The following is a 72,089-nucleotide window of genomic DNA, read 5'->3' on the forward strand; positions in this document are numbered from 1 at the left end:
CACCAACATTCTAATGCTAACATGCTAATACTAACATGCTAACATTTTAATGCTAACATGATAATGCTAACATGTTAATGCTAACATGATATCAAGCTAAAATGCTAACATGCTGCTAACATGCTAATGCTATCATGCTAACATGCTAATGCTATCATGCTAACATTCTAATGCTAACATGCTAATGCTATCATGCTAATGCTATCATGCTAACATGCTAATGCTAACATGCTAATGCTATCATGCTAACATGCTAATGCTAACATGCTAATGCTAACATGCTAACATGCTAATGCTAACATGCTAACATGCTAACATGCTAATGCTATCATGCTAACATGCTAATGTTAACATGCTAATGCTATCATGCTAACATGCTAATGCTAACATGCTAATGCTAACATGCTAATATGCTAACATGCTAATGCTAACATCATAATGCTATCATGCTAACATGCTAATGCTAACATGCTAATATGCTAACATGCTAATGCTAACATGCTAACATGCTAATGCTAACATGCTAATGCTATCATGCTAACATGCTAATGCTAACATGCTAATGCTATCATGATAACATGCTAATGCTAAGATGTCTGAGCTGTAAGGGTCCATTTGGTTTCGTTCAGGGGGGCGGCCCGGTTCCGGCGAGCCGCCCTGCTTCTGAAACGGTCGAGAAATGACAGAGTTACGTGTTTCCCCGATTTTCTCCATTGACTTTCAATGTGTGTGTGTGCGTGCACATGTGTGCATGTGCGTGCATGTGCGTTCGTGTGTTCGCGTGTTTGAGAGGTGGTCAACTTGACCTTGAATCATTAACAAAGTATCAATTTCACCTGGGCTAGGGCTAGTCTATGCGAATGCAAACACTATTGAAAGTTAAAACCACACTGATTCAGTGAGAGAACGTATGTCCGAACAAATTGCTCTATCGCAAAAAGTAAACGTCAAATGCGATTTTTGTCTTCGCCGTGAGTGACCCGAGACATTGAGGTACGCCGTGTGCGATCGTGGTATTGGTACGATAAAAAACGTGGTTATGAGAGCGAGTTAAGAAATTGTGTTTGTGATGAAAAAATTGCTGACTCATTCTGGCATTTAACATGGAGTTGTATGACACATTATGATGGTACACCTGTCGCTTTCAGGGCTGTAGTTCACGTACCGTATGAATCTGGGCTGTGGTTGTGACATTGGGTGAAAGAGGACGAGTGTGGCTACAAAATTACCGAAACCCATGCGTGTAAAGTGAATATTTTGGCCGTGAGGACGATTTGTTCGGAGAATTTCGCTACAGTCTTCACAATGTCTTGTCCCTCTGACCCGCTCTCTCTCTCTGGGCGTGCGACACTGCGAGTCGAGATTTTTGCTCAGACCACACACACTTTGAACTGCGGTAGCGGGCAAACCGTGCAACGTATTCGAATTCCGTCTGAACCACAACAAAGTCGATGGCCTCGTGTGCTGTTTGAGGTTTAAATCGTGTTTCTACGTAACAGTATGCCAGAGCAATGTGGCTCCAAAGTAACGTGTCGTTTTCTGTTTTTACCCGCGTTTCCCCATTGACTTTGCATGGGGCATTTTTCGCGTCGTTTATTGCGAATTACGTCGGCACGGTAACCCGAAACGGAAAGAAAAGCACAAGCACACCATTCCCGGCCGAGCCGCACGTTTCGATGTATATATTGTGGGGCTTTGGTAAACCGTGCGGCCGGCCATAGACGTCAAAGTTTCGTGTCTTGTTATTATTGCGATTAAGTATGTGTTGCGGATTTCAACCTGTGTTTCTGCCATTGCATGGCAGGCACCCAGAATAATTATCGTAATATATGTTCCGAAACTTTGACCTCTATTGTCGGCCGCACGGTTTACCAAAGCCCCACAATATATACATCGAAACGTGCGGCTCGGCCGGGAATGGTGTGCTTGTGCTTTTCTTTCCGTTTCGGGTTACCGTGCCGACGTAATTCGCAATAAACGACGCGAAAAATGCCCCATGCAAAGTCAATGGGGAAACGCGGGTAAAAACAGAAAACGACACGTTACTTTGGAGCCACATTGCTCTGGCATAATGTTACGTAGAAACACGAGTTAAACCTCAAACAGCACACGAGGCCATCGACTTTGTTGTGGTTCAGACGGAATTCGAATACGTTGCACGGTTTGCCCGCTATCGCAGTCCAAAGTGTGTGTGGTCTGAGCAAAAATCTCGACTCTCAGTGTCGCACGGCCAGAGAGAGAGTGGGTCAGAGGGAGAAGCCAATCTGAAGACTGTAGCGAAATTCTCCGAACAAATCGTCCTCACGGCCAAAATATTAACTTTACACGCATGGGTTTCGGTCATTTTGTAGCCACACTCGTCCTCTTTCACCCAATGTCACAACCACAGCCCAAATTCATACGGTACATGAACTACAGCCCTGAAAGCGACAGGTGTACCATCATAATGTGTCATACAACTCCATGTGAAATGCATGAATGAGTCAGCAGTTTTTTCATCACAAACACAATTTCTTAACTCGCTCTCATAACCACGTTTTTTATCGTACCAATACCACGATCGCACACGGCGTACCTCAATGTCTCGGGTCACTCACGGCGAAAACAAAAATCGCATTTGACGTTTACTTTTTGCGATAGAGCAATTTGTTCGGACATACGTTCTCTCACTGAATCAGTGTGGTTTTAACTTTCAATAGTGTTTGCATTCGCATAGACTAGCCCTAGCCCAGGTGAAATTGATACTTTGTTAATGATTCAAGGTCAAGTTGACCACCTCTCAAACACGCGCACACACGAACGCACATGCACACACATGCACACATGTGCACGCACACACACACATTGAAAGTCAATGGAGAAAATCGGGGAAACACGTAACTCTGTCATTTCTCGACCGTTTCAGACGCGGGGTGGCTCGCCAGAACCGGGTTGCCCCCCTGAGCGCACACACACACGCACGCGCACGCACACACACAAACCCTGTCTTCCTATTGGCTGGCCTTTACACAGCTCCAACTATTGCTTACAACATGCTACAGCCTCAAACTTTGGTACATGGACGTAGACCATCAAGAGGAACAAGCTGTAATGGCTTAATTGCTTAAGCTCCGCCCCTCTGTATTCCTATTGGCTGGCCTTTACACAGCTATAACTTTTGTTTGCAACATGCTACAGTCTTGAAACTTGCTCCATGCACTTAGACCAAGTTGACCACCACTCGCGCACACACGAACGCACATGCACACATGTGCACGCACACACACACATTGAAAGTCAATGGAGAAAATCGGGGAAACACGTAACTCTGTCATTTCTCGACCGTTTCAGAAGCAGGGTGGCTCGCCGGAACCGGGCCGCCCCCCTGAACGAAACCAAATGGACCCTTACAGCTCAGACATCTTAGCATTAGCATTTTAGCATATTAGCATTAGCATGTTAGCATTAGCATGTTAGCATTAGCATGTTAGCATTAGCATGTTAGCATGTTAGCATGTTAGCTTGTTAGCATTAGCATGTTAGCATGATAGCATTAGCATGTTAGCATGTTAGCATTAGCATGTTAGCATGATATCATTAGCATGTTAGCATTAGCATGTTAGCATGATAGCATTAGCATGGTAGCGTTAGCATGGTATCATGTTAGCATTAGCATGTTAGCATTAGCATGTTAGCATGATAACATTAGCATGTTAGCATTAGCATGTTAGCATTAGCATGTTAGCATGATAGCATTAGCATGTTAGCATGTTAGCATTAGCATGTTAGCATTAGCATGTTAGCATTAGCATGATAGCATTAGCATGTTAGCATTAGCATGTTAGCATTAGAATGTTGGTGGCAACGTAATGCGCAATAAACTAATACCCCCCATTGAAAGTCAATGGGGAGACCTGGCTCACATGTAACCAAATGGACCTTTCTGAGAGGCTAAATGTCATCAAATGGTGGTCCGTGGCTCAAATGCTGCACAGATTTGGCGAGCTTCAGGCACCCAGTAAAATTTCTTGAAATTTAGTTTCTAGTTATATATTACTTGGTTCCAGCCACACTTTTGTCCTTTCATCCTCTTCCAGTGGATCATGGGGACACGATGGCATCAGTGGAATTGGGAGGTCTGTGTGTTGGTTTTGAAGGTGAAAGAGAACAATCTGCCACTTGGCCAAAATCATGTCTCTTTCTTCTTCTGTGCTTGATGCAGCAGACCAGTACAGGTGGTTGATGATGGACTTCCGCCAAAGCCCCGCATCAACGCTTTCCTTCCTGGAGGCCAGCAAGTCGATCTGCTTGGCGATGCCTACACATAGTATATACATAAGTATATGTAATTAGTCTACAATACAAACACGATTGTTTAATTCTGGGTGCCTGCCATGCAATGGCAGAAACACAGGTTGAAATCCGCAACCAATACTTAATCGCATAAATAATCAAGACGCGAAACTTTGACGTCTACGGCCGGCCGCACGGTTTACCAAAGCCCCACAATATATACATCGAAACGTGCGGCTCGGCCGGGAATGGTGTGCTTGTGCTTTTCTTTCCGTTTCGGGTTACCGTGCCGACGTAATTCGCAATAAACGACGCGAAAAATGCCCCATGCAAAGTCAATGGGGAAACGCGGGTAAAAACAGAAAACGACACGTTACTTTGGAGCCACATTGCTCTGGCATAATGTTACGTAGAAACACGATTTAAACCTCAAACGGCACACGAGGCCATCGACTTTGTTGTGGTTCAGACGGAATTCTAATACGTTGCACGGTTTGCCCGCTACCGCAGTTCAAAGTGTGTGTGGTCTGAGCAAAAATCTCGATTTAGAGTGTTGCACGGCCAGAGAGAGAGCGGGTCAGAGGGACAAGACATTGTGAAGACTGTAGCGAAATTCTCCGAACAAATCGTCATCACGGCCAAAATATTAACTTTACACGCATGGGTTTCGGTAATTTTGTAGCCACACTCGTCCTCTTTCACCCAATGTCACAACCACTGCCCAGATTCATACGGAACGTGAACTACAGCCCTGAAAGCGACAGGTGTACCATCATAATGTGTCATACAACTCCATATTAAATGTATGAATGAGTCAGCAATTTTTTCATCACAAACAGAATTTCTTAACTCGCTCTCATAACCACGTTCTTTATCGTACCAACACCACGATCGCACACGGCGTACCTCAATGTCTCGGGTCACTCACGGCGAAAACAAAAATCGCATTTGACGTTTACTTTTTGCGATAGAGCAATTTGTTCGGACATACGTTCTCTCACTGAGTCAGTGTGGTTTTAACTTTCAATAGTGTTTGCATTCGCATAGACTAGCCCTAGCCCAGGTGAAATTGATACTTTGTTAATGATTCAAGGTCAAGTTGACCACCTCTCAAACACGCGCACACACGAACGCACATGCACGCACATGCACACATGTGCACGCACACACACACATTGAAAGTCAATGGAGAAAATCGGGGAAACACGTAACTCTGTCATTTCTCGACCGTTTCAGAAGCAAGGCGGCTCGCCGGAACCGGGCCGCCCCCCTGAACGAAACCAAATGGACCCTTACAGCTCAGACATCTTAGCATTAGCATGTTAGCATATTAGCATTAGCATGTTAGCATGTTAACATGTTAGCATGTTAGCATTAGCATGTTAGCATGATAGCATTAGCATGTTAGCATTAGCATGTTAGCATGATATCATTAGCATGTTAGCATTAGCATGTTAGCATGATAGCATTAGCATGTTAGCGTTAGCATGATATCATGTTAGCATTAGCATGTTAGCATGTTAGCATTAGCATGTTAGCATGATAGCATTAGCATGTTAGCATTAGCATGTTAGCATGATAGCATTAGCATGTTAGCATGATAGCATTAGCATGTTAGCATTAGCATGTTAACATTAGCATGTTAGCATTAGCATGTTAGCATTAGCATGTTAGCATTAGCATGATAGCATTAGCATGTTAGCATTAGCATGTTAGCATTAGCATGTTAGCATTAGCATGTTAGCATGATAGCATTAGCATGTTAGCATTAGCATGTTAGCATGTTAGCATTAGAATGTTGGTGGCAACGTAATGCGCAATAAATAAATTGAAAGTCAATGGGGAGACCTGGCTCACATGTAACCATATGGACCCTTCTGAGAGGCTAAATGTCATCAAATGGTGGTCCGTGGCTCAAATGCTGCACAGTCTTGGCGAGCTTCAGGCACCCAGTAAAATTTCTTGAAATTTTGTTTCTAGTTTATGTTATTATTTGTACCAGTCCATGAGACTGTGATATGGCTTATTCATTTCAGTATAGTAGCCTATATTGGCATCTTGGTCTATACCTCTGATATTTGATTTAACTGCAACAGTAATCTGTTCATGTTCTCTTCACATTGTGTGAATAAAAGCCTAATTTTGTAACTTAATTGCATTATTAATCATTCCATGTCATGACAATCATTTTGTCCAATGAGGTTTGGCCTTTCCTAGATGGAAATCTAGGTTGTGAGACTCGTGACTGACCAAAACAATCCAATATGACCAACATTATTTGGGCGTGCGGCCCTCAGACATTGGTATTTAGCTGAGTGGCCCCTGAGCCAAGTTGAGTAGCCCTTACAGTCAGGGGTGGAAAGTAACTAGGTACTTTTACTTAAGCCGATACTTAGCCGATCTACAAGCTCACAATGCCTCACATTGCGACGCATTGTGAGCTTGTATAGATCGGCTATTTTCAATAGATTTTCTACACATTTGAACTTGTGAAATAGGACATTCTGCAATATGACAACTTTTACTTTTAGTACTTTAAGTACATTTTGATGCCGATACGTTTGTACTTTTACTCAAGTACATTTTCAATTCCGTCATTTTACTTGTAACGAAGTAGTTGTAAATTGCAGTATTGGTACTTTTACTTAAAGGACCACTTCACCACTTTTCAACCTATCTTCATAATTATAAAAGGTCCTCACTATAATAATCATGATAGAAAATGGCACAATTTTGTTCTACTCAGTCTGTGTCTCATAGGAGGGCTGTGGGCAGTTCAGAAACCATCCTCCAGTGACATCATCGATGGGGAATACAGGCTAATAGAAACTGCAGGCTTTCTAGTCCTGAAAAGGTGCAATGCGAAAATGGAAGCCATCGTTTAAATCTTGTTTAAAAAAAATCTGCCTAATGATGATGTCACTGGAGGACGGTTTCTAAACTGCCCACAGCCCTCCTATGAGACACAGACTGAGTAGAAAGAAATCGTGCCATTTTATCGTGATTATTAGTGAGGACCTATTATATGAAGATGGGTTGAAAAGTGGTGAAGTGGTCCTTTAAGTAAAACAATTGAGTAGCCTACTTTTTTCACCAATGCATACGTTTCAATATGTCTCCACAGCGAGGCTGCAGCCTACTATCCTACTGGTAGGCAGAAACATGTCAACCAGAATAACCCATACATACGTTTCAATATGTCTCAGCCTACTATCCTACTGGTAGGCAGACACATGTCAACCAGAATAACCTACATACGTTTCACTATGTCTCAGCCTACTATCCTACTGGTAGGCAGACACATGTCAACCAGAATAACCCATACATACGTTTCAATATGTCTCAGCCTACTATCCTACTGTTAGGCAGAAACATGTCAACCAGAATAACCCGTTCTGAGTGAAACGCCTCCCTATATGCAATTAACACCATAAAGCATTACACGGTGTGTGTGTGTGTGTGTGTGTGTGTGTGTGTGTGTGTGTGTGTGTGTGTGTGTGTGTGTGTGTGTGTGTGTGTGTGTGTGTGTGTGTGTGTGTGTGTGTTCACCCACAACACCAGAGGGAGTGCAACAAACCATGTACAACCCAGATTCGGCACAAACAAGGGACTAAATTATTTTCGCTCCTATGCCACCAAAATGTGGAACGCCCTACCAACAGTCATTAAGACATGTGAATCCCTTGACTCCTTAAAAAAAAGGGCACCTACGGACGGCTGCAATTCGAAACTGGCTGAATCCCCCCCCCCTTTTCCCCTCACTGTATATGTTTATTTTCCCTTTTTGCTTCCTTTATGATGAATTCCTGTTCTGTTCTTTAAAGGGACCCTTCACCCTTTTTGCAAAAAAATATATGTTAATGATGTTTAGAAGCTTTAAAACACTTTCCTGGGGGTCTTTATGTGTGTAATATGTGGTTTTAGCTATTTTAGATTGTAGCAGTGAGCACAGTGTCTCTGATGTCATGGACACTGGTCTCACTACCTTCCTGGACTACAAATCCCATAATTATTTGGTGCACTGCTCCTCCTTGTGGATAGGGGGAGAGCTGTCTTACTGAGACAACATGTAGTCCAGGAAGGTAGTGAGCCCAGTGTCCATGACATCACCGGGCTCACTGGAATCTAAAATATCTAAAACCACATATTACACACATAAAGACCCCCAGGAAAGAATTCTAAAGCTTCTAAACGTCATTAACATATCTTTTTTTGCAAAAAGGGTGAAGTGTCCCTTTAGAAGTGTCTATTTGTACGTCTCTAAATGTTTTGATGAATTGAACATGGTGGACCCTGTTGTAAACAAGTGTAATGCTTAATTGGGTCGTCCACTCACAGTTAACAGTCTTTGTATTGAGTTTGTGCTTGAAATGTACTGTAATGCAAACTGTTAATACATATTTCAATCAATCAATCTGTGTGTGTGTGTGTGTGTGTGTGTGTGTGTGTGTGTGTGTGTGTGTGTGTGTGTGTGTGTGTGTGTGTGTGTGTGTGTGTGTGTGTGTGTGTGTGTGTGTGTGTGTGTGTGTGTGTGTGTGTGTGTGTGTGTGTGTGTGTGTGTGTGTGTGTGTGTGTGTGTGTGTGTGTGTGTGTGTGTGTGTGTGTGTGTGTGTGTGTGTGTGTGTGTGTGTGTGCGAGCGAGCGCGGCGCGCGGTGGGTGGGGTTTCGCATAGTAGGCCTATCGAGTATCGGGTCTGTCTGTGGCTGAGCACTTTAAATTTGGTTTAAAACACAGAACACTGCAGTTGACCATTTAGATTGTGGACAGCTAGTTGGACACAGACAACTGACTGACCACTATCTGGACTCCATTTATATCCTCGTCTGGATGAAAGCCTACAGATCGGGTAAGTGTGTTTTTTATCACTTTGGAACTGCAGTGCCGTTTTTACAGTGTTTATACAATGGCAGAAACAATCCATCGATTAGTTTAGTTTTTCCACATGCCGTAGAATAATATGGTTGCACATTTCAGACGAAATCACGATAAAGACAGTAAACTGCTACTTTGTGGACAAAACCATAAAGCACTCTATATTAAACACTATATAATATAAACACTTGTTTTGCAACAGGGGCCACCGTGTTCAATTCATCATAATGGGCTCTATGCAGCCTGATACCTTTGACTATATAGAAGTAGTCTATTTGTACGTCTCTAAATGTTTTGATGAATTGAACATGGTGGACCCTCTTAATTGTAAACAAGTGTAATGCTTAATTGGGTCGTCCACTCACAGTTAACAGTCTTTGTATTGAGTTTGTGCTTGAAATGTACTGTAATTCTGCAAACTGTTAATAATAAAAATTAAAAAAAGAAAAACTTCCGCGTTCGTCGGAAGCCACTATAATTCAACTGTCAACGTACGGTCGTGATTTTGTAAATTGTAGGAATACATTTCAGTTCTTTAAACCACACTATTTAATTTGATAATGTGATGGCGTAGTTTGTCATAGTTTGTATTATTTGTGTTGCGACGTTGACATGACGAAATTAGTTAGAAACGTCTTAAATCTCTTAAAAACGAGACTTCTTCATGGATCGAGTTGTTATCGGTGTTGCCATGTCCGCTTGTTATAAGCGACTTTGGTCTTGTTTTTCAGTAAAGTTGCTTGAAAATATTGACAGTAGGCTATTGCAGGTTGTGTTTTTTTTGGGCTTGTTTCTAAAGTGTAGTTGCTTATTTAGGCTTGTTCCCTGATGTTGTTTAAACCTGTGATTCTGCTCAAACATTGTTATGAAGCCAAGGACCCCCATGTATTTGTGCACACGGACCCCCATCTGAATCTGATTTGTATAAAACAAAAACTATTTAGGAAAACATCTGATCTACAAGCTCACCGCGACACATTGTGAGCTTGTAGATCTGCTATTCTCAAGTAGCTGCCGATGTATAGTATATAAATATTAAGTATTATAGACAGTACAGCTCATTTGTGGAGTGGCTTCTTTTCATAGACCTGATTGCTTATAGCTCTCACACAATCTGGCAACACCGGTTGTTACGCTGCTGTGTGTAACAGCTGGAGACGAGAGGAAGGCGTTGCCAGATTGTTTGAGAGAAATAATAGTTTTTGTTTCATACAAATAAAAAATAAAAACCTGGCACAGAACATTCTTCAGATCCGTGTGCACAAATACATGGTTGGTCCTTCATGACAATGTTTGATCAGAATCACAGGTTTAAACAACATTAGGGAACAATTAAGCCTATATATAATGCAACCTACAACTAGTAAACTACCAATATTTTAAAGCAACTTTACCCGAAACTTTCCTCTCATTCCGACATTCTCTACCTATGGCGAAACCGCACCCCCCCCCCCTCTCTCTCTCTCTCTCTCTCTCTCTCTCTCTCTCTCTCTCTCTCTCTCTCTCTCTCTCTCTCTCTCTCTCCATTTCTCTCTCTCTCTCTCTCTCTCTCTCTCTCTCTCTCTCTCTCTCTCTCTCTCTCTCTCTCTCTCTCTCTCTCTCTCTCTCTCTCTCTCTCTCTCGCCGGGAATAGGCTGAGAATAGAGCAAAAACACACCCGTGTGAACAGAGTGGGGCAACTCCCTCTCCCAGCTTTTTGTAAACAGAGCATAATGTCACATTGCATGATCCTTATATGCAGTTCCGTCTCTACAGGGGGGCATTGGGTGGCATTGCCCCCTCAGATTGTAAATATATACATGTTCAAATTCATTGAATGGTTAATAGAAATACAAGGTAATATATGCATGCAGAAGATACATTATAATGCTCAACATATTTGTATTTCGTTGTTTGTTGTTGGTGCTGCTGCATAATTGTATCCTTTTTCAACCATCACTTTGTTAATAGGCGACTATTTGTTATACATATGGGGGGGGGTCTTTGGAAAAAAGTATGCCCCCCCCCCCCCCCCCTGCTGATTTGTGCCTGGAGACGGCACTGCTTATGTTATGGTAGGCCTATAATATGAAGCTATATGTTATAGGCCTATAACATGAAGCTTTTTTAAACAAATAGCATTTTCTTGTACTTAATACGACCTGTTAACTGTGACCTCCGGTCGCAATAAGGCCTGAGGGTCCAGTTACAGTTCAATAAGGGCCCAGTTACAGTTCAATAAGGGTCCAGTTACAGTTCAATAAGGTTCCAGTTACAGTTCAATAAGGGCCCAGTTACAGTTCAATAAGGGTCCAGTTACAGTTCAATAAGGGTCCAGTTACAGTTCAATAAGGGTCCAGTTACAGTTCAATAAGGGTCCAGTTACAGTTCAATAAGGGTCCAGTTACAGTTCAATAAGGGTCCAGTTACAGTTCAATAAGGGTCCAGTTACAGTTCAATAAGGGTCCAGTTACATTTCAATAAGGGTCCAGTTACAGTTCAATAAGGGCCCAGTTACAGTTCAATAAGGGTCCAGTTACAGTTCAATAAGGCCTGAGGGTCCAGTTGAACATCTTCTTGTGACAACAATATAAGTTGGAAACCGGCTGTGTGTGTGCGCGCCGTGCGGGCGTGTCCGCACATTGTGTATATACAGCAAACATTGACTGTTGTCTGGTGTTTTGTGACTATGTGATCCTGACAGGTTTAATACAGAGCAGAGATGAGTCACCGTGAGGAGAGAGAGGAGGGAGCTGACAAACATCTCGTCCACAGAGCAGAGATGAGACGCCGTGAGGAGGAGGGAGCTGACAAACATCTCGTCCACAGAGCAGAGATGAGACGCCATGAGGAGGAGGGAGCTGACAAACATCTCGTCCACAGAGCAGAGATGAGACGCCATGAGGAGGAGGGAGCTGACAAACATCTCGTCCACAGAGCAGAGATGAGACGCCATGAGGAGGAGGGAGCTGACAAACATCTCGTCCACAGAGCAGAGATGAGACGCCATGAGGAGGAGGGAGCTGACAAACATCTCGTCCACAGACCAGTGTCTCCAACAACCAGCTACATGTCTATGAAGAGTGACTCGTCTCTACCTCCTGACTTCAGTAATGAACCTGGACCTCCTGATGCCAAGTATGTGAATGCACCTATAAATACACTATAATACGTGTACAGTATTTGTGTAAATTATTTGTGTACAGTATGCAACATATATATTATATATATATGTTTAAAATATCACCTGTTATTGTACTGTATATTTAGTAAGATTGTATGGTTTCTATTATTTTATTGATATTTTATTTAATTTACTTGTCATGCAATGGCAAGAGACGGAACAATAAACTCTTTAGAAACCCTTTAACTAACTTTTTCATTCACACAAACATTTTCTATGATTCCAGACGTCTGTACCACAGAGCAGAGTCTCCAACACCCAGCCTTCTGTCTGTGAAGAGTGACTTTTCTAAAGACATTCCTCTTAACTTCAGGGATGAATCTGGACCTCCAGATACACAGTATGTCAATCCTCCTGTACAATATATACACTATAACACTATACAATATATACACTATAATACTACTGTACAATATACACTATAACACTATACAATATACATTATAACACTGTAGTCTTTGCATACGCATGTAAGGTCGTCAGGGCTAGGGCAAGTGCTACGGGCCATGATGGAGTTGTTATCATACAGAATATGTTAACAATAGTAGCCTATGACTGGTAGAACATGGGTGCAATTTGGGAGGAATAAAAACACTTTTCTTTCTTTATTTCTTTCTTTCTGTGTGATAAAAATACAAATGAAAAAACATATTTTTGGTCGGACTCTTGCTGGAACCTCATTCATTCAATGTCAGTTTGACCACGCTTCCACCTCTTGGTTCTCCAACATCTCAATGTCACTAAAAACTAAACTTCAGACCTCCCAAAACAACTGAACACATATTGAATAAATTGACTTTTGTTTCTATGATTCCAGACGTCTGTACCACAGAGCAGAGTCTCCAACTCCCAGCCTTCTGTCTATGAAGAGTGACTTTTCTAAAGACATTCCTCTTAACTTCAGTGATGAATCTGGACCTCCAGATACACAGTATGTCATCCTCCTGTACAATATATACACTAACACTATACAATATATACACTATAATACTACTGTACAATATACACTATAACACTATACAATATACACTATAACACTGTAGTCTTTGCATACGCATGTAAGGTCGTCAGGGCTAGGGCAAGTGCTACGGGCCATGATGGAGTTGTTATCATACAGAATATGTTAACAATAGTAGCCTATGACTGGTAGAACATGGGTGCAATTTGGGAGGAATAAAAACACTTTTCTTTCTTTCTTTCTGTGTGATAAAAATACAAACGATAAAGACATATTTTTGGGCAGACTCTTGCTGGAGCTTCATTCATTCAATGTCACTTTGACTACGCTTCCACCTCTTGGTTCTCCAACATCTCAATGTCACTAAAAACTAAACTTCAGACCTCCCAAAACAACTGAACACATATTGAATAAATTGACTTCTTTGTTTCTATGATTCCTGGACCTCCAGATACACAGTATGTCAATCCTCCAATAGCCTACAATTCAAGGTTCAATGTTGTACTTTATTGTTCCATCCTGTGTACACTACAGGTACATAAGAATACAACTTTATTGTTCCATCCTGTGTACACTACAGGTACATAAGAATACAACTTTATTGTTCCATCTTGTGTACACTACAAGTACATGAGAGTAAAACTTATTTTGGTTTCAGACAATGCAGCAGCATTATATACACAACATTTTATAACACAACCATGTGATCTCATGCTAAGTTATATAAATTCCATAACAAGACATAACATCTAATAATGTCGTATCAACCCTGTTCAAAGTCCATCTACAGATTGTAAGTTACTGTGTGAGCAGTTTGTGAATGAAGTGGTACAAATCACAGTGTGGTGTTCAGTACACAGGCTGGCTGCTTGTGTGCATGTACAGTATGTGTACAGTATGTGTACAGTATGCCACCTATACATTTAAACTATCACCTGTTAGTGTAGGCCTATTGTATATGTAGTAACTTAAAGACGGTTACAGTACAATATTAAGCTTGATGTTTATTTCCCAAGTGAGAAACAGACTGGAAGCTCTATCGCCACATAATAAAGTCACTTCCTCCAAGCTGGTGGTTTCCTGTTAGACCAGAGCCATAGAGTAAGACAGAGTTACGACATTGAGGGGCAGAAATCTCTGAGTTCTGTTGGAAAAAAGTAAAAGTATTGTACAGTGACAACTATAAACTCTCTGTAATGTTTATGTTGTACTATTACTAATAATCAATCTAAAATAAAGGTATTTAAGATCATTAAAGCTGAGTCCAGTGCATTCTGCCAACTCCCGGTCCAGGACTTTGTCACTGTTCACTATGCTCTTCACCAATAGAAGTCTAGACGTAGAAGATTGGACTGAAGCCCCATGAAGTGAATGGAGTTGTCGTAACTCTGTCTTACTCTATGGCTACTACTGACTGCCTAGTAATAGGCCCTGTAATAAAACAATAAGCCACAAGAGGTCTCAGGTTACCATGGATTTTACAATGGGTGAGAGGCGTAGTGAGCCATGAGCACATCGAGTGTCTCCAATCAGAATCAAGTACTATAACCGTTTTAGAACTAAGTTTTTGACATGCCTAGTAAAACCACAACATAACAATTTCTATTATGTTTTTGGCCATTTTATTCAGTTTAGTTGTTGCTGCAATGCTGTGAGAGGAAAGTAAAATATGTTACCCTTTTGGAAGTAAAATGGAATGTAACAATACAAAATAAAAAACGAATTGACAATGTCATTCACACAAACAATGTCTATGATTCCAGACGTCTGTACCACAGAGCAGAGTCTCCAACACCCAGCCTTCTGTCTATGAAGAGTGACTTTTCTAAAGACATTCCTCTTAACTTCAGTGATGAATCTGGACCTCCAGATACACAGTATGTCAATCCTGTACAATATACTATAACACTGTACAATATACACTATAACACTATACAATATACACTATAACACACTACAACTAGCCTAGGGATAGAAAAGCCGTTTAGCTGGTTAATTATTAGCCACATATCCAACCCAAAATATAAATGTAATAATTAATCAATCAATCAATGATGGATTTTGGGATCTACATAGGAACCAGGTGGCTCCAATGAGGATGTAAATATGTAATCATGTCCACAGAGAGAGGCGTGGTGAGACTGAGCAGAACCCTGGACTGAAGACACCCCGTCAAACCACACCTGGACTGAAGACACCCAGTCAAACCACACCTGGACTGAAGACACCCAGTCAAACCACACCTGGACTGAAGACACCCAGTCAAACCACACCTGGACTGAAGACACCCAGTCAAACCACACCTGGACTGAAGACACCCAGTCAAACCACACCTGGACTGAAGACACCCAGTCAAACCACACCTGGACTGAAGACACCCAGTCAAACCACACCTGGACTGAAGACACCCAGTCAAACCACACCTGGACAAAGTAAGAATCTGCACTCATTGAAAATGCATAGTCAGACTAAATGTGACCAAATTTGACTGGGGCCCATTGGAGTTTTTGTAATTTTTTATATGAAAGCAGGGAATCATAGCTTCAAATTGACATATTGGTTGTTCAGTTTGACCCACCAGTTTTGGAGATATGGTTTATAGAGTAATGTTTTGCAGAGAAACAGCGAGTTGAGAAAACAGGCTTGAAAAGGTTCACTCCTGGTGTCTCTACCATTACACCTAGCTACACGTTTAAGCATTTATTTCATATTTACATGTCTTCTGTGGTCTCTAACATTACACCTATGCTACATGTTTAAGCATTTATTTCATATTTAAATGTCTTCTGTGGACTAACATTAAACCTAGCTACATGTTTAAGCATTTATTTCATATTTACATGTCTTCTGTGGTCTCTAACATTACACCTAGCTACATGTTTAAGCATTCATTTCATATTTACATGTCTTCTGTGGTCTCTAACATTACACCTAGCTACATGTTTAAGCATTTATTTCATATTTACATGTATTCTGTGGACACTAACATTACACCTAGCTACATGTTTAACCATTTATTTCATATTTACATGTCTTCTGTGGACTAACATTACACCTATAGCTACATGTTTAAGCATTTATTTAATATTCACATGTCTTCTGTGGTCTCTAACATTACACCTAGCTACATGTTTAAGCATTTATTTCATATTTACATGTATTCTGTGGACTCTAACATTACACCTAGCTACATGTTTAAGCATTTATTTAATATTTACATGTATTCTGTGGACTCTAACATTACACCTAGCTACATGTTTAAGCATTTATTTCATATTTACATGTATTCTGTGGACACTAACATTACACCTAGCTACATGTTTAAGCATTTATTTCATATTTACATGTCTTCTGTGGTCTCTAACATTACACCTAGCTACATGTTTAAGCATTTATTTCATATTTACATGTATTCTGTGGACTCTAACATTACACCTACCTACATGTTTAAGCATTTATTTCATATTTACATGTATTCTGTGGACTCTAACATTACACCTAGCTACATGTTTAAGCATTTATTTCATAAGTACATGTCTTCTGTGGACTAACATTACACCTAGCTACATGTTTAACCATTTATTTCATATTTACATGTCTTCTGTGGACTAACATTACACCTATAGCTACATGTTTAACCATTTATTTAATATTTACATGTCTTCTGTGGTCTCTAACATTACACCTAGCTACATGTTTAAGCATTTATTTCATATTTACATGTATTCTGTGGACTCTAACATTACACCTACCTACATGTTTAAGCATTTATTTCATATTTACATGTATTCTGTGGACACTAACATTACACCTAGCTACATGTTTAAGCATTTATTTCATATTTACATGTCTTCTGTGGACTCTAACATTACACCTAGCTACATGTTTAAGCATTTATTTCATATTTACATGTATTCTGTGGACACTAACATTACACCTAGCTACATGTTTAAGCATTTATTTCATATTTACATGTCGATTTCAGCTCTGACACTTATTTCAAGCATGCTCTAGTGAAGAGTCTTCCTGTGCTATTAACTAATTGTGGATTAAACAAAAATATTAGTTTTTCTCCTCTGGTGAAAAGCTGGAGGCTGCTCGATGGCAGGCTCTCAGTCAAATCTGGTCACAAATGGTCAAATGATCTGTCTGTATCAATTATATCTAAGTGCAAATAATGAAGCTAAACATCTATCAACTCAACAACTGGACAAAAACAGCTGATCTTGTGTTGTTACCTTTGGCAAAATGTTTCTTATCAAATAGCATATTATCTGGGGGTAATTAATTAGCAATGTGTGCTGTAAAAGATGTAAAGTTATAAATTAACCTGAATGTTTTAAACATAAATGTTCTTCTCATTTCAGATGTCCGTCTGCAGGTTGATTTGAACGATTATAAGGTCAGTTTGGAGGTCAGTTCGGACAGTCTTGATGGAGTGAAAAACCACATGACGGAAGAGTCTGGAGACTCCGTCACCAGCACCTACTCAGAGCTCTACATCTCAGCGGGACAGAGTGAAGGGGTTAATAGCCAACATGAGGTGATACAGCTCGAGAGAACTTCCAACATGAAGACCTTCCATGACGATGCAATCAACTGCTGTAAAGTCTTTAAGATCATCCTCCCTGGCAGAAAGGAACCCAGCAAAACAGTTCTGACAAATGGCATCGCTGGCATCGGAAAAACATTCTCTGCGCGCAAGTTTGCTCTGGACTGGGCAAGAGGTTTGGAGAATCAAGATATAGATCTCCTGGTTCCCTTTTCATTCCGGGAGCTGAACTTGGTCAGAGATAAGCAGTACAGTCTTCTCAACCTGATCCATGATTTCCACCCAACGTTAAAGAAGGTCACAGCAGAGCAGCTCGCTGCCTGGAAAGTTTGCTTCATCCTCGATGGCCTCGATGAAAGCAGGTCTCCGTTGCACTTTGACGAAAATGAAATCATCTCTGATGTCACAGTGACATCATCGGTGGATGCTCTGTTGACAAACCTCATAAAGAGGAATCTGCTCCCCTCGACCCTCCTCTGGATAACCACCAGACCCGCAGCAGCCAATCGGATCCCTCCTGAATGTGTTGACATGGTGACAGAAGTGCGAGGGTTCACAGACCCCCAGAAGGAGAAGTACTTCAGGAAGAGATTCAGTGAAGAGAAGCTTGCCGACAGAGTCATCTCACACTTGAAGACATGGAGGAGCCTCCACATCATGTGTTACATCCCACTCTTCTGTTGGATCATTGCTACCGTTCTGCTGGACATGTTGAGGACACACACCACGATAGGACAGCTGCCCAAGACCCTGACTGAGATGTGCTGCCACTTCCTGTTGGTTCAGACAAACACGAAGAAGCAGAAGTATGACGAGACTCGTGATGTGAACAAGAAAGAAACAGAAAAGGGGACTCAACAGCAGCTCACTAAGACTGGCAGGCATGTTCTTCTGAATCTGGGCATGCTGGCTTTTAAACACCTGAAGAAAAGTAGCATCATGTTCTACCAAGAAGACCTGGAAGAGTGTGGTCTTGATGTGAAAGACGCCGCGCTGTACTCAGGAGTGTGCACACAGATCTTCAAAACAGAGAGTGTGCTGTTCCAGAAAACGGTCTACAGCTTTGTTCATCTGATCTTCCAGGAGTTTCTGGCTGCAGTCTACCTGTTCCACTGTTTCACACAGAAGAACATGGAGGTCCTGAACACATTCCTGGGAGATAAATACAACAGTCACAGCTCCCACTCAGACTTCCTGAAAGCTGCCGTGGAAAAATCCCTGGAGAGTAAAAATGGCCACCTGGACCTCTTAGTCCGTTTCCTTCATGGCCTCTCACTGCAGTCCAACCAGAGTCTGTTAGGAGACCTGCTGGGTCACACAGAGAACAGTCCAGAAGAGATCCAGAAAGCCATCCACAACCTGAAGAAGATGTTACGTGATGAAGATGTCTCTCCTGACAGATGTATCAACATCTTCCACTGTCTGATGGAGATGAACGACCACTCATTACATCAGGAGATCCAACAGTTCCTGAAGTCAGAGAACAGAACAGAGAAACTGTCTGAGACCCAGTGTTCAGCTCTCGCCGTCATGCTGCAGATGTCAGAGGTTCTGGAAGAGTTGGACCTGGACAAATACAACACATCAGAGGAGGGGCGAAGGAGACTGGTCCCAGCTGTGAGGAACTGCAGAAAGGCTCGGTTAGTAGTTAACACATTGACTTGACTGCCAATCACGTCATGTTACGTCGCATCGAATCCATCGCTTGACTGCCAAGCACGCAGTATTGTGTCCTATGGTCTTTTCAGTGGATTAGTATAGATGGTGCTCTTCATCAACGTACTGTATGAATGATGCTAGGTTGCTAGGCAACAGATAAAACCAGAAATTAACTAGAAGTGAAAGTCTGCCTCCTGTCCGCCTCAATTTAAACAGAAATGTCAATGTGAACCCTGTCTGCATGCACAGTCCGTACTGTACTGCTTCAATGTCAACCCTGTCTGCATGCACAGGACTGCTTCAATGTCAACCCTGTCTGCATGCGCAGTACTGCTTCAATGTCAACCCTGTCTGCATGCACAGTACTGCTTCAATGTCAACCCTGTCTGCATGCACAGTACTGCTTCAATGTCAACCCTGTCTGCATGCACAGTCAGTACTGCTTCAATGTAAACCCTGTCTGCATGCACAGTACTGCTTCAATGTAAACCCTGTCTGCATGCACAGTACTGCTTCAATGTCAACCCTGTCTGCATGCACAGGACTGCTTCAATGTCAACCCTGTCTGCATGCACAGTACTGCTTCAATGTCAACCCTGTCTGCATGCACAGTACTGCTTCAATGTCAACCCTGTCTGCATGCACAGTACTGCTTCAATGTCAACCCTGTCTGCATGCACAGGACTGCTTCAATGTCAACCCTGTCTGCATGCACAGTCAGTACTGCTTCAATGTCAACCCTGTCTGCATGCGCAGTCAGTACTGCTTCAATGTCAACCATGTCTGCATGCACAGGACTGCTTCCGTAAGATTGCATTGGGGAAACATGCTGACTTCAGTGTTGTCCCTGAACGCGTTCAATGAACAATCGTTCACAAACACGTTCATATTTTAGGTGAACGTACTGTATTTCTGTTTGATGAACGTCATTGTGAACGCGTTCATCTCTGGCGTGTGTGAACGTCACTTTCTCACGTTCAACTTCGTTCAAGAGTGAGTGTTTCCTTAGAGCCTTCCAGGCGAAAACCCCGCTAAGACACACCCTAAACAGGCCTTAATATCTAACGTTAAACCCACCAATAAGTCCTTATGCGACACAATTTAACTAATCTTTCATGCCGTACAATTTCACTGGAGCGTGCAGCTCGCATCTCTGCATGAGGATCCTGTCATGCACGCAGACACAGAACATCCCGACTCCCGACCCAAACACTGGAAACTTATTGTTGTTTGATTAAACATAATGTGCCACGAAAAATAGCTTCCAATAGGTTGCTATTTTTGCGTCGAGGAGGTATTTGTCCATATACATGATCGCCTCGGTCGGCCAACTAAAGACATCTCCCTCCACAGAAGCGCAGTGATGCCTGATTTATTCTTCATCGTACAACGTGTTCCATGCTGAAAATGGCTGATCTACAAGCTCACAACGTGTTGCGTCCGCGACGCGTTGTGAGCTTGTGAGCGTTGTGAGCTTGTAGATTAGCATGTGAATATATGCAGGCTGTGAGAACTGAACTGATAGCCTTCACAATAAAAGCATGCAGCTTTCACAAGTTGGCCCATAATTAGGACAAGGAAAATTATTAAGAATTCTGTGGCATTCCACATGGCAAAAGAGCTATTTTTTCCAAAATGTAAAAAAAATATATATAATAAGGAATTAATTTGGTTAATGGTAATGGAGAAATTGTAAAAGTTGTATCTTTATTAATCCCAAAGTTATTCCCAATAGGAATAAAGTCTGTGGTTCTATGGCTATGGGCTGCGGCAATCATTTAGAAAAACAAAAAGCAAAGAAAAAAAAAGGAAATAATTAAATTTGTTTTGGAACCATGAACTTTAGTTCAAAATGTTGAATGATGAACTATGAACTGAACTAGTTGATTTTTAATGAACTGTGAACTGAACTAGTTCATAACAAATATGAACTTTCCCAACATATGGCTGACTTCATAAGCAATTTAAACGCTCGTTTCAACCCGTCACTTAGATGTTCTTGGCCACAAAGAAATAAAACATCTGAGAGCATACTTGACATTTCTTTTATAATATTGGGGAAAATCAAACTAGTCTTAATTTCACACCTTATACTGCTGGTTGAAATCTATGATATCTAAATGTCGATCTCCCTCTGTTATTCTAGTTGTGTTGACTATTCCAGGGGTTCTCAACCCATGGGTCGCGACCCCTCGCGGGTCCACAAATTATTTTCCAAAACATAATTTGCACTTCAGTTTGTATTGGGGGTGGGGAAGTGGGGCGGGGCGGGGGTCGCGAGACATGGCCAAAGCATCCCTGGGGGTCCCCAGCCAAAAAGGTTGAGAACCCCTGGTCTATTCCACAATACTGTTTATGTCTGGATAACTAGATAGGAGATGTTTTAGTTAACTTCCATGACGGTGAACTAGGTATCAATTGTTTTGATAATCTCTTATTTAATCTGCATTTACAGACTTGTTGGCTGTGAGCTCAGTAAGACAGGTGTTGAAGCTGTGTCTTCAGCTCTCAGCTCTAATCCTTCCCATTTGAGAGAACTGGACCTCAGTAAAAACAACCTGCAGGACTCAGGACTAGTGGAGCTGCTCTGTGCTTCACTGAAGAGCCCACACTGTAGACTGGAAGTTCTAAAGTAAGATACATTTACCACTTTTATTATGATCACTTCTGTTTTATTATGTACTGTATTATGTGAATATAATATGAATGCTGTGGTGAGAATGTATTAATAAGCTTGATGGTGAGACATGGTAGGCGAATATGGAAGAAAAGTTAACTAATAGCTATCACTATGAAACTTCTCCAGTTGATTCATTATATTAAGACTAAGATTTTTTGTATTACAAGTTTTCTGAAATGATAGGTTTAAATATGCAAATTATGCATTATATGCGCTAATTTGCATATACATTCCAGGACGATAAATCTGAAGATTGGATAAAGCCAGGTTCAAAAGTATGGTTTCATTTTGTTGACATATTAGAGACAAAGACAATTTTAGGGGATTTTCGATATCTCTAATTATCACTCCACAAATCAGAAAATAGTTTCAACAGGCATAAAAAACCCACATTTTTGCCATGTTTTAGGAATAAAATGTGATGTAAATCAGGCTGTGAATGAGAAATCAACGAACCCTTCTCTAAGTTCCTGCAGAATATAGTTATGAATAAGACTGGAAAGTTGTGTGCATGTGACTGTGTAGGTGTATGTGCAACTGAAGTGGAGATTCTTAGTCCCAGGTATGAGGAAAACTCATTTTGAGAAAACGGCCTTTAAAGATTTGTATTGTAAAATTCCAAAACGTTTTATTTGAAGCCACTATTTTGAGACAACATATCTCATCCAAACCTTGGCAACAACATTATAATGCCATATATCAGTAGAAAGGTCTGGACCTCGAGAGGACTGTGGTTGGATCCAAATATGGTCACTTCCTTTGTACCAACAACCAATCATGAAAATAGAGAGGGTGGATTTTCACCCAGCAAAACGAGCTGTCATTGGCTAAAATAAACTACTAAAATAAACATCTAAATCTGTATTTTGAACGTTTATTTTGCTTTAGTTTGAAAGAAAACATGTTTAGGAAGCAAAATAGCACAACATTGAAAAATCATGTTTTCACTTGCCATGTCTCGCCTTAAATGCTTGTTCCAACCCGTCACTTATGTTCTTAGTTGGCCGCTAAAAAAAATAACATCTGAGAGGTTATGATCTTCTTTTTCATAATATTGGGGGAAATCAAACTAACATTCAGTCTTCATAGTCTTTGATATCTAAATTGTTATCTTCCTGTTATTCTGTGCTGTCATGGTGTTGTCTATTCCACACTCTGCTGCTCTAAATACTAGATAACTAGATTTGTTCCAGTTAACTTCCATGACAGTGAACTATAGGTATCATTCATTTTGTATTGATAATCTCTAATTTAATCTGCATTTACAGACTTGCTGGCTGTGAGCTCAGTAAGACAGGTGTTGAAGCTGTGTCTTCAGCTCTCAGCTCTAATCCTTCCCATTTGAGAGAACTGGACCTCAGTGAAAACGACCTGCAGGACTCAGGACTAGTGGAGCTGCTCTTTGCTTCACTGAAGAGCCCACACTGTAGACTGGAAGTTCTAAAGTAAGATACATTTACCACTTTTATTATGATCACTTCTGTTTTATTTTGTACTGACATTATTATGTATATAATAATATAATATGAATGCTGTCGTGAGAATGTATTAATAAGCTTGATGGTGAGACATAGGGGAAAAAAAGTTAACTAATAGCTATCACAATGAAACTTCTCCAGTTGATTAATTATATTAAGACTAAGATTTTTTGTACTACTGAAATTATATGTTTAAATATGCAAATTAGGCAGTATATGCGCTAATTTGCATACATTCCGGGACGATAAATCTGAAGATTGGATAAAGCCAGGTTAAAAAGTATGGTTTCATTGTGTTGACATATTAGAGACAAAGGAAATTAGGGAATTAACACTCCACAAATCAGAAAATAGTGACAACAGGCATAAAAAATAACTAATTTTTGCCATGTTTTATGAATAAAATGTGATGTAAATCAGGCTGTGAATGAGAAATCAACGAACCCTTCTGTAAGTTCCTGCAGAATATAGTTATGAATAAGACTGGAAAGTTGTGTGCATGTGACTGTGTAGGTGTATGTGAGTGCAACTGAAGTGGAGATTCTTTGTCCCAGGTATGAGGAAAACTCATTTTGAGAAAACGGCCTTTAAAGATTTGTATTGTAAAATTCCAAAACGTTTTATTTGAAGCCACTATTTTGAGACAAAATATCTCATCCAAACCTTGGCAACAACATATAATGCCATATATCATTAGAAAGGTCTGGACCTCGAGCTGACTGTGGTTGGATCCAAATATGGTCACTTCCTTTGTACCAACAACCAATCATGAAAATAGAGAGGGTGGATTTTCACCCAGCAAAACGAGCTGTCATTGGCTAAAATAAACTACTAAAATAAACATCTAAATCTGTATTTTGAACGTTTATTTTGCTTTCGTTTGAAAGAAAACATGTTTAGGAAGCAAAATAGCACAACATTGAAAAATCATGTTTTCACTTGCCATGTCTCGCCTTAAATGCTTGTTCCAACCCGTCACTTATGTTCTTAGTTGGCCGCTAAAAAAAATTACATCTGAGAGGTTATGATCTTCTTTTTCATAATATTGGGGGAAATCAAACTAACATTCAGTCTTCATAGTCTTTGATATCTAAATTGTTATCTTCCTGTTATTCTGTGCTGTCATGGTGTTGTCTATTCCACACTCTGCTGCTCTAAATACTAGATAACTAGATTTGTTCCAGTTAACTTCCATGACAGTGAACTATAGGTATCATTCATTTTGTATTGATAATCTCTTATTTAATCTGCATTTACAGACTTGTTGGCTGTAATCTCAGTAAGACAGGTGTTGAAGCTGTGTCTTCAGCTCTCAGCTCTAATCCTTCCCATTTGAGAGAATTGGACCTCAGTGAAAACGACCTGGAGGACTCAGGACTAGTGGAGCTGCTCTTTGCTTCACTGAAGAGCCCATACTGTAGACTGGAAGTTCTAAAGTAAGATACATTTACCACTTTTATTATGATCACTTCTGTTTTATTATGTACTGACAGTATTATGTGAATACTAGAAAAAGTGCCCTTCCGGGCACAGGTCTCCACCAGGTTATCCACAGATCCGTGCAGTTAGAGGTAAAAACACTTTTCGGCCAGTTATAGCGCCACCTTGAGGCTGAGTTGAAATTGTTCATGTGGCATTTCGTCCTCGGCCTAGTGGGAATGTGGGTGCACAATTTCACGGAAATCACGCGATGTGTTCATGATTTGCAGCATTTTGTTTGAAACTGAGCACTCCTGTGAACTTTGGAAGCCAATCTTAACCAATCAGGATGGAGTCTGATAAATCTGAAAGACCCGTTTCGTTGAATGGCTCTAGAGAGACTGTGTACCAATTCGCGTGATGTTTGGACAAAATCTGTAGGTGTACTGTGCAAAAACTTGTTTTGCACAAAGCGGCCTCCTGGTGGCGCTATAACAGGCCGTTCTGGAAAGTTTGGGGCAGAGGTTCATCGTTGGCATCCAGGGAGTGTGTGTGCAAAATATGGCATCGACCGGGTTAACGGTGGCCGAGATTAGCTGTTCACGGACACACGGACGGACGGACACACACACACGGACGGACGGACACACGGACGGACGGAGTGCAAAACATACTCTCCCCACATGCCTTCGGCCTGGTGGAGACAATAATATGAATGCTGTCGTGAGAATGTATTAATAAGCTTGATGGTGAGACATAGGGGAAAAAAAGTTAACTAATAGCTATCACAATGAAACTTCTCCAGTTGATTAATTATATTAAGACTAAGATTTTTTGTACTACTGAAATTATATGTTTAAATATGCAAATTAGGCAGTATATGCGCTAATTTGCATACATTCCGGGACGATAAATCTGAAGATTGGATAAAGCCAGGTTAAAAAGTATGGTTTCATTGTGTTGACATATTAGAGACAAAGGAAATTAGGGAATTAACACTCCACAAATCAGAAAATAGTGACAACAGGCATAAAAAAAAACTAATTTTTGCCATGTTTTATGAATAAAATGTGATGTAAATCAGGCTGTGAATGAGAAATCAACGAACCCTTCTGTAAGTTCCTGCAGAATATAGTTATGAATAAGATTGGAAAGTTGTGTGCATGTGACTGTGTAGGTGTATGTGAGTGCAACTGAAGTGGAGATTCTTTGTCCCAGGTATGAGGAAAACTCATTTTGAGAAAACGGCCTTTAAAGATTTGTATAAATGTATGTATGTATAAATTCCAAAACGTTTTATTTGAAGCCACTATTTTGAGACAAAATATCTCATCCAAACCTTGGCAACAACATATAATGCCATATATCATTAGAAAGGTCTGGACCTCGAGCTGACTGTGGTTGGATCCAAATATGGTCACTTCCTTTGTACCAACAACCAATCATGAAAATAGAGAGGGTGGATTTTCACCCAGCAAAATGAGCTGTCATTGGCTAAAATAAACTACTAAAATAAACATCTAAATCTGTATTTTGAACGTTTATTTTGCTTTAGTTTGAAAGAAAACATGTTTAGGAAGCAAAATAGCAGAAAATTTAAAAATCATGATTTCACTTGCCATGTCTCGCCTTAAATGCTTGTTCCAACCCGTCACTTATGTTCTTAGTTCGCCGCTAAAAACAAAATACATCTGAGAGGTTATGATCTTCTTTTTCATAATATTGGGGGAAATCAAACTAACATTCAGTCTTCATAGTCTTTGATATCTAAATTGTTATCTTCCTGTTATTCTGTGCTGTCATGGTGCTGTCTATTCCACACTCTGCTGCTCTAAATACTAGATAACTAGATTTGTTCCAGTTAACTTCCATGACAGTGAACTATAGGTATCATTCATTTTGTATTGATCATCTCTTATTTAATCTGCATTTACAGACTTGCTGGCTGTAAACTCAGTAAGACAGATGGTGAAGCTGTGTCTTCAGCTCTCAGCTCTAATCCTTCCCATTTGAGAGAACTGGACCTCAGTGAAAACGACCTGCAGGACTCAGGACTAGTGGAGCTGCTCTGTGCTTCACTGAAGAGCCCACACTGTAGACTGGAAGTTCTAAAGTAAGATACATTTACCACTTTTATTATGATCACTTCTGTTTTATTATGTACTGTATTATGTGAATATAGTATGAATGCTGTGGTGAGAATGTATTAATAAGCTTGATATAATGGTAACCCAAGCCTATGTATCTGAGTAGACATTAAAATGACCCCAAACATGTTTCAAAGTGTAATATCGTAACGTATCGGCTACTTCATCATAATATTATAGAGTTTCTGACTATTTTGGCCTTGCGACCCGTTGTAGCTACATCACAGTTATCAAGCTTCTTAATAATATTATAATAATTAATATTACTGAGGAAAGAGCAGAACATTGTGAAAATAGCAGATCTGCAAGCTCACCGTGAGGCGTTGTGAGCTTGTAGTTTGGTAATATTTTCACATTAATGTGAAAAAAATCACCCCGGCCTTTTCACTCATATGGATATGAAGCCTCGACTGGAGGTGGAAATGTACAAATATACCCAAAGAGTAACAAAATAAGCGTTAGAAACGACTCAAATAACCCAGAGACTACATTTCCGGGTAGGTGGGGTGGCTGCATCTGCCCGTCGCACAACAGAAACTGAATGTTAATTAAGTTTATTTAAATTGTATTGATATTTAATGTTTCGTGGTTAGTACGAGTCGAGTCACCACCAGCTGAGCTTACGTCAACAAGGAATCTCAGGAACGCTATAATGTGTTGACAGCTTGGCGTGACGTATATTAGCAGCGACATTGCCTTCATATGTAGTTTCAAGGCTTTTGCAGCCACATTAATTCCATTTTCTCCAGAAACTGGCTGTATCAAATATGAATGGACATCATTAACGGTGCACAGCCACCCCCCTGACAGAAAGGCCGGGGTGGTCATATGAGAACACAGTTCTTATATGAAGCGACCTAAAATCGCCCTATGGAGATTACAATGCAAATAAATAAATACATGAACCTGTGTATTGGCGCCCTCTACTGAAAGTGACATCAGACTTCGGTGCTCTATATATTAACACTTTAAGGGCTATAGATTAATATAATCAGACCACCTAGGCTGACGGGATTGATCAATTACCTTTGGAGCATAACGCATATACTGTAAGTATTTGCAGCTTTGATTCACGAAACCCGGCGTAAAATAGTCCCATGGTTTGTTGTTGAAGAGAAAAACATGCGGCCATTATGATGTGAAACGAAAACAGCCTCCACAGCATGTTGTAGTCCAAACAAACCCGTTCACTTGCATCAAACTCATTTTCCCAGAAGCCCTAGCAGCCCAGAGCATGGCTAGATTTCCGGTTTCGTCATCATAACGCAACGGCCTCGTCACCAGGTCCACGACAAATCCACTCTTTTATAATTATTAAAAAACGGCGAATTAAACACATTAAACAAATAGCGGGTTTAGCGTATTACGCAGCGCAGACACATGGATTAAATAGCGGGGAACACGGGTTAGGCAGTAGTGTTAATTAATATTAATATTACGAAAGAAAGATACAAACATTGTAATAATCTGCAAGCTCACTGTGAGGCGTTGTGAGCTTGTAGATTTGTAATATTTTCGCATTCATGTAATGCCTACAATTCCGATTGCTTCTAAGGGTAGTTGGGGGAGTGGGGGGGGGGTCCCCAGTTCAAATATGATTATGGTATGTTGGAGGCCAGGGTTTGTTTTAATGGAACTAAAGCATCCAGGTGTGAAGGCACCCTAAGTGGGACAAGAGAGTCCTTTAATAGATGCTGGAAGCTGGTTCTAAATCCAGGAATAATGCATATTTAAATGTGTTATTTATTAATTAATCTATTCATTTATTTATGTATGTATGTTTTAATCTGGTGTTTCAGACTGGCTCACTGCTTCTTGTCAGAGACATGCTGTGAAGCTCTGGCCTCAGCTGTAAGCTCTAATCCCTCCCTAAGAGAGTTGGACCTGAGCCTCAACGTGGTGAATGATTCAGTTCTGGAGAACTGCAAGTGAGTAGACTTGGGCTGTGTCCATGTTGGACAGTGCAGTGTTTCCCTTAACAGTGTATCTCTGACACAAAGGGCCCTATCTTGCGTCAGGGGCACTTTCTCCGTAATTTGGGGATTTAGCATTGTGTAAGAGGCGTTCCCCCATTAAATTAGCTATCTTATGCCACAGTCTAAATCCTTAAAACACCTCCGCTACCCGTTACATTATGCATAGGTGTGGTTTGGGCGTTACGCAACTTAAACCAATCAGTGTGCCAGGTACCATAATCCATTATACCTGGAGTGAACCTTATGGAAGAGCAACGCGTGCTGCCTTGGAATACATTTAAATTAGATACAGAGGGTTGTTGTGTGTGTTCACATTACGGGTGGTTTGAAGAGACGATTTCCGTTGTCCTAAACCTGTGTGCATAAGATAGCAAATATAGGGAAAGCGCATCAACACACGTACAGACCATAGACTGTAAAAAATATGGACAAAGCGTTCTCCGGGTCTAACATGAACGTAAAATGAAGCCTGAAATCGCTTCATTGTAAATCGCCATCTTTCTAGATCCGTTTGGTACCAGCTGGCCATTGGCTGGCTCCGTTTTGGACCAGCTGGACATTGGCTGCCCAGACAACGAGGCGGGACTTCCCCCCTTCTTCTCCGTTGGTTTTTATTTTGACTCGAGTGGGAGGGGAATCCCGATCATAGACTGTAACGGTAGCCACGCCCCTCAGAACATACGCGATGTTTTTTTTTCTTTATGGTCATTTTTTTAATTAATGGGACCATAATTTTCCAAAAAGAATATTATGACATTAGAAATGAGACTTTAAACTAGTGACTGGAAGAAGAAAGTATTCATGACCATGTTTATTAAGGTAATACAGTCTAGGTGAAGTTGGGCCAAAATACATGGGCCTCTATGGAGCTATGGGGCTTTTTGGGTCCAGCCCAGCGCCACAACAGGCCATTATATGAACTACCGATTTCAAATGAGGCTTCACGAAATATCTGGCTGACTGCCCCCCTGGTACAGACACACCTCCAGCCGCAAACATGTATAGTGGGTTGTGTGGCCGCAAGATAACGTTTACGCATAGTGGAAGCTCCTAAATGAGTAATTCACGTAAAGTGTTTAATGCTTGCGGGTAAGGCATGGGATACGATACAGCCCAAAGTCACAAATCATGAGAAGAACAACAACACAATGCAGTGCCTCAAAGAAACTCTAGGATAGCAGACGTAAACAATGAACATCTGTCTAAACAACAATATATGTGCATCACGAAGGTATAAAAGGACAGTGGAGTGCTATAGGGGTTAAGGTGGAGTCTGAGGAGGTGATGAGATCCAAACTGGGCAGCAGTGAGTGTGTCTGGATGAGCTGCAGGGCCAAGATAATGACAGGAGAAACACTGTAGTGTCAGCTAGTGGAGACGTTGTGTTAGACAGTTAGACATTGATGCATTGTTGTTCTACTTCCTACAGAGTGAAACACTGTAGTGTCAGCTAGTGGAGACGTTGTGTTAGACAGTCAGACATTGATGCATTGTTGTTCTACTTCCTACAGAGTGAAACAGTGTAGTGTCAGCTAGTGGAGACGTTGTGTTAGACAGTCAGACATTGATGCATTGTTGTTCTACTTCCTACAGAGTCAAACATGGAGGAGAAGATTGGCTTAATTCTACACTCATTACAAAACGTGAGTATCTGTGTCTACATTAACATTTTATACACTGTTGTATACTTGGTTGATGTTGTCCTGAAAACTCTTGTGCTCTCTACTCTCTGCTCTTGGCCTGGTCCTTAACACATTCTGACCTGAGATCAGATTCGTGGAAAGGTTTCCACTGGACACACACTGGTCTGATGAACCCATTCTGACCTGAGATCAGATTCTAAAAATGTCAGTCGTTCTTCGATTTTTCAAAAATAGCAGACCTACAAGCTCCTAGCGCGCCACTCGGTGGCGCGCTATGAGCTTGTAGATCTGCTATTTTTCAATAGCTAAAGCATAACATAATGCTAACACCAAAATGGGTGCCCGGTCAGAATGGGTTAACACATCAAGATGAGGTCATGTGGTCTGACAGAAACAATGGGCCTCATTCACTAACCTGGTCGTAAACAACATGTATTTCGTCTATATTGGCATAAGTTCAGTTCTGACGTGCGATGCATGAAAGGTGGTGCAGAGCCGTGATGTGTGCAGATCACAGGTGGATCTCGTTTTTGTTTGAAAGTCACAAGTGATCTCCCGTGTCGATCATTGGCATGGTTCCACGCTCCATTTAACACCATACAAGACAACTGGAAATATAAATCACATGTGTGTGAACTGAGCGGTGCAACTATATATTTACTGTTACAGTTACTGTACTGCACTGTGCTCTGTACTGTACTGTATTGTAGTGTACTGTGCTCTATGCTGTACTTTGATTATTTTGGGGAAAGAATAGTTAGTTACCGTGTGTTAGACGACACGTACACAGAAATGTACACGGTAACACAGCGAGACAGACAGGTACACAGAGAGACAGACAGGTACATAGTAACACAGAGAGACAGACTGGTACAAAGTAACACAGAAAGACTTCAGGTACACATAGAGACAGACAGGTACACAGTAACACAGAGAGGCAGACAGGTACACATAGAGACAGACAGGTAGACAGAGAGATATACACATATAGACAGACAGGTACACAGAGAGACAGACAGGTACACAGAGAGACAGACAGGTACACAGTAACACAGAGAGACAGACAGGTACACAGAGAGACAGTTACACAGAGAGACAGACAGGTACACATAGAGACAGTAACACAGAGAGACAGACAGGTACACAGAGAGACAGACAGGTACACAGTAACACAGATAGACAGACAGGTACACAGAGAGACAGACAGGTACACAGTAACACAGAGAGACATACACATAGAGACAGACAGGTACACAGAGAGACAGACAGGTACACATAGAGACAGACAGGTACACAGAGAGACAGACAGGTACACAGAGAGACAGACAGGTACACAGAGAGACAGACAGGTACACAGTAACACAGAGAGAGACAGACAGGTACACAGAGAGACAGACACGTAGAGACAGACAGGTACACAGAGACAGACAGGTACACAGAGACAGACAGGTACACAGAGAGACAGACAGGTACACACAGAGACAGACAGGTACACATAGAGACAGACAGGTACACAGTAACACAGAGAGACAGACAGGTACACAGTAACACAGAGAGACAGACAGGTACACAGAGAGACAGACAGGTACACAGTAACACAGAGAGACAGACAGGTACACAGAGAGACAGACAGGTACACATAGAGACAGACAGGTACACATAGAGACAGACAGGTACACAGAGAGACAGACAGGTACACAGAGACAGACAGGTACACAGAGAGACAGACAGGTACACAGAGAGACAGACAGGTACACATAGACAGACAGGTACACAGAGAGACAGACAGGTAAACAGAGAGACAGACAGGTACACAGTAACACAGAGAGACAGACAGGGGTGCAGAGACATTCTGCCCCCTGGTGGAGACCTTAAGACATTCTGCCCCCTGGTGGAGACTTTAAGACATTCTGCCCCCTGGTGGAGACTTTAAGACATTCTGCCCCCTGGTGGAGACTTTAAGACATTCTGCCCCCTGGTGGAGACTTTAAGACATTCTGCCCCCTGGTGGAGACTTTAAGACATTCTGCCCCCTGGTGGAGACTTTAAGACATTCTGCCCCCTGGTGGAGACTTTAAGACATTCTGCCCCCTGGTGGAGACTTTAAGACATTCTGCCCCCTGCTGGTTGGACTCTGACAGTGACGATCTTCTTTATTACATTTTAATTGTGTCAAGTCTTAATTTAGTCGACTAAGACTAGACTAAGACTAAATAATGTACAAATGACTAAAATAGGACTAAATCTGTTGCCAAAATTAACACTGCAGTGAGTTTGTAGATCAGTCTGTGTGTGTGTGTGTGTGTGTGTGTGTGTGTGTGTGTGTGTGTGTGTGTGTGTGTGTGTGTGTGTGTGTGTGTGTGTGTGTGTGTGTGTGTGTGTGTGTGTGTGTGTGTGTGTGTGTGTGTGTGTGTGTGTGTGTGTGTGTGTGTGTGTGTGTGTGTGTGTGTGTGTGTGTGTGTGTGTGTGTGTGTGTGTGTGTGTGTGTGCGTGCGTGCGTGCGTGCGTGCGTGCGTGCGTGCGTGCGTGCGTGCGTACATGCGTGTGCGTCAGTCAGTGAATGATGTATTTAATGTTTACTGTGTTGTTTTCTCATCAGATTTCCAGCGTCTCACACTGGACTCAAACACAGCACACTGTGACCTCTCTCTGTCTGAGGACAACAGGAAGGTCACACTGGGGTCACAGAGGTCAGGGGGTCAGCGTCCTCCTGATCACCCAGACAGGTTTGATTACTGGGAACAGGTTCTGAGTTCACAGAGTGTGACTGGACGCTGTTCCTGGGAGGTAGAGTGCAGTGGAGGGGTTCAGATAGCAGTGGCTGACGGAACAATCAGCAGGAAAGGACATGGTGTTGACAGTTCGTTTGGAGACAATGATAAGTCCTGGAGTCTGAACTGTAATGGTGATCATGGTTTCAGGTACTCTGTCTTCCACAACAGACAGATGACTGTCCTCCCTGTCAGAGCCTCTGAAGGCTCCATCAGAGTATCAGTGTATGTGGACCGTCCCGCTGGGACTCTGTCCTTCTACACCGTGTGCTCTGACTCACTGAGACACCTGTACACCTTCCAGACCAGGTCCACTGGACCTCTCTATGCTGGGTTCTGGTTATGGTTATCCTCCTACTCAGTGCTTCTGTGTGAGCAGTAAGTATAATGACACACACACACACACACACACACACACACACACACACACACACACACACACACACACACACACACACACACACACACACACACACACACACACACACGTAATTCCAGACCAGGTCCACTGGACCTCTCTATGCTGGGTTCTGGTTCTCCTCCTCCTCAGCGTGTCTGTGTGAGCAGTAAGTATAATGACACACATTTAATTGTAGTCCTATTTTAGTCATTTGTACATCATTTAGTCTTAGTCTAGTCTTAGTCGACTAAATTAAGACTCAATACAATTCAAATGTAATGTAATGTAAAAAAGATCGTCACTGTCGGGGGCAGAATGTCTTAACCCATTTTAGGCGGGAACCCATTTTGGTGTCAGCATCATGTTGTGCTTTAGCTATTGAAAAATAGCAGACCTACAAGCTCATAGCGCGCCACCGAGTGGCGCGCTATGAGCTTGTAGGTCTGCTATTTTTGAAAAATCGAAGAACGACTGACATAGAAACATAGCTTTTTCAGAAAACTGTCATTTTCAAACAGACATTTTTAGAATCTGATCTCAGGTCAGAATGGGTTAAAGTCTCCACAGTGTGATTTCATTTGAACTGGGGACCCCCCCCCCCCCACACACACACACACACACACACACACACACACACACACACACACACAAACAAATCTGTTTAGCATTATGTCACTCAAAGTTAACATTGGAAACTATAATTGATTTTGTGTGTGTGTGTGTGTGTGTGTGTGTGTGTGTGTGTGTGTGTGTGTGTGTGTGTGTGTGTGTGTGTGTGTGTGTGTGTGTGTGTGTGTGTGTGTGTGTGTGTGTGTGTGTGTGTGTGTGTGTGTGTGTGTGTGTGTCTCTCTAGACCCTCTGGACTCCATCATTCCAACATGGACACAGTGAGGACAGAACCCTCTAGACTCCATCATTCCAACATGGACACAGTGAGGACAGAACCCTCTAGACTCCATCATTCCAACATGGACACAGTGAGGACAGAACCCTCTAGACTCCATCATTCCAACATGGACACAGTGAGGACAGAACCCTCTAGACTCCATCATTCCAACATGGACACAGTGAGGACAGAACCCTCTAGACTCCATCATTCCAACATGGACATAGTGAGGACAGAACCCTCTGCTCTGCACAATAATCACAGTGACTGAACACCAGGAAAGACACTGATCGTTTCCTGTCTGCTTTGTTGTGTCTTTCAGAGCCATTTTGAACCCAGTGTGCACGCAGAGCAGTCGACCAATCAGTACAGGTGAGTTATCCTAGTCAACCAATCACTACAGGTTGAGTTATCCTAGTCAACCAATCACTACAGGCCAGTTATCCTAGTCAACCAATCAGTACAGGTGAGTTATCCTAGTCAACCAATCAGTACAGGTCAGTTATCCTAAACACAGGACAGTCAACCAGTGTTGTTTTTGGCAGCAAATTTCTATTTCAGTTTTAGTCACATTTTAGTCACCTGGAATGTCTTAGTGTTAGTCTAGTTTTACTAGTCGACTAAATGTCATAAGATTTTAGTCGACTAAAGTGTATTTTTAACTTGTGAAATGGGACATTCTGCAATACGAGTACTTTTACTTTTAGTACTTTACGTACATTTTTATGCCAATACTTTTGTACTTTCACTCGAGTACATTTTTAATATGGGACTTCTACTTGTAACGGAGTACGTCTACATTGCAGTATTTATACTTTCACTTAGTACTTTCATTTCACCACCGGTCACAGGTTCAAGTTCTCCAGGTCCGGGCTGTTCCAGTGCAGCGAGACAGCGTTGGTGTTTGAAACGACAGGCGAAGGAGAGGTCCTCTACAGGACTGTTCAGTGGGAGGAGAGATGGTTCCAGCCAACAGGAAGGACTCCTGCAGGTCCTCTGTTTGACATCCAGTGTCCTCAGAAGTCTGTCTGCCAGCTACACCTGCCACACTGTGACGTCACACCTGGTGAGTCAGCTACACCTGCCACACTGTGACATCACACCTGGTGAGTCAGCTACACCTGCCACACTGTGACATCACACCTGGTGAGTCAGCTACACCTGCCACACTGTGACATCACACCTGGTGAGTCAGCTACACCTGCCACACTGTGTGACATCACACCTGGTGAGTCACTGTTGAGACTTGGATGGTCAGAGCGGCGTGATTACATACAAAGTCAATGCAAAGACGAGAAGTTGTGCGGACGGGCATGGCGCGAACAAAGCTAACAGCCACCTGGTGTCTATATCTATATATAGATATAAATGTTCCAGTTCATAGCCTACTGCAGGCCTGGTTGACTATAGATTTAAATGTTCCAGTTCATAGCCTACTGCAGGCCTGGTTGACTATAGATTAAAATGTTCCAGTTCATAGCCTACTGCAGGCCTGGTTGACTATAGATTAAAATGTTCCAGTTCATAGCCTACTGCAGGCCTGGTTGACTATAGAAGATTGAAATGTTCCAGTTCATAGCCTACTGCAGGCCTGGTTGACTAGAGAAGATTTAAATGTTCCAGTTCATAGCCTACTGCAGGCCTGGTTGACTAGAGAAGATTTAAATGTTCCAGTTCATAGCCTACTGCAGGCCTGGTTGACTATAGAAGATTGAAATGTTCCAGTTCATAGCCTACTGCAGGCCTGGTTGACTATAGAAGATTGAAATGTTCCAGTTCATAGTCTACTGCAGGCCTGGTTGACTAGAGAAGATTTAAATGTTCCAGTTCATAGCCTACTGCAGGCCTGGTTGACTATATATTTAAATGTTCCAGTTCATAGCCTACTGCAGGCCTGGTTGACTATAGATTTAAATGTCCCAGTTCATAGCCTACTGCAGGCCTGGTTGACTATAGATCTAAATGTTCCAGTTCATAGCCTACTGCAGGCCTGGTTGACTATATATTTAAATGTTCCAGTTCATAGCCTACTGCAGGCCTGGTTGACTATAGATCTAAATGTTCCAGTTCATAGCCTACTGCAGGCCTGGTTGACTATAGATCTAAATGTTCCAGTTCATAGCCTACTGCAGGCCTTGTTGACTATATATTTACTATATATATATATATATATATATATATATATCCTCCGCTAAGCCCCACCCACTGTGGGTGGGGCTTAGCGGAGGGTGAAGTGGTTTAGACATTGTGTTCAGATTTGGTTTACATGGAGTGGAATCTATAACGTTATGTTATTTCCCCCACAGGTGATCTGTCCGTGGCCCACATCACAGACGAGGGTCTGGAACTCTTACAACCGCAGAGAGTGACCCAGACTCATGTGGTTGTAAATGTGAACCATCTGTCTCTCTTTGGGATCCTGGGAAGAGTCTGGAGCTACTTTCAACAGAAACGTGCTCAGGTGTTGCTGTTCCGTCAAGAGTCACCGATACGGAGGACGATGAGTGTGTTACTGCTGCCCAGTAATGTGCCTTACAGAGAGGTAAATATATCTGTTAATTAATGTGTCTTACAGAAAGGTAAATATATCTGTTAAGTAATGTGTCTTACAGAGAGGTAAAATATATCTGATGAAACTGCCATAAGCAATAATATGTCAACATTGTAATTACTTTTTGTGGTATTCAGACAGCCAGCAGGGGGGGGGGGGGGGATTCAGACAGCCAGCAGGGGGGGGGGGGGTAACAGAGAGGAAAATGTATCTGTTAAATAATGTGTCTTACAGAGAGGTAAATATATCTGTTAAGTAATGTGAAATTATAACAGAAATTAAATAAATACTATATCAGTATTCTGATATTAACCTGAGGGCCACATTAAGTGAAGATGGGGGCTGCATGTGGCCCCTCGGGGCCACCAGTTGCTCATGTATGGGATACAGTGAAAGGCAAGCACGTTGATTTATTTATTCATTTATTTATATTTCTAACTCCATTACACCTATTCAACACCACGCCCAGGTAACAATAAATACATACAAATAAATTTGCAACCCATCTAGTCCAGACTCTAGACAAGGACAAGTCCCTTTTAGTCCATAAATGTAAGCAACAATAACAACATTATCAAAACACTTAACACTTAATATTTTATATATTATATCTTCTTCCCAAAAGGACTTTCAAACTAGGAAGGGTATGGCCTGGTCAGCCTGCAATGACATGCATAAGATCTGGTCATCCCAGCTTAGTAAGATGTTAAAATATTTAGGACGACCGTCGAGCCGATTCTACTCTATGGCTCCGAGACATGGACACTTTCAAAGAAACTAGAGAAACGGTTGGATGGCACCTTACACCCGCCTTCTGCGGTCGAAAGATTATGATAATTCTTGAACTTTGTTATACAGTCAAAATGATTTTCCTTGGATCATTACAGAATGAAATAGATATTTTAGAAAGCAAATCTGTTCTGAAACATTGATGTTCTATTCGATAAAGAGTGTTACCTTCACAAAAGGGTCTTTTCTGAGCTTCTGTTGCTGTCGGAGTGAACACTTATTAGCCCGTGGAACCCCATGAGAGAAGATGTGCCAGGGACCCCCATGAGAGAAGATGTGCCAGGGACCCCCATGAGAGAAGATATGACAGGGACCCCCATGAGAGAAGATGTGCTATAGGGACCCCCATGAGAGAAGATATGACAGGGACCCCCATGAGAGAAGATGTGCCAGGGACCCCCATGAGAGAAGATGTGCCAGGGACCCCCATGAGAGAAGATATGACAGGGACCCCCATGAGAGAAGATGTGCCAGGGACCCCCATGAGAGAAGATGTGCCAGGGACCCCCATGAGAGAAGATGTGCCAGGGACCCCCATGAGAGAAGATGTGCCAGGGACCCCCATGAGAGAAGATGTGTACGGCTCTAGCAGTGATTCTCAACCCGTTTAATTTCAAGGACCCCCAGTTTGACATGCATTAGTCTACGGACCCCCATTTAATGGCATTTCTATCTCTGGGACCCCCAATTTGTATTGTAAAACCAATGTTAATTTAACTCTGAGAGTGTACAAATGGAACCAAATGGACCCGTTACGGTGCATTTGGTTCCATTTGTACACTCTGGAACTCCCTCAAGGACCCCTGGGGGTCCCCGGGCCCAACTTTGGGAAACTCTGCCTACCTAAATACCGGCCACTATGAATGAACCATCTGATCAAACTGTGTTGGTGTCATTATAGGTGAAAGTATGATTGAACCATCTGATCAAACTGTGTTGGTGTCATTATAGGTGAAAGTATGAATGAACCATCTGATCAAACTGTGTTGGTGTCATTATAGGTGAAGGGAGTTCATGAAAACAAGCAACGCATCGAGCCGGTCACCGCCAACTGTGTTCTCATCCCAGACCAACGCTACAGTCTGTCAGTGCTGCAGTGTCCTTCACAGAAAGTACAACCTAAGGTACATATTAAACCTACAGTCTGTCAGTGTGTCCTTCACAGAAAGTACAATCTAAGGTACATGTTAAACCTACAGTCTGTCAGTGTGTCCTTCACAGAAAGTACAACCTAAGGTACGTATTAAACCTACAGTCTGTCAGTGTGTCCTTCACAGAAAGTACAACCTAAGGTACGTATTTAACCTACAGTCTGTCAGTGTGTCCTTCACAGAAAGTACAACCTGAGGTACGTATTAAACCTACAGTCTGTCAGTGTGTCCTTCACAGAAAGTACAACCTGAGGTACATATTAGACCTACGTTGTCTGTTTATTGTATGGTAAAGCTGCAGTGTGAGTCAAGGAAACTGTTATTTTCACTCCTTCGCCACTACTAACATTATTACTAGTATAACCACTACAAAATACATTTATTGTCTCAGGCTTATGGCATGTAGTTTTTGATTGTTGTTGGTACATTTTGTAAAGCGTCCTTGGGTTCATGAAAAGCGCTATATAAATTCAAGCTATTATTATTATTATTATTATTATTATTACAACTATACTACCAATACTAATATTATTACTGCTGCTACAATCACTACATAGCAAGCACTACTACCACTACTACCATTAGGATACAACTATAATCACTACTGTATCAATACCACCATTAGTATACAACTATAATCACTACTGTATCACTACTACCATTAGTATACAACTATAATCACTACTGTATCACTACTACCATTAGGATACAACTATAATCACTACTGTATCACTACTACCATTAGTATACAACTATAATCACTACTGTATCACTACTACCATTAGTATACAACTATAATCACTACTGTATCACTAAAAAGGTCTCTGTTTTCAGGCTGCACCTTATTTTGAAGACTATGGACCAAATTACCATCCAACGTTCGTGGTGAATATGGACGTCAATGCAGAAAACTTCTCAATGGAATTACTGAGCCCCGACTCTGGACCGGTCTGGCAGCAAGACATTATCCTGGAAGGTAAAGTTATGGACTTTCATTCAACCTTGGGATGTAGCAAGCCGGTCTCACCCAAATACGGAGAAATGGCACAGATTGGCAATTCAAATACACACACCTAGAAAACCCCCAAATCTGTACATATTACACTGACACTGAAATGCTCCACATAAGGGCCCCTCCCCATAGGGGCCCCTATCTCCACATAGGGGCCCCTCCGTCAGCCGTCTATATGCTCCTCATAGGGGCCCCTATCTCCTCATAGGGGCCCCTCCGTCAGCCGTCTCTACCCAACCTGAGCCACGAGGTACACCCATAGAGGTATAGAGGGAGGGCAGAATCCATTTGTACCGGCCAATGGGCCGGCCGGTGCGATAGGTCGGCCGGTCGTTTGATATGTCGGCCGGTATATGTATAACCTTGAGACCCCCAAAGACGCCCCCGGGGGGGGCGACATGATTCCAACGAGCCCACCCCCATCCAAAACGGTTGAGAAATGGCCGAATGGCCGACATATCCACGGACCGGCCGACATATCAAACGACCGGCCCGACATATCCACGGACCGGCCGACCTATCGCACCGGCCGTTGCGTTGGCCGGTACAAATGGATTCTGCCCTTGCTGGAGGTATAGAAGGATACAGCCCCCCCCCCCCGAGCCATTCATTTCAATGGAAGTTGCTCAGTGGCGTTTTGAAGCACCCGGAAGACTGCCGGAAGTACCGTTATAACTCAACGGCTCCAATGAGCGGAAGTTAAGCCCGGGATGACGCACCGTTACGCACATGACGTCACCGAGCGTCACGTCCACTTCCATGGAACGTGCTGCAGTTCCACTTTTCGCCAGTAGGTAGTAGGCAGCGTCAACGTTGGAGTAGCCTTACTGGGGGGGGCGTGGGGACGCCACCGAGCACGCTGAAGCGCGCCAGTTGTCACGTGGAACTTTGTGAAGTTCGGTAGAGCCGACTCAGCCCCGGTCGAGTTGCAATTGAATCGTAAATCATGTCAAACCCGGTCTCACTCTCCCTCTCCCTCACGCGGTGAATCAATCTGTCGCGGTCAAAACAGTATTAGTGTAATATGTAGGGATTGTGGGGGTTTATGTCGGGACTTGCCAGTCAGTGCTATTTCACCGTGGTGAGATGGGCCTCGATGGTTAGTTTCTGTTCATAATTTGAACACTTTTATTTCTTGCAGCACAATCTACAGGAGCGGCTGCTTCCATACCAGCACAATCTACAGGAGCGGCTGCTTCCATACCAGCACAATCTACAGGAGCGGCTGCTTCCATACCAGCACAATCTACAGGAGCGGCTGCTTCCATACCAGGTGAGTCTCTAGCTTGTAGATCTGTTGTTACTTCCATACCAGGTGAGTCTCTAGCTTGTAGATCTGTTGTTACTTTGGATGTTTTAGCGTGACGCTGTAGTGAGGTCAAGTAGGACGTTAATTCATGAACAAACACGTTTAAATAAGGAGATAAGAGATTTCTGCAGCAACGATCTATAACGATATCTATAACGATATCTATAACGCACACACACTGTGTGTGTATATATATATATATATATATATATATATATATATATATATATATATATACTATCAGCACAAACTGTATCACTTTACTGCAATTTTTAGAATAAGAATTGTTAGCTCCTATATGGCACTTTACATTTTAAAACAATGTCAAATGAAAACCAACAACTCAACGTTCAATCCTCCTTAACTTCAGCGAAACACTTTGTGGACCAACATCTGTGTTCCCTGGTGAGGAATGTGAGGAATGTGGGTCCCATCCTAGATGTACTCGTTCAGAACGACATCATCGACAATGAGGGCTGCAGCATTGTGCAGTCCAAGACCACCACTCAGGAAAAGATGAGGGCAATCTATGCTCTCCTGACCTCCAGCAGAGGCAGAGACACTTTGTACAAAGCTCTCCAGGAAAACGAGCCTTCTCTCCTTGAAGATCTGTAAGTCATTTGCATTTAATTAAGCCATTTTGGGGCGGGAACCCCTTGTGGTGTTTTAAAGCATTATGTTATACTTTAGCTGTCGAAAAATGGCAGATCTACAAGCTATACGAACTTGTAGGTCTTTTTTTTGTTAATCGTGAGAATGTGCCTCGAATCTTTGAATATATATTATTACAGAGTGAACATTTTAACTTCTGGGGAGGTCCCTGGAACAACATTATTTTCAGATGGGGGTCGGAGGCCAATTACATATAATTGTTGGGGTCCTTGACATGAAATATTGAGCACCACTGATACAGAAACATATAGTTATTTCAGAAAACTGTCAGAATTTAGAAGACATTTTATACATTTCGACGTCAGGCCTAAATGGGTTAAATTGTTTTTCTTTTTACAAGTTACAAGAGAATGGAGCTTTCCGGGCCGTGTTATTTGAATCATTATAATTCATCCTCTTGATTCCCAAGAGCCCCACACTTTCATTACAATGTTAATCTACAGATTGTGAACCTGTACATATTTATTAATGTACGATCAGCCCTTAAAACAAGGCTCCAGACTTCCCAAAACAAACTGGTCAGGCTACTACTTGGCCTCACTCCCCGAACCCACCTCACCCCTGCCCACTTTGACAGGCTGGAATGGCTTTGGGTTGACGACAGAGTACAGCATCTTGCAATGGGTCTGGTCCACAAGATTCACTACACCACTAAGATACCCATGTACCTGTCTAAATACTTCACTAAGATACCCATGTACCCGTCTAAATACTTCACAAAGATACCCATGTACCTGTCTAAATACTTCACCAAGATACTAATGTACCTGTCTAAATACTTCATTAAGATACCCATGTACCCGTCTAAATACTTCATTAAGATACCCATGTACCTGTCTAAATACTTCACCAAGATACTAATGTACCTGTCTAAATACTTCACTAACATACCCATGTACCTGTCTAAATACTTCACTAAGATACCCATGTACCTGTCTAAATACTTCATTAAGACACCCATGTACCCGTCTAAATACTTCACAAAGATACCCATGTACCCATCTAAATACTTCACCAAGATACCCATGTACCCGTCTAAATACTTCCTTAATGTAAATGAAGTCCACACCCACAACACCAGAGGGAGTTCAACAAACCATGTGCAACCCAGATTCGGCACAAACAAGGGACCAAATTAATATCGTTCCTATGCCACCAAAAGGTGGGACGCCCTACCATCAGTCATTAAGACATGTGAATCCCTTGACTCCTTCAAAACTGCCCTCAAAGGGCACCTACGGACGGCTGCAATTTGAAACTTTAAATGTATGTAAATGTAATGTAATATAGATCATTATTAAATATCACTGTCAGATGCATTCATGTACTGTATGTTTGATTTGTGACATTTCACACAAACTTGTGTAACTCACAATAATAGTTATGCCAATATAGGGTAGAATAAACTGATTTTACAGGACTTGACTTAATTGGACTAGACTAGAAGTTAATGGTGTGCATTGTGTAACGATATGAACAAATCATATTTACTTATGGATGTGTTGTATCGATCTGTGTTGTTCGATTCATGGGTTAATTAGTCATGTTTGGACTACATACGCCCTACCAACAGTCATTAAGACATGCAAATCCCTTGACTCTATATGTTTCTTTTCCCTTTTTTACCTCCTTTATGATGAAATCCTGTTCTGTTCTTTGACTACATAGAAGTGTCTATTTGTACGTCTCTAAATGTTTTGATGAATTGAACATGGTGGACCCTCTTGTAAACAAGAGTAATGCTTAATCGGGTCGTCCACTCACAGTTAACAGTCTTTGTATTGAGTTTGTGCTTGAAATGTTCTGTAATTCTTCAAACTGTAAATACATATTTCAATCAGTACAGAACATTCTCCTTGGGTCCTGTGGTTTTATTCTAAACCTCAGAGAGGTGCCAGGACATGTCGCGCTTCTAACTCTACTAGTAAAGAACGTCTACTTCTTCAACGACACAGTTTAAAGGCATGTTTGCATACATCACGTTATAGCATTATCTCACCACCAGGGGGAGGTATAGAAGGGCTGATTACTAGCCTTGCTCAGGCTGTGTGGAGGTCCCATCGTACCTGGTTCCACATGGTATAGGCTACATGGTACTAGTATTTACCTGGTTCCACATGGTATAGGCTACATGGTACTAGTATTTACCTGGTTCCACATGGTATAGGCTACATGTACTAGTATTTACCTGCTTCCACATGGTATAGGCTACATGGTACTAGTATTTACCTGGTTCCACATGGTATAGGCTACATGGTACTAGTATTTACCTGGTTCCTCATGGTATAGGCTACATGGTACTAGTATTTACCTGGTTCCACATGGTATAGGCTACATGGTACTAGTATTTACCTGGTTCCACATGGTATAGGCTACATGGTACTAGTATTTACCTGGTTCCACATGGTATAGGCTACATGGTACTAGTATTTACCTGCTTCCACATGGTATAGGCTACATGGTACTAGTATTTACCTGGTTCCTCATGGTATAGGCTTCATGGTACTAGTATTTACCTGCTTCCACATGGTATAGGCTACATGGTACTAGTATTTACCTGGTTTCACATGGTATAGGCTACATGGTACTAGTATTTACCTGGTTCCACATGGTATAGGCTACATGGTACTAGTATTTACCTGGTTCCACATGTATAGGCTACATGGTACTAGTATTTACCTGGTTCCACATGGTATAGGCTACATCAGGGTTCCCCAATTAATTTTCCTCAAGGGCCATATTTTGACTAGCGTACCAGACTGGGGGCCGAGTCTGCACGCGCGAGGTCGAGGTCTTGCCCTGAAAATTATTTTTCAGGGCAAGACCCCATTTGAAAAGGATGCCCAGTTTGACATGCATAGGCTACTGACCCCCATTTAATGCCATTTATATCTGGGACCCTTAAAAAAAAAAAAAAAAAAAAAAACATTTTTTTTTTTTGGGGGAAATTCTTTTATGGGCCACAAGGGGGCGCTCTGTGGGCCGCAAATGGCCCGCGGGCCGCCTATTGGGGAACCCTGGGCTACATGGTACTAGTATTTACCTGGTTCCACATGGTATAGGCTACATGGTACTAGTATTTGAACTAGTAATGTAAGTAATGAACTTGGGTGTATTTAATGAACTCAGGTGTATTTAATTAACTCAGGTGTGTTTAATTAACTCAGGTGTATTTAGGCCAACATGAGGCAGTTTGCAAAGACAACACCAAACGTCCCAAAGGGAGAATAATGTCCAAACAGTGACTACCTTGTCTCCGGTCAGTCCTTGGGGTCCAGCTCCGTCCAGCCCTCAGCTCTCTGTCTGTCCTTGGACTGTTTGTTTGCTCTGCCATGTGCTCTCCCAGCTCTGCTGCTGCACGGCCCTCTGGGAGTTGGAGTTCTCTCCCAGCTCTGCTGCTGCACGGCCCTCTGGGAGTTGGAGTTCTCTCCCGGCTCTGCTGCTGCACGGCCCTCTGGGAGTTGGAGTTCTCTCCCGGCTCTGCTGCTGCACGGCCCTCTGGGAGTTGGAGTTCTCTCCCAGCTCTGCTGCTGCACGGCCCTCTGGGAGTTGGAGTTCTCTCCCAGCTCTGCCTACACCTGTCTGAGTGCTGCGCTGCTGCACGGCCCTCTGGGAGTTGGAGAATTGTGTGTGTGTGTGTGTGTGTGAGAGAGAGAGAGAGAGAGAGAGAGAGAGAATGAATGTAACATTTTACATTGGGTAAAATATATGTGTTTAGTGTCAGTGTGAAAAAATGTATACCACCAATGGACCCTCAAACTGTCTGCTAAAACAGCTAACTCCACCACTCATGTAAGTAATTGACAACATGTGACCAGATTTGACCGAGAGACTGCCATCGCGCAAATTCCAGCTTTTCACCAGAGGAGTTTTATTTTATTTTATGAGTTAATAGCACAGGCAGACTCTTCACATACTAGAGCTTGTCTGAAATAAGTGTCAGAGCTGAAATCGACATGTAAATATGAAATGAATGCTTAAACATGTAGCTAGGGAGCACAGAAGTGTTTTCTCAACTCGCTGTTTCTCTGCAAGACATTACTCTGTAAGCCATATCTCCAAAACTGGTGGGTCAAACTGAACAACCAACGTGTCAATTTGAAGCTATATGAGTAAAAAAAATCCAATGGCAGTCCCTCAGTCAAATGTAGTCACATATAAGTCGCCAACTTTGATGAGGCAGAATTGCTTTGTTTTCAAAATATAAGGTTTTCTTCATTTCCTGAAAAATGTAAATCTTTCATTTCCCTGAAAAATGGACATTTTGGAGTTAGGTGGTTTTCTCCCCGACAGCAGAGATATTCAACATCACAGGAAGCAATCGAAGTAAAACCTGTCTCAGTGCAAGGCCTCACTCACACTATACATGCATACAACATTTGTCTTGTCCGCGTTTAATGGCCGCCCCGATGCATTTCCAATGGAAGTCACATGGTTTGACAAAACATTTTTGTTTGATGGCTGCGTTGTGCCCCCCCCCCCCCCCCCCCCCTCTCCCCCGCCTCAAAAAAAAAGCCTTGTCAAACCATGTGACTTCAATTGGAAATGCATTGGGGCGGCCATTAAAGGGACATTTCACCCTTTTTGCAAAATAATATATGTTAATGACGTTTAGAAGCTTTAGATCACTTTCCTTGGGGTCTTTATGTGTGTAATATGTGGTTTTAGCTATTTTAGATTGTAGCAGTGAGCACAGTGTCTCTGATGTCATGGACACTGGTCTCACTACATTCCTGGACTACAATTCCCATAATTATTTGGTGCACTGCTCCTCCTTGTGGATAGGGGGAGAGCTGTCTTACTGAGACAACATGTAGTCCAGGAAGGAAGTGAGCCCATTGTCCATGACATCAGAGACACCGGGCTCACTGCTGAAATGTAAAATATCTAAAACCACATATTACACACATAAAGACCCCCAGGAAAGTGTACTAAAGCTTCTAAACGTCATTAACATATATTTTTTTGCAAAAAGGGTGAAGTGTCCCTTTAAACACAGACAAGAAACAAGACAAATGTGTGCATGTTGCAACAGTGTGAGTCGAGGCCTAAAAACATTGTCCTGTTTTTTGTTGTGTATTTTTTGTTACTGGCAGAGCTGTGTCACTTATTTTGCCTCTTGTCTTGGCCAGTTCACACTGTGTAAAAGAGACTTCAGTCTGAATGTGTTTTTTACTGGTTAAACAAAGGTTAAATAAAAATAAACAGATCAGACCAACATGCTCCGTTTTAACCACATTTTCACCACTTTTCAAAAATAGCAGACCTACAAGCTCGTAGGTCTGCTATTTTTCAATAGCAGACCTACCCAAATGGGTTCCCGCCCCCAAAATGGGTTAACATCCATGCAGCGCGTGACATCATCGTACCTGGAAGTTATGCGGGAACGCCTACTGAGTGGCAAAAAACTACTTTCTGGCCTCGACAGCCCCGTTCATCCAAACAGAAAAGTCCTGTCTGATTGCATTAAACAATGTTAAACTCACCAACATTAAAGTCCTGTCTGATTGCATTAAACAATGTTAAACTCACCAACATTAAAGTCCTGTCTGATTGCATTAAACAATGTTAAACTCACCAACATTAAAGTCCTGTCTGATTGCATTAAACAATGTTAAACTCACCAACATTAAAGTCCTGTCTGATTGCATTAAACAATGTTAAACTCACCAACATTAAAGTCCTGTCTGACTGCATTAAACAATGCTAAACTCACCAACATTAAAGTCCTGTCTGATTGCATTAAACAATGTTAAACTCACCAACATTAAAGTCCTGTCTGATTGCATTAAACAATGTTAAACTCACCAACATTAAAGTCCTGTCTGATTGCATTAAACAATGTTAAACTCACCAACATTAAAGTCCTGTCTGATTACATTAAACAATGTTAAACTCACCAACATTAAAGTCCTGTCTGATTGCATTAAACAATGTTAAACTCACCAACATTAAAGTCCTGTCTGATTACATTAAACAATGTTAAACTCACCAACATTAAAGTCCTGTCTGATTACATTAAACAATGTTAAACTCACCAACATTAAAGTCCTGTCTGATTGCATTAAACAATGTTAAACTCACCAACATTAAAGTCCTGTCTGATTACATTAAACAATGTTAAACTCACCAACATTAAAGTCCTGTCTGATTGCATTAAACTATGTTAAACTCACCAACATTAAAGTCCTGTCTGATTACATTAAACAATGTTAAACTCACCAACATTAAAGTCCTGTCTGATTACATTAAACAATGTTAAAATCACCAACATTAAAGTCCTGTCTGATTGCATTAAACAATGTTAAACTCACCAACATTAAAGTCCTGTCTGATTACATTAAACAATGTTAAACTCACCAACATTAAAGTCCTGTCTGATTGCATTAAACTATGTTAAACTCACCAACATTAAAGTCCTGTCTGATTACATTAAACAATGTTAAACTCACCAACATTAAAGTCCTGTCTGATTACATTAAACTATGTTAAACTCACCAACATTAAAGTCCTGTCTGATTGCATTAAACAATGTTAAACTCACCAACATTAAAGTCCTGTCTGACTGCATTAAACAATGTTAAACTCACCGACATTAAAGTCCTGTCTGATTGCATTAAACAATGTTAAACTCACCAACATTAAAGTCCTGTCTGATTGCATTAAACAATGTTAAACTCACCAACATTAAAGTCCTGTCTGACTGCATTAAACAATGTTAAACTCACCGACATTAAAGTCCTGTCTGATTGCATTAAACAATGTTAAACTCACCGACATTAAAGTCCTGTCTGATTGCATTAAACAATGTTAAACTCACCGACATTAAAGTCCTGTCTGATTGCATTAAACAATGTTAAACTCACCAACATTAAAGTCCTGTCTGATTGCATTAAACTATGTTAAACTCACCAACATTAAAGTCCTGTCTGATTACATTAAACAATGTTAAACTCACCAACATTAAAGTCCTGTCTGATTACATTAAACTATGTTAAACTCACCAACATTAAAGTCCTGTCTGATTGCATTAAACAATGTTAAACTCACCAACATTAAAGTCCTGTCTGACTGCATTAAACAATGTTAAACTCACCGACATTAAAGTCCTGTCTGATTGCATTAAACAATGTTAAACTCACCAACATTAAAGTCCTGTCTGATTGCATTAAACAATGTTAAACTCACCAACATTAAAGTCCTGTCTGACTGCATTAAACAATGTTAAACTCACCGACATTAAAGTCCTGTCTGATTGCATTAAACAATGTTAAACTCACCGACATTAAAGTCCTGTCTGATTGCATTAAACAATGTTAAACTCACCGACATTAAAGTCCTGTCTGATTGCATTAAACAATGTTAAACTCACCAACATTAAAGTCCTGTCTGATTGCATTAAACAATGTTAAACTCACCAACATTAAAGTCCTGTCTGATTGCATTAAACAATGTTAAACTCACCAACATTAAAGTCCTGTCTGATTGCATTAAACAATGTTAAACTCACCAACATTAAAGTCCTGTCTGACTGCATTAAACAATGTTAAACTCACCGACATTAAAGTCCTGTCTGATTGCATTAAACAATGTTAAACTCACCGACATTAAAGTCCTGTCTGATTGCATTAAACAATGTTAAACTCACCGACATTAAAGTCCTGTCTGATTGCATTAAACAATGTTAAACTCACCGACATTAAAGTCCTGTCTGACTGCATTAAACAATGTTAAACTCACCAACATTAAAGTCCTGTCTGATTGCATTAAACAATGTTAAACTCACCGACATTAAAGTCCTGTCTGATTGCATTAAACAATGTTAAACTCACCGACATTAAAGTCCTGTCTGATTGCATTAAACAATGTTAAACTCACCAACATTAAAGTCCTGTCTGATTGCATTAAACAATGTTAAACTCACCAACATTAAAGTCCTGTCTGATTGCATTAAACAATGTTAAACTCACCAACATTAAAGTCCTGTCTGACTGCATTAAACAATGTTAAACTCACCAACATTAAAGTCCTGTCTGATTGCATTAAACAATGTTAAACTCACCGACATTAAAGTCCTGTCTGATTGCATTAAACAATGTTAAACTCACCGACATTAAAGTCCTGTCTGATTGCATTAAACAATGTTAAACTCACCGACATTAAAGTCCTGTCTGATTGCATTATACAATGTTAAACTCACCGACATCGCAGCTGTATATACGAAAAGCTTGAATTACCGTATCCTCTTTCTATCTGCAAAGTTTTTGTTTCATAAAAATCCACCATAGAAATGTCATGAGCTACTTTCTGTCAAGAAATGCCCTGCATTCGATTATTTGACTAAGTGTCAGAGTTTGGAAGTGGTTGTTTTCAATAACACAACATTTTTTGCTGCCTCCTGCATTATGTGACATTTAGAAACAGGTGGTACGGCAGGACGGTGGAGTGATTTACAACGAGCGCTTCCAAACTCCAACACTCCATAATGCTGCTCAATGTTCTGCCACTCAGTCTAGATGAGGGGAGAGGGGGGGGGGTGTCCTGATGGGAAAACCATGCATGTGCATACTCTCTATTGTCATTATGCTAATTGTCATTATGCTAGGAACAGCTGTTGTTGATGGATGATTTTAGGGCGTCACTAAAGCGGTGTATTTCGATTGGGCCTTTTGACTCAAAAGCAGACTCTGGAAAGAAAAATAAATACAGGGAAGACATATTTAAATATTGTAACCACACCTGAGGGTCTATTAGAGTAATGTAGACTCCATAGACACATACAGAACACCTGGGGGTCTATTAGAGTAATGTTAACTCCATACTAAACACCTGGGGGTCTATTAGAGTAATGTTAACTCCATAGACACATACTAAACACCTGGGGGTCTATTAGAGTATTGTTAACTCCATACTAAACACCTGGGGGTCTATTAGAGTAATGTTAACTCCATACTAAACACCTGGGGGTCTATTAGAGTAATGTTAACTCCATACTAAACACCTGGGGGTCTATTAGAGTAATGTTAACTCCATACTAAACACCTGGGGGTCTATTAGAGTAATGTTAACTCCCTACTAAACACCTGGGGGTCTATTAGAGTAATGTTAGCTCCATACTAAACACCTGGGGGTCTATTAGAGTAATGTTAACTCCATACACAACACCTGGGGGTCTATTAGAGTAATGTTAACTCCATACTAAACACCTGGGGGTCTATTAGAGTAATGTTAACTCCATAGACACATACAGAACACCTGGGGGTCTATTAGAGTAATGTTAACTCCATACTAAACACCTGGGGGTCTATTAGAGTAATGTTAACTCCATACTAAACACCTGGGGGTCTATTAGAGTAATGTTAACTCCATACTAAACACCTGGGGGTCTATTAGAGTGATGTTAACTCCATACTAAACACCTGGGGGTCTATTAGAGTAATGTTAGCTCCATACTAAACACCTGGGGGTCTATTAGAGTAATGTTAACTCCCTACTAAACACCTGGGGGTCTATTAGAGTAATGTTAACTCCATACTAAACACCTGGGGGTCTATTAGAGTAATGTTAACTCCATACTAAACACCTGGGGGTGTATTAGAGTAATGTTAACTCCATATTAAACACCTGGGGGTCTATTAGAGTAATGTTAACTCCATAGACACATACACAACACCTGGGGGTCTATTAGAGTAATGTTAACTCCCTACTAAACACCTGGGGGTCTATTAGAGTAATGTTAACTCCATACTAAACACCTGGGGGTCTATTAGAGTAATGTTAACTCCCTACTAAACACCTAGGGGTCTATTAGAGTAATGTTAACTCCATACTAAACACCTGGGGGTCTATTAGAGTAATGTTAACTCCATAGACACATACACAACACCTGGGGGTCTATTAGAGTAATGTTAACTCCCTACTAAACACCTATGGGGGTCTATTAGAGTAATGTTAACTCCATACTAAACACCTGGGGGTCTATTAGAGTAATGTTAACTCCATACACAACACCTGGGGGTCTATTAGAGTAATGTTAACTCCCTACTAAACACCTAGGGGTCTATTAGAGTAATGTTAACTCCATACTAAACACCTGGGGGTCTATTAGAGTAATGATAACTCCATACTAAACACCTGGGGGTCTATTAGAGTAATGTTAACTCCATACTAAACACCTGGGGGTCTATTAGAGTAATGTTAACTCCATACTAAACACCTGGGGGTCTATTAGAGTAATGTTAACTCCATACTAAACACCTGGGGGTCTATTAGAGTAATGTTAACTCCCTACTAAACACCTAGGGGTCTATTAGAGTAATGTTAACTCCATACTAAACACCTGGGGGTCTATTAGAGTAATGTTAACTCCATACTAAACACCTGGGGGTCTATTAGAGTAATGTTAACTCCATACTAAACACCTGGGGGTCTATTAGAGTAATGTTAACTCCCTACTAAACACCTGGGGGTCTATTAGAGTAATGTTAGCTCCATACTAAACACCTGGGGGTCTATTAGAGTAATGTTAACTCCATACACAACACCTGGGGGTCTATTAGAGTAATGTTAACTCCATACTAAACACCTGGGGGTCTATTAGAGTAATGTTAACTCCATAGACACATACAGAACACCTGGGGGTCTATTAGAGTAATGTTAACTCCATACTAAACACCTGGGGGTCTATTAGAGTAATGTTAACTCCCTACTAAACACCTAGGGGTCTATTAGAGTAATGTTAACTCCATACTAAACACCTGGGGGTCTATTAGAGTAATGTTAACTCCATACTAAACACCTGGGGGTCTATTAGAGTAATGTTAACTCCATACTAAACACCTGGGGGTCTATTAGAGTAATGTTAACTCCCTACTAAACACCTGGGGGTCTATTAGAGTAATGTTAGCTCCATACTAAACACCTGGGGGTCTATTAGAGTAATGTTAACTCCATACACAACACCTGGGGGTCTATTAGAGTAATGTTAACTCCATACTAAACACCTGGGGGTATATTAGAGTAATGTTAACTCCATAGACACATACAGAACACCTGGGGGTCTATTAGAGTAATGTTAACTCCATACTAAACACCTGGGGGTCTATTAGAGTAATGTTAACTCCATACTAAACACCTGGGGGTCTATTAGAGTAATGTTAACTCCATACTAAACACCTGGGGGTCTATTAGAGTGATGTTAACTCCATACTAAACACCTGGGGGTCTATTAGAGTAATGTTAGCTCCATACTAAACACCTGGGGGTCTATTAGAGTAATGTTAACTCCCTACTAAACACCTGGGGGTCTATTAGAGTAATGTTAACTCCATACTAAACACCTGGGGGTCTATTAGAGTAATGTTAACTCCATACTAAACACCTGGGGGTCTATTAGAGTAATGTTAACTCCATACTAAACACCTGGGGGTCTATTAGAGTAATGATAACTCCATACTAAACACCTGGGGGTCTATTAGAGTAATGTTAACTCCATACTAAACACCCCTGGGAGTCTATTAGAGTAATGTTAACTCCATACTAAACACCTGGGGGTCTATTAGAGTAATGTTAACTCCATACTAAACACCTGGGGGTCTATTAGAGTAATGTTAACTCCCTACTAAACACCTGGGGGTCTATTAGAGTAATGTTAACTCCATACTAAACACCTGGGGGTCTATTAGAGTAATGTTAACTCCATACACAACACCTGGGGGTCTATTAGAGTAATGTTAACTCCATACTAAACACCTGGGGGTATATTAGAGTAATGTTAACTCCATAGACACATACAGAACACCTGGGGGTCTATTAGAGTAATGTTAACTCCATACTAAACACCTGGGGGTCTATTAGAGTAATGTTAACTCCATACTAAACACCTGGGGGTCTATTAGAGTAATGTTAACTCCATACTAAACACCTGGGGGTCTATTAGAGTGATGTTAACTCCATACTAAACACCTGGGGGTCTATTAGAGTAATGTTAGCTCCATACTAAACACCTGGGGGTCTATTAGAGTAATGTTAACTCCCTACTAAACACCTGGGGGTCTATTAGAGTAATGTTAACTCCATACTAAACACCTGGGGGTCTATTAGAGTAATGTTAACTCCATACTAAACACCTGGGGGTCTATTAGAGTAATGTTAACTCCATACTAAACACCTGGGGGTCTATTAGAGTAATGATAACTCCATACTAAACACCTGGGGGTCTATTAGAGTAATGTTAACTCCATACTAAACACCCCTGGGAGTCTATTAGAGTAATGTTAACTCCATACTAAACACCTGGGGGTCTATTAGAGTAATGTTAACTCCATACTAAACACCTGGGGGTCTATTAGAGTAATGTTAACTCCCTACTAAACACCTGGGGGTCTATTAGAGTAATGTTAACTCCATACTAAACACCGGGGGACTATTAGAGTAATGTTAACTCCATACTAAACACCTGGGGGTCTATTAGAGTAATGTTAACTCCATAATAAACACCTGGGGGTCTATTAGAGTAATGTTAACTCCATACTAAACACCTGGGGGTCTATTAGAGTAATGTTAACTCCATACTAAACACCTGGGGGTCTATTAGAGTAATGTTAACTCCATACTAAACACCTGGGGGTCTATTAGAGTAATGTTAACTCCATACTAAACACCTGGGGGTCTATTAGAGTAATGATAACTCCATACTAAACACCTGGGGGTCTATTAGAGTAATGTTAACTCCATACTAAACACCTGGGAGTCTATTAGAGTAATGTTAACTCCATACTAAACACCTGGGGGTCTATTAGAGTAATGTTAACTCCATACTAAACACCTGGGGGTCTATTAGAGTAATGTTAACTCCCTACTAAACACCTGGGGGTCTATTAGAGTAATGTTAACTCCATACTAAACACCGGGGGACTATTAGAGTAATGTTAACTCCATACTAAACACCTGGGGGTCTAGTAGAGTAATGTTAACTCCATACTAAACACCTGGGGGTCTATTAGAGTAATGTTAATCCATCCATAAACACATACAAAACAGGAAACAAAAATCACAGTAGTCTACTCCATCATTAAGTTTCATTTTATTCACAAAGAATCTCCTCGCCAAACTTCCGTTCCGTGTGCAACGGCTTGTCTTATTAATTAACATTTCACAAAGCTACTATTTACACTTGGATAGTATTATTAACATTTCACACAGCTACTATTTACACTCGGATAATATTTCTTTTCAAACGTTCACTCACAGCAGCTTCTGTACATTTGATGAACGAGGATGGCTTTTTATGCATCTTTCATTTCATTGCTTTGTATTTCTTTCCCATAATTTATGATCTATCGGAGCTCATTAGATATGCAGACATAGTTAAATTGGTGTTGCTGAATAAAGAAGAGTTTTACATAGAATAAAAAAAAAAAAACATTTCTTTGACTTTGCGACAGACAGAGTAAGTGCCTGTTTTATACTAGATGCATACGTTCCGTACAATCATTTGGCTTTCAAGTGCATCTGCTGATCAGGGACGGATTAACCCCCATGAGGGCCCCTGGGCCAGTAATTCTTTCAGGGCCCCCATAGGGCGTGTGTGCGCGATTTGTTTTTGTCTTTTTCCATGTTTTTCTCATCTTTTCGACCTAAATTTAACAAAATCAACAGCCAATGAAGGGCCCCAGGAGCCCTTTTCAGGGCGTCAACCCCAGTACCACGCGGTCCAATTTAGCTGAAGGGTCCCTGAGAGCCAAGGGCCCCTGGGCCACGGCCCCACTGGCCCAATGGCTAATTTGTCCCTGCTGCTGATTTCAGGGGTGCGGACTAAAGCCTCGTCTGAATTACGCACGCGGTCCTCGGTTTCAGATGCAGTCGATAAAAGGCAGGGTAAGTGATTTCCTTTGGTTATTAAAATGAGTGTTAAATATGGCTCTATATTGTGATAGTGCTCATTGCTCAGTAACGGGTGTCCATGTCTCTCCAGCCATTTGTTGAACAGAAAATACATTTTAAGTTTTGAGATACAAAAATCAGGATAGGATCTACAAGCTCATAGCGCGCCACTCGTAGGTCTACTATTTTTGAAAAATGGAAGAACGACTGACACATAGAAACATAGCTTTTTCAGAAAACTGTCAGGATGCAGAAGAACATTTTTAGAATCTGATCTCAGGTCAGAATGGGTTAAGGAAGACCAGCTGTGATGATGGTCCAATCGCCCCGGGACACGTACGGTACCGAATGCATATCAGTTTCACCTTCAGTTCAGACGATTCATTAAGACAATATTCACCTTCAGTTCAGACGATTCATTAAGACAATATTCACCTTCAGTTCAGACGATTCATTAAGACAATATTCAAACAATACTGCGTCTGCCGGCCCTCATTAATAACATAACTAATAATATTAATGGAACATCCGTTGCAGAGCCATCTTCTGTGCGACGCAAATGAACAGTACGTTTATGATGTCGTGAACGGTTTCATTTTAAATTAAAATCATTGAAAGTTATTCCACCCAACTCAAGCACTAAGTAAGCTTGGGCATTGTATCATTATTATTATTATATAATTATTATATTGTATACTACAGGCTTCACATCGTGTAATATAGGATCATATTTTGTAGCGTTTTTATATTGATTATTTACTTACACGTTTGAGGCAAAATACTTCTTCATTTAAAATTGGCTTTTCAACTTTGTAAACAAAGGGAAAGCTAAATTCTAGTAGTATCGTACATGTGTTTCTACTGACGTCAGCCGTTTCAAAATCACTTATTTATTTAGTATTTTTAGAGTATGAATATGACTAATACATGTACAGTAGCCCCAAAGCAGCGTTGCAGGGTTCAAGCCAACGCAGATTCTAAAGCGGTGGTCACCTCACCACCGGAGCGGTGGTCAGCTCACCACCGGAGAGGTGGTCACCTCACCACCGGAGAGGTGGTCACCTCACCACCGGAGAGGTGGTCACCTCACCACGGAGCGGTGGTCACCTCACCACCGGAGAGGTGGTCACCTCACCACCGGAGAGGTGGTCACCTCACCACCGGAGCGGTGGCCACCGGTCACCTCACCACCGGAGAGGTGGTCACCTCACCACCGGAGCGGTGGCCACCGGTCACCTCACCACCGGAGAGGTGGTCACCTCACCACCGGAGCGGTGGTCACCTCACCACCGGAGCGGTGGTCACCTCACCACCGGAGCGGTGGCCACCTCACCACTGGAGCGGTGGCCACCGGTCACCTCACCACCGGAGCGGTGGTCACCTCACCACCGGAGCAGTGGTCACCTCACCACCGGAGCGGTGGCCACCTCACCACCGGAGCGGTGGTCACCTCACCACCGGAGCGGTGGCCACCGGTCACCTCACCACCGGAGCAGTGGTCACCTCACCACCGGAGCAGTGGTCACCTCACCACCGGAGCGGTGGTCACCTCACCACCGGAGCAGTGGTCACCTCACCACCGGAGCAGTGGTCACCTCACCACCGCTCCGGTGGTGAGGTGACCACTGCTCCGGTGGTCACCTCACCACCGGAGCAGTGGTCACCTCACCACCGGAGCGGTGGCCACCTCACCACCGGAGCAGTGGTCACCTCACCACCGGAGCAGTGGTCACCTCACCACCGGAGCGGTGGCCACCTCACCACCGGAGCGGTGGCCACCTCACCACCGGAGCAGTGGTCACCTCACCACCGGAGCGGTGGCCACCTCACCACCGGAGCGGTGGTCACCTCACCACCGGAGCGGTGGCCACCTCACCACCGGAGCGGTGGTCACCTCACCACCGGAGCGGTGGTCACCTCACCACCGGAGCGGTGGCCACCTCACCACCGGAGCGGTGGCCACCTCACCACCGGAGCAGTGGTCACCTCACCACCGGAGCGGTGGCCACCTCACCACCGGAGCGGTGGTCACCTCACCACCGGAGCGGTGGCCACCTCACCACCGGAGCAGTGGTCACCTCACCACCGGAGCGGTGGTCACCTCACCACCGGAGCGGTGGCCACCTCACCACCGGAGCAGTGGTCACCTCACCACCGGAGCGGTGGTCACCTCACCACCGGAGCGGTGGTCACCTCACCACCGGAGCGGTGGCCACCGGTCACCTCACCACCGGAGCGGTGGTCACCTCACCACCGGAGCAGTGGTCACCTCACCACCGGAGCGGTGGTCACCTCACCACCGGAGCGGTGGTCACCTCACCACCGGAGCAGTGGTCACCTCACCACCGGAGCGGTGGCCACCTCACCACCGGAGCAGTGGTCACCTCACCACCGGAGCGGTGGCCACCGGTCACCTCACCACCGGAGCGGTGGTCACCTCACCACCGGAGCGGTGGTCACCTCACCACCGGAGCAGTGGTCACCTCACCACCGGAGTGGTGGCCACCTCACCACCGGAGCAGTGGTCACCTCACCACCGGAGCGGTGGCCACCGGTCACCTCACCACCGGAGCGGTGGTCACCTCACCACCGGAGCGGTGGTCACCTCACCAGCGGAGCGGTGGTCACCTCACCAGCGGAGCGGTGGTCACCTCACCACCGGAGCGGTGGTCACCTCACCACCGGAGCGGTGGCCACCTCACCACCGGAGCGGTGGTCACCTCACCACCGGAGCGGTGGCCACCTCACCACCGGAGCGGTGGTCACCTCACCACCGGAGCGGTGGTGAGGTGACCACCGGAGCAGTGGTCACCTCACCACCGGAGCGGTGGCCACCTCACCACCGGAGGGGTGGTCACCTCACCACCGGAGCAGTGGTCACCTCACCACCGGAGCGGTGGCCACCTCACCACCGGAGCGGTGGCCACCTCACCACCGGAGCGGTGGTCACCTCACCACCGGAGCGGTGGTCACCTCACCACCGGAGCGGTGGTCACCTCACCACCGGAGCGGTGGCCACCTCACCACCGGAGCGGTGGTCACCTCACCACCGGAGCGGTGGTCACCTCACCACCGGAGCGGTGGTCACCTCACCACCGGAGCGGTGGTCACCTCACCACCGGAGCGGTGGTGAGGTGACCACCGGAGCAGTGGCCACCTCACCACCGGAGCGGTGGCCACCTCACCACCGGAGCGGTGGTCACCTCACCACCGGAGCGGTGGTCACCTCACCACCGGAGCGGTGGCCACCTCACCACCGGAGCGGTGGTCACCTCACCACTGGAGCGGTGGTCACCTCACCACCGGAGCGGTGGTCACCTCAGGAGGGAGGCATATTACATATAGTTTTTGGGGTACTTGACATGAAATGTTGAGCACCACTGATACAGAAAACAAAAGGTTTTTCAGAAAACTGTCAGGATTTAGAAGACACTTTTTAAGAATCGTCCTCAGGTTTAAATGGGTTAACAGGTGGCTGCAGGTGCTAATTTGTCAGAAATAACTCAAAGATACCCGCTGTTAAAAACTAAAAAAAAGAAGAAAGATAAAGTGTCTAAAGAGGTGTCTTCATAGGAAACTTTTGTTTTAGACGTTACAGCAAAGTTCAAACTTCACGGCGTTGTGTTTTGCATGCAAGTTTCAGCAAATCGCCTAATTAAAAAAATACTATATTATATTACATATATTTTTTTTACATTGATTTGTAGTGGACTATTGATATGCACATCCCAACATCAATGTGATACAGTTCAGAAGTTCACATTGTTGTTGTTTTTTAAATTGTTTTGATTAGGGTCTGATTAGGTTTTTAGTCGCTTTGCCCGACTGCAAAATGCAAATTACACACAGAAACCAACTGTGTGCATGTTACACTTAAGAGTCATTTATTATTCTGTGCGTTTTTGAATCGTTTCATTCAGAAAGAGCATCTTGCAGCTAGTGGTGTGGAGTAGTGAAGGTGTTAGTGGCAATTAAAATCTAATTAAAAAGAAAAACTGACCGCATGTAGGAATTAAACTTATTGTTTACATTCAGCACTTTGATAAATGCCCTACATTGGTAATAATCACAAATAAAATAATTTCACTACAACTAAACCCTAGAACTACACTACAACTATTTATAATGTGCAAAGCTTTAGTTTCTACTGTATTTGTGAACGTAATGTCGGCTTATTACACCATCCCCAAAATCACACCTCACGGCATTATTACATAATGTTGTGCAGATAATTAGCTTTTGCTAAAAAAACAAACAAAACAAAAGACAGATGTGCAGAAGTTTCCAAAAGTCCTCTAGAAGGTCATTGGTGAATAAACAGCTGAATTTGTCTTCCAGAATGACATTTTTGTTCGTCAGTCAACGGCGGTGGTGTCTGGTCACGTCTTACAGAGAAGAAGGTTTATTACAAACTCTACGCCTGCAGACTCAACCAGAGGAGTGAAGTATAGACGTATTTCTAAAACGCGTAGTCCCAATACTTGATTTCTGATTGGCTGGTTACCGTCACGTGACCAGTGTACATTCCACCGATAACCCACTCCTTCAATCACTTTATATCATTCGCAGCTGATTCCAGCTGTACTGGGGAAGGGGAGCGCTTGATTGCTTTACAAACATATGCCGTGCGGGCGTCTATCTAAGCACCGCCCGGCTCATATGGCTGTGAATGTGTGGCTCCAGGCAGACCCGTAAATACATCAAGCGTACATCAAGCGAAGATTTAACGTGTGTGTGTGTGTGTGTGTGTGTGTGTGTGTGTGTGTGTGTGTGTGTGTGTGTGTGTGTGTGTGTGTGTGTGTGTGTGTGTGTGTGTGTGTGTGTGTGTGTGTGTGTGTGTGTGTGTGTGTGTGTGTGTGTGTGTGTGTGTGTGCGTGTGTGCGTGTGTGCGTGTGTGCGTGTGTGCGTGTGTGCGTGTGTGCGTGCGTGTGTGCGTGTGCACCTCATAGTACTAAAGCTTAAAGTAGTATACACAACAAAATCCTGTTCCATAATATTGTGTCTTAAATTACAGCAACATGTTTTTATCAGCTTGCAGATCTGATCAATGATCAGACATTACAGTCTAGTCACATCATCATCACATGGTCTACTGCCAACATTTGTATGATTGGCTGGCCTCTAAGCCAATGGGAGACTAGCGATATACGACCATTGGGACACTAAGCCCCCACGGCCAATGGGACAACGTCATTCCGACCAGTTCCTTTACCCTCCATCAGGCTGAGGGTACCTACCCTAGGGGACACGGGGAGAACATGTGAGGGTACCTACCCTAGGGGACACGGGGAGAACATGTGAGGGTACCTACCCTAGGGGACACGGGGAGAACATGTGAGGGTACCTACACTAGGGGACACAGGGAGAACATGTGAGGGTACCTACCCTATAGGGGACACGGGGAGAACATGTGAGGGTACCTACACTAGGGGACACGGGGAGAACATGTGAGGGTACCTACCCTAGGGGACACGGGGAGAACATGTGAGGGTACCTACCCTAGGGGACACGGGGAGAACATGTGAGGGTACCTACCCTATGGGGGACACGGGGAGAACATGTGAGGGTACCTACCCTAGGGGACACGGGGAGAACATGTGAGGGTACCTACCCTAGGGGACACGGGGAGAACATGTGAGGGTACCTACCCTAGGGGACACGGGGAGAACATGTGAGGGTACCTACCCTAGGGGACACGGGGAGAACACGCAAACTCCACACAGAAAGGCCCTTTCGCCAACCCCGCCTCGAGGTATGGGCGCTTTTGACGCGGAGGAGAGAACACCCCCACAGCGTCCCCAGCGGGAATCGAACCCAGGACCTTCTAGCTGTGAGGCGACTGCGCCAACGTGCCAAACTGTCAAAACAGTTTAATCAAAAGTTTTTCGAATACATTGAAAGCCCAAAAACAGGGATGCCATTTTTGTTTTTGTTTTTACTACTACTCAGGATTCTGCTGCATCATGTGTGTATGTGTGTTTATGTGATATGTGAGGTGTGCCTGCTATACCTGCATGTCAACAAGATGTTTGTGGCCTGTGTGTGTGTGTGTGTGTGTGTGTGTGTGTGTGTGTGTGTGTGCGTCTGTGTGTGCGTCTGTGTGTGTGTGTGTGTGTGTGTGTGTGTGCGTGTGTGTGTGTGTTAAGGTCTCCTCCAGGGTAGTGGAGGGGACAGCGTTTAGTTGTCCCAGTAGGAGTCAGAGCCCTCGAAATGCAGTCGCTCTGCGGTCATCCCCGCTCTGTCCAGTAGGGGGCGGCAGAACCCTCGCAGTCTGCGGGCAGCCTCTCTCTGTCCTCACCGCCCTCCACCGCCAGAGGGACCAGAGAACTGGACTTCCTGTGGGAGAGAGAGACGCACGCACGCACTCAGAGAGAGAGACGCACGCACACACGCACTCAGAGAGAGACGCACGCACGCACTCAGAGAGAGAGACGCACGCACACACGCACGCACGCACAATAAGCGAGAGAGAGAGAGAGAGAGAGAGCGAGAGAGAGAGAGAGAGAACATAAGGGATGTACTTTATCCCATTTTGACCTGGGAACGATTCTGCAAAATGTCTTCTAAATCCTGACTGTTTTCTTGAAAAAAGCTGTTTTTCTATGTCAGCCGTTCTCAAACACTTTCATGTCACTTTTCACGATTCTTCAAAAAATAGCAGACCTACAAGCTCATAGCGCGCCACTCGGTGGCGCGCTATGAGCTTGTAGATCTGCTATTTTTCAATAGCTAAAGCATGACATGATGCTATAACACCAAATGGGGTTCCCGCGCAAAAATGGGTTAAACTAGTATAATGTCCTCCTGCATTTCTCTGGCTGGACGATCGTGAAAAATCACACTTGTGTGAAGTGAGCGGCGCTAATATATTAATGTCTAAACTCATGCTGCTGTTATTGTGTCGACCAGAAGCAGAAACCACTGGTTGTTGGTGGAGTATACCATATTCCAACGGACTGTCAAAGTTATTTCCACAGAGTCGGCACAGCCTGAGTTTCTTTTCTTAAGACGGTGTGGCGGGTTCTTCAGCCATTCTCCTCATTTTCTGACTGACTGACTGACTGACTGACTGACAGTCTGACTGACTGGCTGGCTGACTGACTGGCTGACTGACTGACTGACTGACTGACTGACTGACTGACTGACTGACTGACTGACTGACTGACTGACTGACTGACTGACTGACGGACGGACTGACTGACGGGGTGCATACTTAGTTTAGACTAGTCATTGGTTAGACATGGGTTAAGGTTAGGTTTAGGTGTGCTGCCCCGTGGGAGGTTAGGTTTAGGGTGAGGGTTAAGGTTAGGTTTAGGTGTGCTGCCCCGTGGGAGGTTAGGTTTAGGGTGAGGGTTAAGGTTAGGTTTAGGTGTGCTGCCCCGTGGGAGGTTAGGTTTAGGGTGAGGGTTAAGGTTAGGTTTAGGTGTGCTGCCACGTGGGAGGTTAGGTTTAGGGTGAGGGTTTGAGATAGGTTGTAGTTGTAGGACTAATGACTAGTCTAAACCAAAAACTGTCTAAACTAAGTACTGCACCCCTGACTGACAGCGACCGAGCAAAATAGACAGCGGGCGAGCGATCGCTAAATTATTAGATAGATGTGTGTGTGTGTGTGTGTGTGTGTGTGTGTGTGTGTGTGTGTGTGTGTGTGTGTGTGTGTGTGTGTGTGTGTGTGTGTGTGTGTGTGTGTGTGTGTGTGTGTGTGTGTGTGTGTGTGTGTGTGTGTGTGTGTGTGTGTGCGTGCGTGCGTGCGTGCGTGCGTGCGTGCGTGCGTGCGTACCAGGGGGGCAGTCAGCCAGATATTTCGTGAAGCCTCATTTGAAATCGGTAGTTCATATAATGGCCTGTTGTGGCGCTGGACTGGACCCAAAAAGCCCCATAGCTCCATAGAGGCCCATGTATTTTGGCCCAACTTCACCTAGACTGTATTACCTTAATAAACATCGTCATGAATACTTTCTTCTTCCAGTCACTAGTTTAAAGTCTCATTTCTAATGTCATAATATTCTTTTTGGAAAATTATGGTCCCATTAATTAAAAAAATGACCATAAAGTCGCATATGTTCTGAGGGGCGTGGCTACCGTTACAGTCTATGATCGGGATTCCCCTCCCACTCAAGAGTCTTCTCCTCCCACTCGAGTCAAAATAAAAACCAACAGAGAAGAAGGGGGGAAGTCCCGCCTCGTTGTCTGGGCAGCCAATGACCAGCTGGTACCAAACGGATCTAGAAAGATGGCGACTTACAAGCATATTATTACAGGCTTCATTTTACGTTCATGTTAGACCCGCGGAACGCTTTGTCCATATTTTTTACAGTCTATGGTGCGTACCCGTCTCCGCTCTGAGTGATCAGTCTCCTGCAGGTCTCCATCTGGGCGTCGAGGCCTCTCTTCATGGAGCACATCTCCATGTACTCATGGAGGTGGAGCTTCATGTCGCTCTTAGCGGTGGCCAACTCCAGCTGTGAAGACAATCCCCATACATCAACTCCAGCTGTGAAGACAATCCCCATACATCAACTCCAGCTGTGAAGACAATCCCCATACATCAACTCCAGCTGGAAGACAATCCCCATACATCAACTCCAGCTGGAAGACAATCAAAAATGAAAATGAAAATAGCCGATTCCAGGCACCCTGGCTGGTAATCCTGTCCCTACATAAAATATATAAAATAAAGGCGAAAGCCACAAAAAAACATTAAAAAAAGAGTCCTTTAACAGATGGCTGTAAGCAGGTTCTAAATCCAGGAATAATGCATATTTAAACGTGTTATATATTAATTAATCTATTCATTTATTTATGTATGTTTTAATCTCGTGTTTCAGACTGGCTCACTGCGGCCTGTCAGAGAGATGCTGTGAAGCTCTGGCCTCAGCTGTAAGCTCTAATCCCTCCCTAAGAGAGTTGGACCTGAGCCTCAACGTGGTGAATGATTCAGTTCTGGAGAACTGCAAGTGAGTAGACTTGGGCTGTGTCCATGTTGGACAGTGCAGTGTTTCATTCACTCTGACACGACGTCACAAAGCATGCAGAGAGAACAATGCAGTGTTTCATTCACTCTGACACGACGTCACAAAGCATGCAGAGAGAACAATGCAGTGTTTCATTCACTCTGACACGACGTCACAAAGCATGCAGAGAGAACAATGCAGTGCCTCAAAGAAACTCTATAGGATATCAGACGTAAACAAAGACAATCTGTCTAATCAACATGGCACATGCCATCTAATTTATCTAAATCTATCTATATATCCATCTATATATATATCTATATATATATATATAATTTATCTAAATAACATTCTGTACATTTGCAGTTAAGAAATAACAAGACATATTGTTGCTGTCGGGAATTATTCTGGGTGCCTGCCATGCAATGGCAGAAACACAGGTTGAAATCCGCAACACATACTTAATCGCAATAATAATCAAGACACGAAACTTTGACGTCTATGGCCGGCCGCACGGTTTACCAAAGCCCCACAATATATACATCGAAACGTGCGGCTCGGCCGGGAATGGTGTGCTTGTGCTTTTCTTTCCGTTTCGGGTTACCGTGCCGACGTAATTCGCAATAAACGACGCGAAAAATGCCCCATGCAAAGTCAATGGGGAAACGCGGGTAAAAACAGAAAACGACACGTTACTTTGGAGCCACATTACTCTGGCATAATGTTACGTAGAAACACGATTTAAACCTCAAACAGCACACGAGGCCATCGACTTTGTTGTGGTTCAGACGGAATTCGAATACGTTGCACGGTTTGCCCGCTATCGCAGTTCAAAGTGTGTGTGGTCTGAGCAAAAATCTCGACTCTCAGTGTCGCACGGCCAGAGAGAGAGCGGGTCAGAGGGAGAAGCCAATCTGAAGACTGTAGCGAAATTCTCCAAACAAATCGTCATCACGGCCAAAATATTAACTTTACACGCATGGGTTTCGGTAATTTTGTAGCCACACTCGTCCTCTTTCACCCAATGTCACAACCACAGCCCAGATTCATACGGTACGTGAACTACAGCCCTGAAAGCGACAGGTGTACCATCATAATGTGTCATACAACTCCATGTTAAATGCATGAATGAGTCAGCAATTTTTTCATCACAAACACAATTTCTTAACTCGCTCTCATAACCACGTTTTTTATCGTACCAATACCACGATCGCACACGGCGTACCTCAATGTCTCGGGTCACTCACGGCGAAAACAAAAATTGCATTTGACGTTTACTTTTTGCGATAGAGCAATTTGTTCGGACATACGTTCTCTCACTGAGTCAGTGTGGTTTTAACTTTCAATAGTGTTTGCATTCGCATAGACTAGCCCTAGCCCAGGTGAAATTGATACTTTGTTAATGATTCAAGGTCAAGTTGACCACCTCTCAAACACGCGCACACAAGAACGCACATGCACGCACATGCACACATGTGCACGCACACACACACATTGAAAGTCAATGGAGAAAATCGGGGAAACACGTAGCTCTGTCATTTCTCGACCGTTTCAGAAGCAGGGCGGCTCGCCGGAACCGGGCCGCCCCCCTGAACGAAACCAAATGGACCCTTACAGCTCAGACATCTTAGCATTAGCATGTTAGCATATTAGCATTAGCATGTTAGCATATTAGCATGTTAGTATGTTAGCATGTTAGCATATTAGCATGTTAGCATTAGCATATTAACATTAGCATGTTAGCATTAGCATGTTAGCATTAGCATGTTAGCATGTTAGCATTAGCATGTTAGCATTAGCATGTTAGCATGATAGCATTAGCATGTTAGCATATTAGCATTAGCATGTTAGCATGTTAGCATTAGCATGTTAGCATATTAGCATGTTAGCATTAGCATGTTAGCATCAGCATGTTAGCATTAGCATGTTAGCATATTAGCATGTTAGCATTAGCATGATAGCATTAGCATGATAGCATTAGCATGTTAGCATTAGCATGTTAGCATGATAGCATTAGCATGTTAGCATGTTAGCAGCATGTTAACATTAGCATGTTAGCATGTTAGGATTAGCATGTTAGCATGTTAGCATTAGCATGTTAGCATTAGCATGTTAGCATTAGCATGTTAGCATGATAGCATTAGCATGTTAGCATTATCATGTTAGCATATTAGCATTAGCATGTTAGCATATTAGCATGTTAGCATATTAGCATGTTAGCATTAAAACAGGGCTCAAATGCTGCACAGACTTGGCGAGCTTCAGGCACCCAGTAAAATTTCTTGAAATTTTGTTTCTAGTCAGAGATTGAACTCAAACATATGGGCAAGAGAAATAATGGTGAGCAAACAAACATTGTTTAAGGTTATGGACTGTATAGTGGTGATTGTATTTAACAACCACTACTGACTGTCTGTCTGTCTGCGTGCGTGCGTGCGTGATCAGTCCAATTAATATCCTTTGTCTCCTCAAAATAAACAAATAAAGTAAAAGTAAAGTATGCGTGCATGTGTGTTATGTCAAATATAGTCTCCCATAGTCCTAAATGAATGAGCTCAACTACTACATTGTCATAACATGGGGTGTCTTCTTAACAGTGTAAAATCATTTCTAAGTAGTTATTAAACATATACATTAAATACAAGTGTTCCTAACAGAGAGTTTCTTCCACAGAGAAACCCGCTGATCCATCTGAGAGTTCTGTGTATTCTGAAGTGAAGACTGGATCACACACAGGTACTTTTAGGCCTTCAGTTCCTATCAGTAAATTGTTCATATGAATATCCGACACGTATTCCATTTTGTTTTGGTGTAATTTATCAAGGGTCACCAATTGTTTAAGTTAATTATAATATTTACCTCCAACATAGTGTGTACATTTGAGCTACACTTCAGAGAACTTAAATAGTAACTTTGAAAGAAGCAGCTAGTCGTGTATTGTGAATTGATCTTAATACTTTATTGCTCTGACCTGTGTTTTGTAGCAGCAGATGTGACGTACGCCCAGGTTCACTACCAAAACAAAGACAAGAATAAGAAGGGTATGTGAAATGTACCTCCATGCACTGTCAATACACACTATATACTAGGAGTTGTATATAGCTCTACAATGCATCTGCTACTTTGAAACATAATGAGAAAATACAAAAAATTCAGCTAGACATATTCATATGGTTAAAGATTGAAACAGCTTGAATCAATATTGTGGATGTGCTCTATACTTCTGTTAATATTTGTGTATATTGTCCATTGACATTTATCAGCAGCTCCATGCAGAGCAAAGTGAAGATACAGTTTATTCTCAGGTCAAAGCAGGGACATCTCTCGGTAAGATTATAGAACAGCATGCAGAGCTAATGCTGCTCATAACATAACTAGCCGTTCCCTCAAGACCTCATGTGTCCCTTTGATTAGCATCTTGCCATGTCATTTAAGTGTTAGCCAACGTACTTCTCCATTGTCAGTGGTTGTTATGACAACCAAATACTGGTACCTTTAATAGTACCATTATTGAAAGGATTGAGATGTATCATGTCATTTTCAAATGGATCTAAACTCTATTTGATTCAGTGTAGCAGTGAGTGATCGATGGTGAATGCTGGTAAAACTGAACCGCAGAAGACCATGCATGGTTCATAAAGCATCCACACTGACCAATGATAAGGTTCTATGAACATGGTGATGCCCTGTAAACTGTTTATATTGTTCATCAATAGCTGTGTAAAGGCTCATACATATAGTCTGGATTTTTCGATGTTGAGGTGACCACCGAACTACATCATGACGTCACGAGCCGTGGTGAAGAGCAAACCACCGCCACCGCTCCAGCCCTTCTCTCTGTTTTTACTCACCACCGCTCAACGTTATTTCAGCTCCGATGGTCAGCTCACCACCGGAGCGGTGGTCACCTCACCACCGACAATCCAGACTATGAATAGGCCTTATGGTTATTGTGGTTCATGACTTTATAGTTAACATTCTTTACAGAGCTGAAGGCCAACACATCTGTGTAACCTAAGCAAGACACATAGGCCTACAGTATAGGACAGTGAAAGCAAATAGTGATATCAATTATTATGTAATTATAATGAGAGTTAAAAAATAAATAACTTCTGAAATTGTGGTGGGAGAAATGTAACTGTTGGGAAGTACAGAATCTCTCTGTGTATAATGTGAATGCAATGCATGTGACTCTTTGGAAGTTAAATTGGTAATGCCAGACTGTGACATTATTTGGAGTTTGAGGTTGAGTTTTTTTATTTTTATTGTATGACTATTTAATTTCAGGTCAGTGAAGAAAACTGGCTGAAGGGAAAAACAGTCCTGCAGCTTTTAGAACAAAGTCTATGGATGGCTATTTTCTTTTATGTATTGTTTCATTATAATGCTATTGTCATCACATGGCTTTGATCATGTTTGATGTTATGTTCGTAAACTAGGTGCCAAGGATATAAAATGTCACTTTTATTATGCTTACATATAATGCTGTTTTAAATCATGTGCCATTGACTTCAATTCCATGCTACAAAATGTAAGTGCTACCGATGACACCCCTCTGCAGGGACTATACTGTATGTAAATGATATTATAACTATTTATAATGCAATATATTTACTGTGCATTGTATTCTGTCCAATGAACAAATAAAATCAATATTATGGTCCCATTTGAACTCATCGAACAGTCCTAAAACTTTGCGCAGTCAGATAGAGATAAAGCATTGCAAATGACCCCGATGGCTGTCCACTTTTAAAGCGATAACTCTGGAAGTTATCCGCAGTGACATCAGAGGAGGTGATAGACCACAGGCATAAATATCGACAGTGCAACTGGTGCAATGCACCAAGGCCCAGACGCCGTGGGGGCCCATGGCCATGAAAGAAGAAAAAAAAAAAAAAAAGACGAAGGTGACAGTGAAAAGAAAGCCTGGGTATACCCAGGCTATAGTGAAAAGTTGACTCGGTCGCATGAAGAGTAACACCAAGGATTCGTCAGTGATGTCACGGGCACGGTGGTAGTGCTGTCGACCCACAGCTAGAAGGTCCTGGGTTCGATTCCCGCTCGGGACGCTGTGGGTGCTGGCGGCGTGTTTCCTCCTCTGCGTCGTCAGTGCCCATACCCGAAGGCGGGGTTGGCGAAAGGGCCTTTCTGTGTGGAGTTTGCATGTTCTCCCCGTGTCCCCTAGGGTAGGTACCCTCACAAAAAACATGCAGTAATCCTGGTCACTAAACTGCCTCCCCCTGGCCAGCCGGGGCGTCTGATGGAGGGGAAAGGAACTGGTTGGAATAACGTGTTCCTCCCACGCGCTACGTCCAACCAGGGAAACTCCTCCCTGTCAGGTGGAAAGGAGCAACTTGGACACTCAGGCATGAAGGAAGCATGAGTTCAAGTCTGTTGCTCTCCCCATGTCCCCCATATATGGGGACTAGGTTGGTGGAGGGTGTGTAGAGCCCAGGATCACATTAGATGATTGACACAGGGGTGAAAAATGGGTTACAAAATCGTGGGATAAAAAATATATTGCACCGGGGCCTATCACCATGTCGGTTCGCCTGTGTGATAGACTCAAAACGTTATACTTTAAAAGCCACCATGCAGTGTTCCCTGGTTTTTATTGTGACAGCCATGCAACGCCTTGCAACATGCAACTGCTTGCAACCGTGTTGCAAGCAGGAGTTGCAAGTGGTGTGGCTTAATTGGGGCAGTACTTCTTTGAAAAACCTAATTGGTCATAAACGTTCAGCCAAGTCAGATGCTTCGCAGCTGATTCAAAGTTCAAACCTCTATAGACTCCATAGTGGTGTACAGTACTGTATGTTCTTTACCTGAACACCCAATCACCCAATTATGTCCGTGTGAACAGGAATTAGACAAGTTTATCTTAAGTGTTCATCACAGGAGAAGATATGGCTCATATCTTGCCCTGCGTTCTCCTCTGTGAGTATATCACTATTATTGCTAGTAGCTTTGTTGTCCATTTAATTAATTTAATTAATATGTGAATATAGTTAAAATTAAGGTTTTATAAAAATCTAACTGTTGAGAGTTTCAATACATTAAAACCAAAATTGTATACTCAATTTGTGTGACAGATTAACCAAATTACCCTGCTGTGTGTGTGTGTGTGTGTGTGTGTGTGTGTGTGTGTGTGTGTGTGTGTGTGTGTGTGTGTGTGTGTGTGTGTGTGTGTGTGTGTGTGTGTGTGTGTGTGTGTGTGTGTGTGTGTGTGTGTGTGTGTGTGTGTGTGTGTGTGTGTGTGTGTGTGTGTGTGTGCGTGCGTGCGTGCATGCGTAGTGTTAGAAATGAATGGTTTTCACTTTTCACGTACAGTTTAGTGCATGCGTCAAGTGTGCGTACGTGCGTGCGCGTGCGTGTGTACATGTGCTACATGTTTGCCTGTGTGTGTATGGGCAGTGGCCACACATTGCAGCCACCCATTGCCCTAGCACCTGCCCATTTGCCTTCAAGAGGAAGTGCCCATTTTAACCACATAGTGTCGCTATTCTATAGGTTGACAAAGCTCACAAGGTGTTGCTTGAAGATCAGCTATTTTCTGTGAATGTGTAGAGGTGTAGAGGGAAATACTAGCGGACCTAAGTACAGAGACCTGGAGATATAAATAGAAGTGGTTATTGTCTATAATTAATTAAATTTATTTTACTGAACTCACAAAGCCTATAGCAGGGGTCTTCAACAGGGGGTCAGGGACCCCTGGGGTCCAGAGTTAATCTGTCCAGGGTGTTACCCACATGTTTGTGTGATAGGATATATTTTTTACTTTAACAGCTTGAATTAACCCTATGTTCACTAAGTAATTAAGTAAATATCTGTGCGTTTCTTTGCGTCATCACTTGAGCCTGATTGGATACAATTGTAATCCCAGTCCCACCCTG

The 72,089-nt window shown here is 42.6% G+C and overlaps 2 protein-coding genes across 2 annotated transcripts; both read left to right on the plus strand.

Moving 5' to 3' along the window:
* Nucleotides 1-15,396: 15,396 nt before the first annotated feature.
* On the plus strand, nt 15,397-33,973 carry LOC310853573 (protein NLRC3-like; the record flags this gene model as incomplete). Its single annotated transcript, XM_083757953.1, has 9 exons — nt 15,397-15,698; nt 17,634-19,458; nt 21,933-22,109; nt 23,426-23,583; nt 24,945-25,052; nt 27,041-27,167; nt 29,001-29,129; nt 30,771-30,820; nt 33,420-33,973. Exons 2-9 carry the CDS (start codon nt 17,717-17,719, stop codon nt 33,971-33,973), a joined length of 3,045 nt encoding a protein of 1,014 aa, XP_083614079.1. The 5' UTR covers nt 15,397-15,698; nt 17,634-17,716.
* A 1,021-nt stretch (nt 33,974-34,994) lies between these two features.
* LOC310853574 (NACHT, LRR and PYD domains-containing protein 1a-like) lies at nt 34,995-42,304 on the plus strand (the record flags this gene model as incomplete). Its single annotated transcript, XM_083757954.1, has 8 exons — nt 34,995-35,103; nt 35,200-35,249; nt 35,729-35,943; nt 37,184-37,419; nt 39,219-39,341; nt 40,203-40,344; nt 41,522-41,653; nt 42,060-42,304. Exons 1-8 carry the CDS (start codon nt 35,005-35,007, stop codon nt 42,302-42,304), a joined length of 1,242 nt encoding a protein of 413 aa, XP_083614080.1. The 5' UTR covers nt 34,995-35,004.
* Nucleotides 42,305-72,089: the final 29,785 nt, after the last annotated feature.

Source organism: Protomyctophum parallelum (genome assembly GCF_964188405.1).
Source record: "Protomyctophum parallelum genome assembly, chromosome: 22".
Lineage (NCBI taxonomy): Eukaryota > Metazoa > Chordata > Actinopteri > Myctophiformes > Myctophidae > Protomyctophum > Protomyctophum parallelum.